General features: G+C 39.7%; 2 protein-coding genes and 1 pseudogene across 2 annotated transcripts; 2 read left to right on the top strand and 1 right to left on the bottom strand.

Annotated features, from left to right (window-relative positions):
• Positions 1-5,459: 5,459 nt before the first annotated feature.
• Positions 5,460-10,163, top strand: LOC140531197 (TRPM8 channel-associated factor 2-like). The gene is made up of 2 exons (XM_072650265.1): positions 5,460-6,087; positions 8,622-10,163. The coding sequence occupies exons 1-2, from the start codon at positions 5,465-5,467 to the stop codon at positions 9,412-9,414; spliced, it is 1,416 nt and encodes a 471-aa protein (XP_072506366.1). The 5' UTR covers positions 5,460-5,464; the 3' UTR covers positions 9,415-10,163.
• Positions 10,164-22,460: 12,297 nt separating this feature from the next.
• LOC140531196 (olfactory receptor-like protein OLF3) lies at positions 22,461-23,432 on the top strand (annotated as a pseudogene).
• A 19,920-nt stretch (positions 23,433-43,352) lies between these two features.
• LOC140533102 (TRPM8 channel-associated factor 2-like) lies at positions 43,353-66,768 on the bottom strand. Its single transcript, XM_072652450.1, has 8 exons — positions 66,700-66,768; positions 63,965-64,602; positions 52,214-53,202; positions 51,692-51,783; positions 49,997-50,210; positions 48,520-48,759; positions 46,824-47,161; positions 43,353-45,795 (listed from the first exon to the last, which is right to left on the bottom strand). Exons 2-8 carry the CDS (start codon positions 64,585-64,587, stop codon positions 45,541-45,543), a joined length of 2,751 nt encoding a protein of 916 aa, XP_072508551.1. The 5' UTR covers positions 64,588-64,602; positions 66,700-66,768; the 3' UTR covers positions 43,353-45,540.
• Positions 66,769-72,089: the final 5,321 nt, after the last annotated feature.

Below are 72,089 nucleotides of genomic sequence, written 5' to 3'. Positions count from 1 at the left end.
TTTCACTTTTTCCTGTTGCAGGGACAACTCTCATTGACAGAACCATAGGGACTCAGGGGCAGACAATCCTGTTCCTTCTGATCTTGGCATGTTCTCTGGTCTTTGGATCTCTATCTGAAGAGAGATCAAGAGGACTTATAATAGTCAGATATTGGCTGTGCTCCTCTACGATCTCTTTCTTGGCTTATGGGCCACACAGTCTCCTTTCCTCATGGCAAGATAAATCTTAATCTCCTCTGTTTTTAGTACTGGATTGCCAAAAAGAAAATAACAACAATGCAACAAAATTCAACAGCAACAATGCAACAAAAATTTATTAAGCAAATAATTAGAATTGATACCGGGATTAGAAGAGGAAAAAAGAGAACAAGCTCCTGCCCTCTGGGTGTTTATAGTTTGGAGGGCAGCAGATGATATCTATTAATAAATATGATACAAGATAGAGTATCATAAGGATACAGTATAAAGGCAGATAAAGTGTTCCCTTTTTCTAAAAAATAAAGTGAGAATACTTATGGTTGGGATATCTGGGAAAGGACTTTGGAAAGAGGTAGGTAGCTCTGATGTTGAGCTTTGAAATAAAAGAAAGATTTCAACAGGGAGGGATGAAGAGGAAGGTCATTGGCGCCCCTCATGTATTTGAGGTGACTTCCCTTATTGCTGTGGAATAGAGCCACTTTTGAATAATATGGAGCATGGGGTGAGATAGAGCATAGGAAGCAAGTCCTGCCTCCCTGAGGGAGGCATAGGGGCCCTGCTTCCCACAGAAGGCAAAGGCCAGGTTAAAAGTCTGGTTTAAATACAATTTTATGATTGGAGGTGCCTTTGTCATACAACTAAGCAAGGAGAAAAGGAAAGGGAATAGGAAAGGAGGAGAAGGAGAATTGTTTTGGAATATCAGGAAAATGAGTGCTTTGTGAAAGCACACAGGTAAGTCCATGCTGGAGGGTTTCAATGTCTTCTTTGAGCACTTTTCTGTCCAGTCACATACTGTATCTTATCTCATATCTCACATCCTGCAGCCTGCTTGCTTTATCTGCCTTGAGCACTCCTGTCTGCCTCGTCTCATCATTTGCTTAGTGCCTTAGTCATAATGAGAACCAGACAAATATTTGTTCATTTTGTTGAATAGTGTATATAAAACCTTTTTTCAAAGTTCTAAATTATACTACATTATACACATCTAAGCCTTGATTTCTGCAGGTGAGTCGAGAAAAACTGAAGCTCAGATAGATTAAGGACTTTGCTCCACATTTCTAATAGTAAATATCAGATCTGAGCATCTAATCCAAATTTTTTTTCTTCCAAATCCATGGTTTTTTACAATATGTCAGTTACCTCTCTTTAGAGGTAGCTGTTTAGAAGATTGTGCTCAATCGCAATCACGTAGGCTGAGAAATAAGGAACTCAAAGTAAAGACCCCCAGGAAGCTTAGCTCATAGTTCCAGTTACTGATATCAAGACAAGCCCCACCCAAATCCACTCACCCTGAGTTAAGCCCCAAAACAAGAAAGGAGGAGGATGTTCTTGACCACACCCCCCCATTTCAGTTTTATAAACCTTCAGACTTGATGCTTGTCCAGCCTGTGGTTGCCTTTCCTCAGCCAGCTTGTTCTTGGATCCCTAGACTGAATTTAGAGGACAGAACTGTAAGTTATCTTTTCCAATTTTTTTTTCATTGGATGGGAAGATTTCTATCCTCCCAGCCTCACTAAAGAGATGATTCTAGATTGTGTGTATATGAAACAAGGTGTATATGAATGTTGGGGGTGAAATATTTTCCCAAGCATTACGGTCTCTGCCCTCAAAGAGCTTAAATTCAAATTGAGGCTACAAATAGGTAAGTGATACATAGAAGATTTATATAGAGTAGATAAAATGTATCCTTAGAAGGGAAGGTGCTAGAAGCAAGGGGAATGGGAAAAGTCTCTTGCAGAAAGAGGAATTTTAGCTGAAAAGGAAACCAGTGGAATGAGAGGTAGAGATGAGGAGAAAGTACATTCCAGATATAGTGGAGAAACAATGTGGAGGCAAAGATGTGAAAGATGGGCATGTAAGATACAAGGGACAGATAACTAGATTGTAGTGTCCTTGGAGGAAAGCAAAATGTAAGAAGACTGAAAAGGTAGGAAAGGGCCAGGTAAGGAAGAGCTTTACATACCAGGTATAGTTCACATTTTCTCTTGGATGTAGTACGGAGGTTCTAGAGTTTATTGAACAGGGGGTGACTGTGATTTAGGAAAATCACTTTGGCATTGGATTGAAACTGGAAAGACTTGAAGCAGGGAGACCAATTAGAAAAATAATGCAATAGTTCAGGTAAGAGGTCATGAAAGATTGAAGTAGGATGATTACTGAGTGGAGAAATGGAGACAGATATAAATAATGTTGCGAAGGTAAAAATGATAAGACTTAGCAAAATATGAGATCTGTAGGATGAGAGTGAGGAGTCAAAGATGACATAATGGAATATGAGTTGCATGTATGTATATACATATATATGAATTTTGGGGTATTCAAAAGGAATAAAGGAATTCAAGAGAAGGATTTTGGACTCTCTCTCTCTCTCTCTCTGTTTCCCTCTCTCTCTTTCTTTCTGAATCAGTGAAAAGTCTTCCTCAGTCTGTCAACCACCAAATTTCCTCTACTCATCTCACACTGCCCCCAATATTTTTCTTTTTTTTTGAGTTGTTCAGTCATTTTTCAGTTGGGTTGGTAATCTATCTATTCTGCTGCCTACCTGCCCTACTCTTTTTCTGGAGCATTCTCCAAATCACAGACTTTATGCTGAGCATAAGGTTATCCAACTAGTCATTGGTAAACTTATAAAGAAAATCTATATCTACTTGATTGAATCCTGATAAAGCTGCCCCAGCCCCAATATTCTAACTCCCTTATAGGCCCCACTGAACAGCAGGCTCACTGTCCCTACCTAGTCACTCACTGCCTCCCCCCTACTTAATATCCTAACTACTTCATATGCCTCACTGCTCATTAGAAAAACAGGTGAGTCTATGAACTCCTATTTCTCATAGAACAGCAAGTATGGCCATGTGATGGAATCCCAGCCACTACCTCTAGCTAGTCACTGACTGCAGACCCATTCCTCATATTTCCTGCTGAAACAGCGGCTATGTCCATGCACTCAACCACAACCACACTTGTCTAATCTCAAAAAGGACCACAATAGACACAGTCAATCAGAAAGGAGCACCACCAAGATGCCCAAGTAGGATATGGGCCCCAAAACAATAGAAGGGACTTTCGCTAAGGCATGTGCACAGTAATAGGAAAGAACTGTAAGACAAAGAGAGGCTTATTATAATATCATTATCATATATATGTACCCCCCCCCCCCAATGGATTTTTCTGTATGCATTGTGGGCAATTGCATAGGCAGTTCTACTGTGACGGGGACCTCTCCCTTATTACCTAATCTTTTAATAAACCCCTCATGCCTTTTTAATATTCATATTCTGTTGTATAATTGCAGTTTTACCCTATAAAAATCCATCTCGCTTTCTCTGAAGTTGCTGGTTCATCTTGGAATTTAGCCTGCTTTGTGAGAAGTATCAATCTCAATAAAGGTGTATACTTGGATTAGAGGTGGTCTGACTGAATTCTGTGAGACTATTCCACCACAACATATCAAGAAACTAACACAGTTTTTGACATCCCAGGGTGGGCAGAGTCTAAACTGCAACACACTGACTACTAGGGTGTTCTTTTCACTAGACCACACTCATCTGCAGCATGATTTAGAGGAATGAGTATTTGATCAGGAAGGAAAGGACTCAATTTCAAATTCCCGCTCAGTTGTTTGCCTGTGTGACAATAGGAAAGTTATTTGACCTCTTTTTTGTAAAAATGAGAGGCTTTGATTAAATGACCTCCAACTATAAATCAAAGCTGCTTCTGGAAAGGTAGTAGGATATAAGAGAAAAAGAACTGAGGGAAAACTTTAAAGATGTGGGTTCTATTCTGCACAACCTTTCTTTTTTTTTAATTTTTTATTTTTTTAATGTTTAACAATCACTGCCATACAATTGCGATTTTATCCTTCCCCACCCACCCCCCACTACCTCCCTCCCTCCCCACGACTGCATACAATTCTGTATAGATTCTACATATACTTTCCTATTGAGTATATTTTCACTATAGTCATGCTATGTAGTCAGACTAAGATAAATGAAAGAATCCGTATAACAAATCAGAACATGATACACAAACAGATACACATACACAAACATGATCTGCTACATTATGTGAGTGACTTCCATATTTCTCTCTCTGAGTGTGGAAGGCATTTTGCCTTGAGGTCCACCATTGGGATTTTTTTTTTTTTCAGAAGTTCTTGTGTTATTACATCTGCACAACCTTTCTGAGGGACTTGGAAAATTAAACTCTCTGATCCTCAGTTTCACCTCTTGTAAAATGGGCAAGTGGTTAGAATAAATGACTCTAAGTCTCTTACAACTGCAAGAATCAATGAGTCTAAAAAAAGTTTATAAAGCAGGAGAGCCAAGAGGTAATATCAGAAGGGTCAGCTAAGTGATGAAGTAGATAGTGTGCCAGGCCTGTAGTCATGAAGACTCATCTTCTTGAGTTCAAATTCAGCCTCAGAAACTTCCTGACTGTGAGATCCTGGGCAAGTCACTTAACCCTGTTTGCCTCAGTTTCCTCATCTATAAAATGAGCTGTAAAAGGACATGGCAAACCACTCTAGTATCTTTGCCAAGACAACCCCAAATGTGGTTACAAAGGGTCTAATACAACCGACAAGACTGAACGAAAACAATGTCAGTGGGGAAAGGAAGGAAAAATTTACAAGAATAAGTGATCAAAAGTTTAGATGTTACAGAAGTCAAAGGAAATAAAACCCTAGAAAAGGATGAGAAATTTGATGTTTAGAAAGTCAGTGATATCCTTGGAGAGCCTGGTTTCTGTAGAGCAGAAGAAGGGTTGGAAACCAGATTACAAAGAACTAAGGAGAGAATAGGTAGGTAGGAAGTAAAGTCAAGGCATCAGAACACCTGCAATGCATCCCTAACTCCTATGCATACAGGCTTTTATGAGCATTATATATCTTTCTCTGCCTCTACTCCTCTTCTCTGTCCTGTGCTAGCAAAGGATAAGAGAAGGAACTGTTCTTGAGTAGCTGAGTGTGGTTATGTGTTCAAATGATCTGCCACAAAAGCTGGGTATTCTAGACTGCAGTCACTGACTTCTCTCATGGCCATGATTGAACTTCTTCTTTGCTTCAACATTCCCATCTGTACCAGAGAGGGATGAACTTCAATCTTTCAATGAGTTTGAAACATAAGGACTGTACTATTTACTGGTTTAATCCTGAATTTAACGTTATATATCCAACAGATTATTATGATGATACTATTCTCCTAAGGGATTCCTTACATCATCAAATTGAGTATTTGCTTCTCTCTCTACAACAGGTGAAGAAGCCATGACGATGACACCCTCAGATGCCTTTAAAAAGCTAATGAATGGGGTAGATTCCTGGCACCTTTCCACCAGTGAAGTTCCTTGTGAACTACTTCTCATTGGTGAAGCTGCCTTCCCAGTGCTGGTAAATGGGAAAGGTCAAGTTCTCATTGCTGCCTCCCAGTATGGCAAGGGCCCCATGGTTGTCCTGGCCCATGAGGGCTACCTGCATTATACAAGTATGACCCAATTTTTCCACAATGCTGTGAGCTGGCTCAATTCTTGCCCAGATTCTGCCATTGGGGTACATTCATCTGTAGAAGCTTTGGTCTCTATCCTCTGTTCCCCTTGTCTGAAAGTGCAGATTACAGATTGCATAAATGATTCCCTAGGGGTATACTGCATGAATGCTTATGATGCCACCATGGCCAAAAAGCTGATTCAGTTTGTAAAGAATGGTGGAGGCTTGCTCATTGGAGGTCAAGCTTGGCATTGGGCAAGTCAACAATGCCAGAAGAAGGTTCTATCTGACTTCCCTGGTAACCATATTACCAGTGTGGCTGGTGTGTACTTCACCGACACCTATGGAGATATCAGTGACCTAAAAGTCTCTAATGAAGTACCTACAATTCCACTTACAGTAAGGTGAGTAGTGTTCCTGTGTGCAAAGATCTCTATGCCAGATGTCAAAGAGTTGAGCAAAAATGATCACATTCAAGGCATCCATTATGAAGGACATTCTCGTGTAAAAGAAGTTCTCTGCCCAAGTCTTGTTACTTGGTTAATTCCTTGATCTCATTTTTATTTTAAATTTTAACCAATACCAAATATTTTTGATGATTACTATTTTATAATACAATATGATAGCTGGAAGTATTTTTCTTTCATTCTTCCTACTTTTTCCATTATTTCTTTTGAGACACCAGATTTTTTATTCTTTCAAATACACTTTATTATTTTTTAGCTCTACAAAGTAACCCCCTGGTAGTTTAATCCCATGGTAGTTTTATTTTTGCAATATTAAATGTACAAATTATTTTACATGTTGTTATCATATGTAGTATATTGATGTGGCTTAACTATAATAATAATAACTGACATTTATATAGTGCTAAGCAATAAAAATTTATCAAATAATTACTAGAAGATATCATAATTTTAGGGCAGTTAGGAGGTTCAGTGGATAGAGTGCTGAGCCTGGAGTCAGAAATACCTGAGTTCAAATCTGGCTACAGACACTAGCTGTGTGACCTTGGGCAAGTCATTTAACCCTGTTTGTCTTGGTTTCCTCAACTGAAAAATGAACTGGAGAAGGAAATGGCAAACCACTCTAGTATCTTTACCAAAAAAAAAACCCCAAATGGGATCATGAAAAATCAGACATGACTGAAATGTGTGAACAATAATAAAATTATAATTTTACTTCGAAATAAAATTCTCATCCTATTACAGCTAGTATTTGCAAATGCACTGAATCAACTGATGAAGCTTGGTGCTTTAAGTTATTCTTAAATTTCTGTCTTATTTATACTCCCTTTGACCACTCTTATCCCTTTAGCTGAATGTTACATCATAAAAAATACCAATTCTGTTGGCTCATTTGTGTGTAGTATTGAGGATTATTAAGAATAGCTTTGCAGGTAATCAAAGTTATGTATAAAAGAAAGTTAAGCAGGATAGTCTGGGTCATATCAGGACTTATTTAACTGATCTCTAACTAACGTTGCCCAAGCTTAGTTAATCTCACTATTCCTTTGGTTTGGAGTACTTCTGACTTACCTACCAAAAATGGTATCTTTCAAATCAGAACACATTGGCCCATTTAGGATTTTTTTTTACCAGGTTTCATTGCAGATTCTCATACTAAGGTAATGCATTTTACAAGCCCCGGCTTATACTATATGAATTAGGAAGGTAATTCATGATGGCTAATATGGTTTTAATGTTCCATTCACATCCCTACTTAGGATCATAAGGTACATAGAATGAGGTCTAGAAGGGATCTTAGATCTTCGGCCTGATCATTTTACAGATTAGCAACTGAGCGTTCCAAAGATTATGTAGCCTGGTCATAATTATATAGGAAATAGCAAAGTTGAGATTTGAACCAAGACTGTTGTTCAGTTTTTTTCTGTCCTGTTCAATGCTTTGGGACCCTATTTGGGTCCCATTTCTTGGCAGAGATACTGTGTGGTTTGCCATTTCTTTCTCCAGCTCATTGTACAGATGAGGAAACTAAGGGACACAGGATTAAGTGACTTGATTAGGATCACATGGCTAGTAAGTGTCTAAGGTTGAATCTCAGATCTTCCTTACTCTGGGCATGGCATTCTATTCAATGTACCACCTACTTGCCCCTGAAGGAAAATTATCTGACTCCAAAGCCAGGGCTCTTAAAAATATGTAAGGTGATAAAGGCAAAAAGAACTCAGAATAGAATCACATTTTCACCCATTCACAAAGGGGAAAAATGCCAGATAATATTCAGGATAATGACTCGTAATATGAGTACGGGTATAATTCATATTACTTCCCTTATTTAATTTGATATTTACAATAACCTCAAAAACTGTATAATTCAGTGATACTATCTCCATTTTACATGTAGACTAGCTTATGTCCAGAGGAAGGTGACCAGGATGGGAAGGGGAACTCAAAATTATGACATATAATTAGAAATCATAGATATTTGGCCATGGGGGAGTCAAATGATAGTTGTATTTAAGTATCTGAAGGACTGTCATATGAATCAGGAAGTAGTTCTGTCTTTTGGATCCAAAGGGCAAAAACAAGAATCAATGGGTAGAAGTTACAGGAAGCAAGATTTTAATTCATGGTAAGTAAACAAGCCTTAGTAATGAGAGATGTCAAGTAAAGGCACGGGCAATTCTCAGATCTAGAATTTCTTGCCACTAGAAAGTGTTATGCAAAGATTGGAGAGTTACTTCTCAGGAATATTGGAAATGAGATTTGTGCTTTAGCTGGGGATAAGATTCGTTGAGCTGTATGGTCCCTTCCAATTCAAAGGTGTTCTACCTCAGGATGTAGGTCTCTGTTTACAAAAGACCCAGTTAATGTTTGTTGATTAATTGATCACTCATATACTAAAGAATATTCCTAATTCTTTGACCCACATTAGTCTACTAAATGCTAACTGTAAATAAATGAATCCTTTACAGGTTTGGGGAAGACCTTTCCCAGGATCAGAAGCAACTCTTAGATGGAATCTCAGAACTGAGCTTCAGTTTGACAGGAGTCCCCTCTCAACTACTGGTGCATGGAGCCTTGGCCTTCCCTCTAGGGCTAGATTATTCTCTAGGCTGCTTCCTGGCAGCTGCCCGATATGGCCGGGGTCGGGTGGTACTTGCTGCCCATGAAGATATACTCTGCGAACCTAAGCTGACCCATTTTCTCTGTAATGCTGTTCATTGGTTGGCAGGGAACCAGAAGGGTAAGATTGGGATTAACCCTGAAGTGAAAGATCTCCGACCCTTGCTGAATATTAGTTGCCTGGAAAGTTGCATAGTACCCTGTGTCTCTACTGACCTGAGTGTATACTGCTGCCAGACATACAAGGACCATGAGGCAAAGCAATTGCATGAGTTTGTGGCAGAGGGTGGTGGATTACTGATTGGAGGTCAATCTTGGTGGTGGGCCTCCCAGAATCCATGTAAAATTGCTATGAATGATTATCCTGGGAACCACATCCTTAACCCCTTTGGTCTTGGTATACTAGAACAGACCCTGGAAAAAAGTTGCTTTCCTGTGCTTTGTCCTGGGGACAGTCAATACCACTTACGCCCGGCACTGTCCCAGATTCTGAATGAGCCAGCTTGTCAGGGAGAAAGCTTGCCAAAGGCCTGGCTGGAAAAGCTGAAGAAGGATAGTAAGGCCTTCCTGATGATGTCTGCAAAGGGGATCCCTGCATATGTCTCCTTGCAATACTTCTTCAGAAAGTTTGAAACCAAATGAACCTCTAGGAAAAACAATAAATCAACGCTTCTTTAGCCTCACATTGGATAATTAGCAGGGCTCCTAAAGCCTCATATTATGTGTGAATGTAACTGCAAGGCATATGCCCCCACATGCTTAGCAAAATAATTCCTTTTCGAAATTTAAAAAGAAATACATAAGTTAGTATAATCATAGTTACCTCCACTGGCTACATGATCTAAGACATAAGGTTGTACAGATGAACTTGATTGGATCCCAAGGTCTCAGTTAAACCCATACTGTAATAGGCATAAGTACTAGATAGATAAATTTAGGTGTCCCTAAGGTACCACCTGAGCTTGCCCTGTGTGTGTATCCCAGATAAAACTCCCTCCCCTCCCCTCCCCTTCTAGACATTGCATAAAAATCCCCTGGTTTTGTTGACCTATTGACCAGCCTAGGCTATAGCAGACCAACCAGCTTGGTGACTGAGGCTGACTCTCTAGCAGGGCAGGCAGGCACTCCAGACTCTGTACGAGGGACCATGATCCAGCCTTGCTGGTAGTGAGAGTGCCTGCACCCTTGATGTCTCTCCTCAAGAGTTTATAGGGGAAAAAGGTGACCTGGCTTTGCCAGCAGCCTTAGGGGACCTTCCTGTATCCCTGTAAGTATAGACAGCTCTGGGTGCAGCTTCAGGTATTAATACTTGCCTTGCATGGTCTTGCCTTAACCTGGCCTTAGATAGATAACACCTGCTGTTATAATAAAAGCTGTATGTGGAGCATTAATTCTGATTGGACCTGAGTCACTTGCGGCACCAGTTTTCATAGATGATTTCTGTTGTAGTCCCTGGCATAGGAGGCTAGAGTAAGGTCCCCAGCAATAGCATTACCCATGGTCTTCCTGCTACTCAACACAGGAGGAAAGTTGCAGTAATTTATGGTAAGAGAGTGGGAAGGGAGAGGTAGAGACAGGCCTGACACAGAGGTGTGCAGTCAGAACTCACCATTAGCAGTTCAGCTGTGCTCAAGCCCAGAACAATGTTCAGTCCCAGGTTTGGGCATTAGATCTCAGGCCCGCAGTATAAGGGTAGTGGTAGGCCCTGACAGGGAAGTGGGCAAAAGTATGAGCCTTGTGGGTTTTAGACGAGACTTAGGGCATAAGGTCTCCAGTTTAGAGTAATAAACAGAGAAATAGGCTCCAGGAGCAGCTGACATCATTGGGCAGATAGTGTCTCTGTTTCAGCAGTCTGCTAATCAGCTCCTAGCAACAGGAGCAGCCCAGTGGCTGAAGAGTGGGCTGGGCACTGGCTTGTTTTTTAATGAGGGCAGACCTTTTCCATGTTTGTCTAAGATCATTGAGCTCACCGTTTTCCTGTATTTGTTAAACACTTCCATGTGAAGTACTATGTTAGGTGCTAGACACACAAAGACAAAAACAAATTAAAATACTAGTATAAAAACAATCCTGAAGAAGAAAGGCTGGGAATACATGTCATTAATATTATGTCCTATTCCTCTAGAGAAACCACACTTTTCAAGAAGATGGGATGATTCTGGAAAATATTAGGACAGAGGTGGAGAGTCATTATATTTAGTGATACTTAAGCCAGAATTCTATAAATCCATGGGCTTCACTGGGTTAGTGCTAAAATCTGATGAAATGTCTATATTAGACACACGTACAAAAATGCTATCCATAAATCAGATGCCTATTCCATACAAAGGATATTTTGACCACCTGATGAAGATACCAAATCTCAAAAAAGCTTTGATAACCATAGAAAGACCATAAATTCATAATTCTTGACTTCAGATTAAATATACCCTTGAATCTTTCCTTCAGATATAAGCAAATACTGCCCCTGAATGGGCTTGGATCCTTTGTAGTTGTGATGGGGTGCTTAGGTGCATGTTCTTGCACCCCAGTTCTAAAACCACACTTCTCTCTAAAAATCACAATTCTCCCTAGCCTCAAAACACTATCCCAGGCAGTTTCTCCCCAGCCCAAGGACACAGCCTGCCCTAGTAACAAACCATTATCTCCCTTCCTGCTATAGCCAGCTGCGTCTATAGAATTTATTAGTTTGAACTAGCTATGAACTGGCTGAACTGGCTGTGTACTGGATCATAACAATATTGACTACTCACCGACCAATCGTGTGTATCCTAGACTTAGACATATATATTCTCCCTTACGTTTATCTTGTCTAACTAGACATTGATGAGAGCAGCCTAGTATTCCTTAGTCTGTCCTGACCATTGGTTGACTTAGAGACCTTTCAGACCTAAAATCACACCTTCATGTAACCCCACCTTGGGCTATTTCCCGATGAACTCTAGGTAAAATATCTGCACAGTAGATACTAAAAGAGTATATTTCTTTAAGAGCTAATCACTCCTTAACTACTCCCTAATCCAACTCTGAATCATCTAGTCATCACACTTAGCACATGTTTTACTATAGAGTATCCTATATAAGCTATAATTGCACTCCTCTAAGGTTGTAGGTTCCCTAAGAACTCTTGCCTGCTGAAAAACATAATAAATCTTTACCACCTTGACCTCAACAATGCTTGAGTCTGCGAAATTCTTTTCCAGATGGCCTACACAGGGAACTCCAGTCTTGGGGTTCCTCTATCATTCCCCTATCTTTCCTGAGTCCTCATCAGCTGCTTCTGGGGAAATTTAGACCTGAGAAATTTAACAAGGCCTTAAATGCCATCCGTAATTCTGATCTGACTATAACAGGTTTTAAGCAGTCGTTGGAATTTTCTGAGATTAAATATTCTGGTCACAGAGTGAAGGGAGGAAGAATAAGAAAAAGGGAGAAATTAGGAGAGCTTCAGGATGAACCACCTAGAACATAGCAGAAGGTGAAATCCTTCTTGGAGCCTCTGTTGATTCTAATGGCAAATGTGTGCATTATCTTGAGACTTTTGCTACATCCTTGGAACTGATTAAAGTAAAATAAATCCCAGACCAGATTTCTAAATGTCAAGCTAAAAGTCATGCCATCCATCGAAAAGTTTCCAGTGGACTTCCAAGGGTTTTTTGTTTGTTTGTTTGTATGTTTTTGCTTGGGTTTGATAGTTTACCTTGGAATCCTAAGATAACAAAGGATCCTGGTGGCTAATAGTATGCTTAAGCCACAAACTCATAAACATATGATATGGTATCCTTGTATGCTATATCTTGAAAGCCCTTATTAAACATAGTGAAAGGTGAAAAGACCATGGGCAGAATGCTACAGACATTGCCTCTTTCCCAATCCTACCCCCAACATACCTTTTGGACTTTCCTTACTTCTTTGGCAGGACATACTATTTCATGAGATTATCTTGTTACTCAGGCACAGAGATCAGGGCAGTAGCAACCTCTTTCTGGACAGGCCAGCCTCTGGCCTTGAAGAAAGGAGACAGATTTCTCTGTACTTGCTGGGAGAACTTCTTCAACCACAAGCTTATCTTGCTAGTGTTACCCTGGGGCACCCCAGACAGGCTCCCAGCCAAAGTCCTCTTGTAGTTGAGAGAGCAGAAAGAGATAAAGAACAAGGTGAGGGTTTTATTTCTTAGAGGCAATCTAATATGCAAATCAATGAGTATCAAATAGAAATTTGCCAACTTTCAAATATCAGCTACCTCCCCCTAATTTGATCATAACTTTCCTCTGGAGTAAAAAGAAGAGTTTGTTACTAGAAAGGTGCTAGGAATATAGAGAGAAAATAATAGTCCCAGCCCCAGCAACAGCAACAGAAACATTAAATAGCTAGCATTTGTGTAGCACTTTAAGTTTTATAGAGTGATTTCCAAATACTATTTCACAACAACCCTGGGAGGTAGGTATTATTATTTTCCTCACTTAATAGATAAGGAAACTGAGTCAGACAGAGGATAAATGACTTGCTCAGTATCACAAAAGTAGGAAGTATCTCAGATTGAATTCAAACTCATGACTCTAAGCCCAATACTCTATCCACAGCGACACTTTTCTAAAAGAGCTGTATCTAAATTTCTTGTTTTAAATTAAGGACATGCCATAGACTCTTACTTTTATGAAAAAGAAGCAGCCCCTCAGTTAAGGAATGCAGATGAAGAAAGAAATTTGAAGCTGAAACAGTCTCTGTAACCTAATCCTAAGAGGAACTGTGGTTGGCAATGATGAGGAGTAATTACAGGACAAAATAATGTCATCAGGAAGTTGCAAGAGGGCTTTTAGTGTTCAACTCAAAATTCCTACTGAATTACTTGGTAAAAAAGTTACTTTCCCCTCTAACCCTAAAGGAGCAAGAGAAAGGGAGAACCTTATGTATAATACCATTTTACCAACACAGTATGCAGGAAAGGAATAATTTAAGAGTCAACTAGTTCACAAAATTCACAAAAGATATAGCTTTCTTTTTTAACATATTTAGAAAATGAGGAAAACAAGTCAAGTTGTAGCAGTGTCTATCTACAGGATTCATTGAGGATAAAGCTAAAAAGGTAGTACAGTGGATAGAGAGCTTGGTCTGTAGTTAGGAGGGCCTGAATTCAAATGCAGTCCCAGGCATTTCCTAGGTGTGTGACTCTGAGCATCTTCAAGTTCATTTGCTTCAGCCTCTTCATCTGTAAAATGGGGGCAATAATAATAAAAATAAAATGAAAATAATAAAATAATAATAAAAATACCTTGCAAGGTTATAATGAGGATGAAATGAGGCAATACTTGTAAAGTCCTCAGCACTGTATGGGTACATTGTAGGTCTTGTATAAATGCTTCTTTCCTTTCCCCCAGTCTTGAGGACCTTGAATGCCATTCTTTCAAACTTTGTCTTGGTAACAATACTAAACTAGTGAATGTTTTATCGTGGCACTTCAACTAGTAGGTTTCTTTACTGAGAGGCCACAACAGAGAGGTTCCCCTTTCTTTAACAACTTGGTTGTTGATTGTCCTTCTTTCTTGAAGAGGACCATGACATCAAGGAAGTGATACCAATATCTGTAATATTCTCCTGATTAATTTATTAAGTTTATGAAAAATGAAAAGAATATTAACGAGACACAAGCTCTTCTTGATGAAGCTGTGCTGGTTTTTTGTAATCACACTTTGTTTTCCAAAAGCTTTCTTTTCTTAAAATTCATTGACCATCCTTTAAATGATGTCTTGTAGAAGTTTCCTAATAATCAAAGTCAAGTCTATTGGCCTGGAATTTGTCCCCCTCCATTCTCTTTATTTTTTTAATCTCTATAATTTCTACCTTTCTTCAGTCCTGATGGACTTTCCTCATTCACATAATGCACCGATCCTGTGAACAACAGGCTATCAACATAATAATGCTATCAACCTATTGACCTTAAAAGGAATTAGTGATGAGATATATAGTTGCTAAAGAAGAATCAATAAGATATAAAGAGAAAAAACTACTTTAAATAAAAACCTTGTGAAAGACTGTTAGAAAACTGAAATATGTAATATGCCCATTCATCTTCCCATTTCCAGGCCAGACTACAAATGAATCACAACTAGTACAAGAAATCTTACAACCTCATGTTTCAAGGTCTACTTATGGTATCACCTGCCTGATTTTTCCATTGATCCATGCTACTGACTTAGACTGAACCTCTGCACTATCACCCCTTCCCCTCCACTTACATTTATCCTGAGTAGAAAAGACAATACTCATTCTGCCAGGTATCATGGTAAGGTCAAAGGTCAGTCTGGGACTCCTGACGTCTGGTTGCTGATGACCTCTACCATACTTTACAGCTTCCTTCATAAACTGATGTTTCTAGGAGTGATATGCCAATGAAGAAGCCCCCACCAAATAAAAACAATGTAGAAGAGGGGAGATCTACAAATGCATTGACATAAACATAGGATAGAGGTAGGAACAGAAGTTCCAAGCTATCCTAAGGAGCAGAAAGAGATTTTTTAAAAAAGGAATACATGAGGCAATGCTCCATAAATGAAAGAACAGCATTCATAATGGACTAAACAGGATAAGAATAAGGGGATAGATGAAGTAAAGTAGCATTTCTTAGAAAAAAAGCAACATAAAAAGATGCTCTGAAAGAGGTTCAACAGTGGAAGATGTTTGCATCATATATTTATTGAGCATAGGTCAAGGTGGAGGAGGGGAAGAAAAGGAAGGAAGGAAGGAAAGAAGAAAGGAAAGAAAGGAAGGAAGGAAGAAACATGGACTGTGATTTGTCTAAATTTTTTATTTTTGCTGGTACATAGGCTAATGCTCTGTATGCATTAGGTAATTAATAAATATGTACTCGGATTGACTTGTGTGTTTACTTGCCTTTGTAGAATATGTGAAAATATTTATTGAAGCTTCAAGGGAATCCCTTTGAGGAACTGACATGGAGACTCGCATAAAGTATTCCTGAGATGGGAAAAGCCAGTCCCAATTTCAGAAAGTTGAAATGAAAATGAAGTCTTTGGGTAAGAATAAGTGACCGTATAGTCAGGAAGGAAAAAAAAATAACAGAAACTTAATGAGCAAAAAATAATTGATCACTTGAGATTTTATCCCTGAGGTCAAAGAAAGTTGCTTATTCTAATTTCAAACTCTGCCCTTTCTTCCAGAGCAAAGGATTGCCTCTTGCCCTAGAGGTAAGTTAATTGTTTCATAGACTTATTGGGTGGTTGTAGTCCTCAGTGCTTACTACTGCTTATTGAGAAACCAGGTTTTCTGAATGCCTTCACTCCTCTTGGGTTCTTAAACCTCTGGCAAAAATGATTTTTGAGTTTGGTAACTGGAGAGGTAAGTGGCACATTATGGTGACCAAATCTAAGAGAATGGAGGTTTTATAGCATTTCCTAAAGTCTACTTTGGCTAAGTAGAAGAGAAAACTATGGAGAAGTACCCAGGATGGGTTCTGTCCTCAGAGGATTCTCAGCTGGAGTCATAGCTCAATGTCTGAACCCACTCATTCCTGTAATTTAAACCTGGGACAGAGAGTGTGATTGTGATCCCTGTCTTCTTCCTAAAACTGGGGCTTCCATGGGTATTCCCAGAAAGGGACTTCCTTGCCTTGCTTTCTGGTCCTGACAAATCTCTGCCATTCTTTACATCAAGGGAACAAAGAGAACCCCAATGCCTTCAGTGCTCATTACAATAATGATCCTACCTTGGTGACTTTGAGCAAGTCTCATCACTTATGAGTCATAGGATCATAGACAGAAACATGGAAGCTACCTTGGAAGCCATCTAAAGGGGGTTGGAATAGATGACCTTTAAACTGGCTTCCAATTTTAAATTTATGAGCCCTGTTACCACTGTGATTTATAATCCCTTCTTGAGAAAGCAATAGATTTCTTTCCTTTTTTTAATAAAGGGGAGAAACATTGGCAAGTAGCTCTCTTTGCCTTGGGAAGCACATTCATATTCTCTGAAAAACAAAAGCTCTTAATGCTCATTTTGGTTTCAGTATGAGAATTGGAAGGGACCCTGAAGACCACCTAATCCATTCCACTCTCACCCCAACCCCCAGGTTATTTTTTTATTATTTTTTTCAATTAGCAAGCACTTATTTCTCTCCCTTCTCCTAAAAGAAAAAAAAGACTTCCAAAAAATAAACATAATCAATCAAAGCAAATTTTCTTATGGGCCAAGTCCAAACTGTAGGATTCATTCTTGGTCTCAAGGCTACCATCTTTCTGTCAGGGAGTGAGTTTTATTCTTTACATCTCTGGGTTGATCATTACGTGAAAATTTTCAGAAGTCTTCCTAAATTATTTATTTTTACAATGTTGTACTTATAGTTTTCCTGTTTCTACTAAACAGTTGATTTTTCTAATCACTATTAAGTAAGAATCCTCTCTATAACATAATCATAGGAGCACAACCAGCCTTTGCTTTGAAGCCTTCAGCAGAAAGTATATCCCTCCTGTGGCAGTCCATTCTGCTTTATGATAGGTCACATTGTGAGTAGTTACTCCCTTCTACTGCTGACCAAGTTCGAATTTGGCTCCTTACAATGTTCTTTATCCTAGGAAAGTATAGAAAGAGGTACAAATAAAGTTATGTCTAGTCCATAAGGGACTAGGCGAGGCAAAAGATCAGTGTGCACTGGTAGCTCCCAAATTTCCACCTAGTTAGGGGAATTAATGAAAAGTAATGCTCCCCTACCCATCTACTCCAAACTCCTTTACTCTCTATGCTGGGTGTACACTTCAGAGCTAATTAGTGCCACTGGGATCATTTGTGGGAAATGTAGCCCTAAAAGTAAAGATAATGGCACAAACAGTAGAGATGGCAGTACTGTTTCAATGAGTAAATGCAGCCATGCCAACCTCAAACAAACTAGGTTCAGATTTGGGTTCTGCTATTTATAAGCTGGGCTGCTATGTGACACAGTAGATAGAGTACTGGGCCTGGAGTCAGTTCAAATCTGGTGTCAGACACTTATTAACTGTTTGACTCTGGGCAAGTCACTTAATCCTGTTTGCCTCAGTTTACTCATCTGTAAAATGATCTGGAGAAGAGAATGGCAAACCACTCCAGTATCTTTGCTAAGAAAACTCTAAAATAGGTCATGGAGAATTGATTAGACATGACTGAAAAATGACTAGACAGCTATGGAAAACTTACAGCCTGTGTGGACTTGGGCTCTCACTTAAGGTCTCTGGATTTTAGCTTCCTCATATGAAAGATGAGGAGGTTGGACTAGATGGTTTCCAATGTCAATTCACCTTCCAATCTATGATCTCTCCTCTCTAAGCCTGTCAGTATAAGATTCCTGTATCTCTGTCTTTAAAAGAAATTGGCTGGTTTAATTATACAGGAGTGATGTGTGTTTGTTCTTACCTATAACAGCTACAGAGAAAGAGCAATAAGACACTGTTAGCAGGAGGAATGATGAATCATAGAGTTTGTGGAGGAGAGTAAAGAGTGAAAAGACTGGAAAGCTGGGAAGGAGCAAGGCTGGGAAGAGTTTTAAAAGCCAAACAAAGGATCTGATAGTTGATCCTGGAGGTGACAGGGAGCCAATGGAGTTTACTGCAAGAGTGGCGTGATCAGACCTACACTTTGGGAAGGTCACTTTATAGCTAAATGGAAGCTAGACTGGGGTGGGGAGAGACTTGAGGCAGGGACACCAAGCAGAAAGCTATCATGATAGTACAGTTATGATATGATGCCCACCCCAAGGTGGTGGCAGTGTCAGAGAAGACAGAAGAGACTGAATCTGAGAGATATCATGGAGGTACAAGTAATAGAAATTGGATATGTGGCATGGGTGAGTCTGGATGACTGGGAAGATGGTGGTTCCTTTGGGAGTGAGTTAGGAAGAAAAGAGAGAAGTTAATTAGTTCTTTTTCAGCCATGTCTCCTTTATTTTTCATACTTGGAAGTGTACATACTTGTATGCCTACTGGGTGCCAAGGAGTCTTATGACATTTGTTCTGTGAGTAACAAGAAAAAAAGGAGGGAAGAGAAATCAGGGCTGAATTCACCCTCAAAGAGCCTACTTTCCTCTCCCTACTTCCCTTGCCCCCCTTTCTTTACTTTCTTAACTCCTCTTCACAGTCTTCCATCTTATCCATGGTATTTATTTGTTACCAAGCTCAGTTAAAGGCCTTTGGCCAACCTCTTTCAGAGCACTTGGGACAAGAAGGCAAAACTTTATGGGTAGGTACCTCAGAGCTAACTGGTGGTGCTGGGATCATTTGTGGGAAACACAGCCCTAAATGTAAAAACTATGCAACAAAAAGTAGAGATAACACAAAACTGTTCTAATGAATAAATGTAGCCCTGCCAACCTCAAACAAACTAGGTTCAAATTTGAATATTACTAACTTAGAAGTTGGACAGCTAGGTGGCACAGTAGATAGAGTACTGGATCTGGAGTCAAGTTATAGGAAACAGCTCCCCTTTCCGTAAAGGTAATAAACTACTGGGAAGAGACCTTGTGATATAGGCAATAGCAGCACAGATATAGGCAGAATATAAATATGAAATATTCACATCCCTTTGAAGAGTCAATCTGAAAGACTGTATTTGAATTTCTTTTTTTAGCATGGGGTAAAGGTTTGGTCTCCCAATATATAGAAATATTTGTATATATGCCTGTATATGTGTATACATATATATATGTATATATATGTATGCACACACACACATTCACATGCACAAATATATATGTATGCACACACACACATACATACACATACTTATTTTATACTACACATTACCATTGGGTCTATCCTGAAGAATGAAGCTATTGAGAGTTCTCAGTTTTTTATCCGGGTTCTAGGTGAGACATGAAAAGCAAAGTTCCTGGCATTTTAAAGGAATTGACATTCTATACATCTGATGATGAAGTATAATAGAAATATTCTCTCTGTATCATTTTCCAACCCATACATTTATTCAGGCCATCTTTACACAAATAAACATGCATGTGTTTATATATATATGCACACATATACACACACATATAAATATGTATATATATATGCCTTTCAACCTGCATATACACGTTATCTGTGTGTGGGAAAGAGAGAGTGCATTTTGGGGTTCATATAATGATATCTGCCAATGGATCTGTATGGCACTTGTGTGAGCATATATATGAGAAAATATCAAAGATATATTTGTGGTGCAGTAGATAGAGCACCAGTGCAGGAGTCAAGAGGATCTGAGTTCAAATCTCACCTCAGACATTTGACACTTACTAGCTGGGTGACTTTGGGCAAGTCACTTAATCCCAATTGCCTCATCCTGGGTCATCTCCAGTCATCCTGATGAATATCTGGTCACTGGATTCAGGTGGTTCTGGAGGAGAAGTGACGCTGGTAACCTGCACAGCCCTCCCTCACTCAAAACAAAGTCAAGTGCAAGTCATGTCATCATTTCCTCTGATGGCATGGTCTTCAGCATGAAATTGACATAAAATGTTGATGAACTTCTCCAGGCAACCAAATTTTGACATAATTTTCCATAAGCCCTCACTACTAACAGTGTCAAGGGCCTTAGTCAGATCTACAAACATTGTGTATAGACCTCTGTTCTGCTCCTGGCATTTCTCCTGGAGTTGTTGGGTAGCAACCATCATATCAACAAGATGGCTGGTGATGGCTCAGGATGTAGTGGACGACCTTGGTGACATGTCTAACCAAGCTCTAAGTGCTTCACATCTCTTGCTTCATTTGCCTTCATGGCTGTTGGAACAAATTGTTCTCATCCACTCATTTCACCAGAGGAAGCCTTCACATGCTTGGGGTAGGTACCTCCCTAACTCACCAATGGGTTTGAGACCCTTTGGTTACCCTCAATCTGCTTTGGCCCGTCTGCTAAAATGATTTACCAGGGTGTGGCTGCAGCTCATGCTGCAGCTTTTTGGAGCCACAGGTGAGAGTTGGGTGAAACAGGTGGACACCAAAGGTGGAAAGAGCCCCCAAAAGGCCTTGACAGCCAACACACCCTACACCCAGTTATAAGCTGCTTAGAGAAAGGAACTACTTTGCTTTTCATATGTATATATGAAACACATATATTCATCGAGCACAGTACTAACATATGGAGGGTATTTAATAAACTTTTTGAATTGAGTTAACAGGTGTTTAGCTTTCCTATTTAGTCAGAAAAGAGTTTGGGTTTAACCATGCAGCAATACAAGTCTTCCTTTTCTACCGTGGCTTCAGCACAATACTGTAATTACTGCCTCCATACTCATTGCCCTCATCTCCAAGAATATGGTTCTTTCTTCTTTGCTTTATATCTAATCAGTTATCAGATAGGTGTATTCCATCTCTCTCCTATTCTCTGTTCCCATGTCACAAGCCCTGATTATCACCCATTTGGACTAAGGCAGGACTTAATGTAGAAAACTAACTACCTTATAGTCATCCCAATGTTGATTCTCCTTCCCTGCTGTGCTTCATATTGTGCTAGAATTATCTTTTTATAGAATGTGAAAAGATCTAGTTATATCTGTTAAAAATATCTTTGGTAACTCCCTACTTCCTCCTGAGTTAGGTAGAATCCTTCTGCTTGACATTCTTAGCTTTGCACAAGCTAGCACCATCTTGCTCCTATCCCACCACTCTCTGCTTCTATTCATCTGTTATCAGTGAAGGTTGAAGAGGAAAGTGAGTACAACACTTCTTCAGGGACACTAACAGTATCTTTCTTCTGTTAATTATTTCCTATTTAACTTGAATATGGATTATTTATCTTCCCCAATAGATTATACACTCTTAGAGAGCAGAAGTTGTCTTTTGCCTCTTTTTGTATCCCCAGCCACTTAGCACAGTGCCTGGTACATAACAGGTACTTAAAAATGTTGATTAAATGATTGGTTGATTCTTAACATTTTTCAATGTATTTGCAACCTGCAGCTCTGAAGGAAGGAGGTGGAAGGAGAAGAGAAAGTTTTTGGTTTTCTATCCTTAGCCTCAGTTCGGTGGTTAGAAAAGCCTTTGAAGCAAGTTTTACAAACTGATTTTTTTGCCCTTTCCATCTTAATTTCCATTCCCAGCAAGTAACTTGATCACCTTTCTTCACCCACTCCCAAACCTAAAAAAACAAAATTATTCCATAATTTACAATTTTTTATTTTTTCCTAATATTAATTTGAAGCTTTAGTGACTTCAGGGGAGCAAGACTAGGGAGGTAGACGAATTTTTGGGGAAAGAGGGAAGGAAGTAGAAAAATGTGACATGTACAAGGTTAGAAGGTTTCACGCCATTGAAAATGTTGAGATATTGAGGGAAGTGTTGGGCAGGGAGGAACTGGGATCTCAGTAAAAGAAGATTATGTAAATGGTATATTGTGGCAAATCTTTGTAAGATTTCAGAAATTAACATTCTTAGAGCACTAGTGTGGAGAAAATCTATTTTCCCAATTTATTAAAAGAATGTTAGTTAATGCTATAAATCTGAGCAATTCACTTAGCCTCTATAAAATGGGAGTACATTATCAGTCTCATAAGGTTAGAGTTGTAGAGTTTGTTAATCAGTTCAATACTACTAGGATTTTTTTTTAAGGCAAAACATTTAAATATTTTCCTTCTATTTCTAAAGGGAAGTAATTGAATAGAAATGTTACTTACAAGGAAATTATCTTTTCTTCTAGACCATGAGTCTTTCCACTTAATCTCCTCCTTCCATCCCTATACAATAACATCGTATGGCCAAATACAACCAGACATGGGTGAGTGAGTTCATTCTCTTAGGACTGTCTAATGACCAAAAGTTTCAGATCTATCTCTTTGCCCTTTTCTTGGCTATGTACTTAGTGACTATGCTGGGAAACTTCCTTATCATCTACCTGATCAGGCTGGACACCAGACTCCATACCCCCATGTACTTCTTCCTTTCCATCCTCTCCATTGTGGATATCTGCTACGTGAATAGCACTGTCCCACAAATGCTCATCCACTTCCTCTCCTCAAGGAAGTCCATTCCATTCTGTAGTTGTGTATTTCAGCTGTATATCTCTTTGGGATTGTCTGGGACTGAGTTCTTCCTGCTGGGAGCAATGGCATATGACCGCTATGTGGCAGTGTGCTTTCCGCTACACTACACAGTCATCATGCATGGAGGTCTGTGCATGGCTTTGGTTGCTGTCTGTTGGGCTGCTGGTTTCCTGAACTCACTCATGGAGACAATTATTACCTTTCGACTTCCTCTGTGTAAAGATGTTATCAATCATTTTGTTTGTGAGACACTAGCAGTGCTACGTTTGGCCTGTGTGGACATTTCCTTCAACAAGATCATGGTGACCTTCTCAGGTTTTGTGGTCATCATGTTACCATGCTCCTTGGTCCTGTTCTCTTATTCCCAGATTGTTAAAGCCATTCTGTATATCAGCTCTACTCAGGGACGTCGCAAAGCCTTTGGGACCTGTGCCTCCCATCTCACTGTGGTGTCCTTTTGTTTTGGGGCCACCATCTTCACCTACATGTGGCCCCCGCCACTTCCACAGTTGAACTTGAGAAGATGATAGCTTTATTTTATACTGTAGTGGCCCCTATGCTGAACCCTGTGATCTACAGCCTGAGGAACAAGGAGGTGATGAGCGCCTTGAGGAAAGCACTGGGGAGAATCTCTGAAGAAAAATGAAGGCCCCAATGTTCACTTTACTCCCATTAACTTCCCAATGATCACAAGAAAGGGAAACTAAGTGAAGCAGTAGCAATCATTTCCTTTCTCTTCAGACACCTGAAGAGATAGGCAATGGTGGTAAGTTCTTGTAGTTTGTTCTTCAACTCAACATTTGTGGGTGCCTCCAATGTGCAGAGCTCTAGGTAAGGATCTAAGGAAGATATAAAAAAATGAATCCAACATAGTCCCTGTTTTCAGGGATCTTACTATTAGGGGAGATACGACATTTTCAAGTAGTAGGCACACCAATTTGCATATGGCTTAAAGTGTCTAGGGTGCATTTTCCTAGTGGCCCCCCTTTATGGGGAGGCTGAGCAAAGCACCAATACTTGTGATACAGCATACATTTTCAACTCCAATTGGAGGGCAGACTTGAGAGAGATCAGTCCCATAGCTTGCTGGGTAGTTTTAGCAGCACTTTGGAGAACAGAGAAGCAGGAAGTAAAACATAAAGATTGTTTCTGATTGGGAGGCATAATGTCCAGAAAGAGGAAGGTGATGGTCCCTGGTCAGATTGTACCTGAAATAGTGGGTTTTTACAAAAGACATTGATAAGGGCAGGAATGTACTATAGCCTAAAGGAAAAAAAAAGCAATGAATTCAGACTCAGAGAACTTGGGTTCAAATACTGGTTCTGTTATAACTACCTGTATGACTTTGAGCAAATATATTAGCCTCTCTGGGCCTTAGATTCTTTATCTGTAAAAATGAAGAGTTAGAATTTTATAATCTCTAATATTCTCTCAGAGGCAGCTAGGTGGTCCAGTGAATAAGTGCATCTTCCTCACTTCAAATCCAGACTCAGACATTTATGTCTGTGTGACCTTGGACAAGTCACTTAACCCCATTTGCCTCATCCTCCTGAGGTTCAAATCCAGCCTTGGACATTTACTAGCTATGTGACCCTGAGCAAGTCAATTAACTCTGTTTGCCTTAGTTTCCTCATCTGTAAAATGAATAGGAACCAGTCCAGTATCTTTGCCAAGAAAACCCTAAATGAGGTCATGAAGAGTCAGACACAACTGAAACAACTGAACAAATAATCATATTTCCCTCAAATCTAAGTCTACATAGAGGCTTCATGAAATAGTAGATAAGAGAGCTGGTCTTAGAGTCAGGAAGACCTGGGTTCCAGACCTGCATCTGATAAATACTGACTATGATACTGGACAAGTAGTCACTTAACCTCTAAATTCCCCTATGCAACTCTATAAGATGTCATCCTTCACTGGTAAAAGTGTTTTCTCCCATTTTCCCTCTTTTTTCTTTTTATCAAGAAACCACACAACACATTGGATGATTGAAAAACAGCCCCATTTTTCCTCATCTAACCTTTCTTATAGCAATTAGGTTTTCTATTTTTAAGCTTAAATATTTTAATTAGCAAGTATTTATTTTCTCTCTTTATCTCCCTCTCTTAAGGAAAGAAAAGAGAGGACAGGAAGAGAAAAGAGAAGAGAGGAGAGGAAGAAAGAGAAAAGCCCTTGTAAAAATACAAATAATCAAGCAAATCCAAATTCCCTCACTTGCACTGTTCAAAAATACATGTCTCCTGCATTTTTAGTTCATCACACCTTGTCTAGAAGTAGATAGCATATTTAATTGATGTTCCTCTGGAATTATGGTTTATCATGGCATTGATCAGAGTTCTAAAGTCTTTCAAAGTTATTTTTCTGTATAATGTTAGTTTTCATTGTATAAATTATTTTCTCACTCCATTCTGCATCAGTTTATAAAGTCTTTCCAAGTTTTCTATGAAATTGCCTATTTTGTATTTTCTCATAGCACAACAGTATTCTATATATTTATATACCATAATTCATTTAACCATTCACCAAATGTGGGCATTCTCTTAAATTTCACTGGGTTTTTTCTACTATAAAAAGAGCTGCTATAAATATTTTTGTATATATAACTCCTTTTACTTTTTCTTTAATCTCTTTGGGGGTATTGATCTAGTATTGATAGAACTGAGTCAGAGGTTGTGCACATTTTAGTTACTTTTTGGGCATAGTTTCAAAGTGCTTTTCAGAATGGCTGGATGAATAGACAGTTCTATCGATAATGCATTAGTGTCCTTTTTCTCATGTGGACCTTGCAACATTTGTCATTTTCTTTTTTTTTTTTTTTTTTGAATCTTTGCTAATTTGATGGGTACATTCTGGAATCTCAGAGATGCATTAATTTCTGTTTAATTATTAGTGATTTGGAACATTTTTCATATGATTGTTGGTATCTTAGATTTCTCAGTTTGAAAACTGTCTATTTGATCATATATCTATTAAGTAATGGCTAGTAGAGGGACTTCTGTGACCAAAGGTTCCCCTATGAAAATGAAATAGAAGGTTCAGTAATTCTCCCTATACTTTTGAAGTATACACTTTAGACCACTCATAGACCAATAACCAGAAGCCTGAAGGTTGAGTTGCTGTTAAAGGTTAATAGGAAAGGGAAAATGAAGAGGATGATGGCCATGCAGAATGGATGGCCGTACTTCTCCATCCTCAACTTGCATATTGTCTTCTTCAAACTATCCATGAGTCTTCGTACTATCATATTCTAACACTGGCAGGATCATGAGAAAAAAGGAGTGGAGACATTATCAGATGTCTCCACTCACCACTATGTTAAAGATAACTAAGCCATGGCAAAGAGGGAACATATCCTCCACATCAAGCCCATCACGCCCCAAACAGTGATCATTAGTACTTTCTGTGAAAGTGCACATAGTGGTAGGGCCAAAATAGTGGATTGGGGCAGTCACCCAGCTAAACTCTTCCAAAATTCCCTCCAAACAATTTTAAAATAATGCCTCAAGTAAAATTTTGGAGCAGCAGAACAAACAAAAGGTCAGGGTGAGACATTTTTCTAGCCTAAGAAAACTTGAGAGGTAAGGAGGAGAAGCCTGTGGTAGAACCCACACACACAGCAGTGACAATAGTAGCCACAGCAGCAGCAGCAGCAACTTCAGGAATTCTTAGCCCAGAGATGGCAAGTGTGTTGGACAAGAAGAGATTACAGATGACCCTTTGGTGGCAGTAGGTATAACTGGTGCTGATTAATAACTGTATTGATCAAATTCAATTCTAGGTTGTAGTTCTAAGGCAGAGAAGAGCACTAATGGTTAGTCACAAGGGAGCAGGGACCCTCTTTACAGTACCAAGACAAAGAGGAATGCCAGTATGTGCAGCTTCAGAGGACCAGGGGTCCTTCCTAGGTAAAGACCAAGGTTCTAGGGGACCAGTTCACAAGGAGAGCAGTGACCATACCTCGATTAGGATAATACTACCTGGGCTACACCAAAAACTAGCACCAAAAGTGGCATCAGAGAAAAGTGCTTTTTGGGCCCAAACTCAACAAGAATTATGGAAAAAAAACTAAAGAAAGAGATGAATGGCAAAGGAAAATTTGGGGAAAGAAATAAGGGTTATGCAAGAAAAAGAGAATTAACAGCTTGGTAAAAGAAGCACAATAAAAGATTCTGAAGAAATACCTTTAAAAAATTGGCCTAATAATTAACAGGCATAAAAATACACTGAAGAGAAGAACTTTTTAAAAAAGCAAAATTGTTTTGGGAAAAAGTCAAATGGGAAAAGACATAAAAAAATCTCACTGAAGGATAATTCTTTAAAACTTAGAATTGGGCAAGTGGAAGCTAATGATTCCATGAGACATCAAGAAACAATAAAACAAAGTCAAAAGAATGGAAAAAAATAGAGACTTCTGGGAGCAAAAATGGTGGAGTAAGTAGTAAATCACTGTAGATCTCTCATATTCACCTCCAAACAACCATGAAATAGTGCCCCAGAACAAAGCCTAGAACAGTGGAGCCAGTGGAAAGACAGGGTAGAGGTGTCTTTTAGCCTAGAAGACTTGGGGGATCAGCAATAAAGATACATCTCACTTGGGTAAAATGAGAACCCATTCCGGGACAAGAGGTATCCCAGAAAGCCAGGAGTAAGTCCCACATCAGCAAAGCAGTGGGAGATCCTGAGCCCCAGTTTGGTGGAGCAGGCAAATGCCAACACCAGGACTGCCCCCCACCTCCAAGTGCCTTAGCATAGCAAGAAGAACCAGAAGACTCCAGCACCATGAACCAACATATGTAACCCCAGGCAAACAGGCATCCTTCAGCAGCCAGACCTCCACATGCCTCAGAACAGCCTAAGGCAAACAGGAATCCTCCAGCAGCCAGATCTCCATGTGCTTCAGCACAGCCCAGGGCAAACAGATATCCTCTAGTGGCCAGACCTCCAGGTGCTTCAGTGTAGCCCTGGAGAAATGCAGAAAAACCCACTGGGCCTCAGCACATACAAAGTACCAGCAGTAGCACTCCAACTCAGACAGGTAAGCTGCCAGGCCTTTATGACCTCCAGTAATGCCAGCCAACCTCCTATCCCTCAGTGCAGTACTAGACACAAGAGTCTCCTATGGGCTTCAGGGCAACATCAGCAGAGGTAAACAGTCAGGGCATGCAGCCACTGGCACAAGAAGCCTGAGCCAGAGCCCCTTCCACCCTAGGAGCAGAGGTCATATTTAAAAGAAAGGGGAAAAAAGGTTCCCAGAAAAGATGAGCAAAAAAACAACAAAAGAATCTGACCATGGAAAGTTATTTTGGAGAGGGGTAAGACCAAGACACAAACTCAGAAGAGGACAACAATGTCAAAACACCCATAGGCAAAACCCCAAAGAAAAATAGGAAATGTTCTGAAGTCCAGAAGGAACTCATGGAAGAGCTCAAAAAGGAGTTTAAAAGTCATAAGAGAGGCAAAAGAAAAATTGGGAAGAGAAATGAGAGTGATGCAAGAGAATTATGAAAAAGAATCAGTAGCTTGGAAAACTGCTTCAAAAGTAGAACTGGCCAAATGAAAAGGAGATACAAAAATTCACTGAAGAAAACAGCTCTTTAAAGAGTACAACCAGCCAAATGGAAAAGAAAGTACAAAAGTTAATTGAGGAAAATAACACTTTAAAAAGTAGATTTAGGCAAGTGGAAACTAATGACTCTATGAGACAAAAAGAAAGAATAAAACAAATTCAAAAAATGACATAAAACACCTCAGGGGAAAAACACCTGACTCAGAAAATAGATCCAGAAGAGACAATATCAAAATCGCAGGACTGTGTGAAAGCTATAATCAAAACGACCTGAACAACACCTTTTAAAAAATTATCAAGGAAACTGCCCTGATGTCCTATAACCATAGGCAACATAGACATTGAAAGAAGCCACCAATCACCTCTGGAAAGAGATCTGGAAATAAAAGCTCCAAGGAACATTATAGCCAAATTTCAGAACTATTGGGTCAAGGAACAAATACTATGAGAGACCAGAAAAAAAGCCAACAGAAATATCGGGGAGTCATAATGAGGATTATACAGGACTTGACAGCTAAAACATTTAAATGACTGGTGGTCATGAAACATGGTATTCCAGAAGGTAAAGGAGCTAGGACTACAACCAAGAATCACTTAGCAAATTAAGCATAATACATTGAGGGGAAAAATGGTTATTCAATGAAGTAGAAGGATTTCAAATTTTCATAAGGATAAGACCAGAACTAAGCCAAAAATATGACCTCCAATATCAAGACTCAAGAGAAGCATAAACAGGTAAAAAGGGAAAAGAGAATATAAGGGATTCAACAGAGCTAAACTATTTACATCCCTATATGGGAAGATGATATTTGTAATTTTTAAAAACTGTATCACTAATAGTACAGCTATAAGGAATATAAATAGATAGAACATACATAGATAGAATATACATAGATCTTATGGGCATAAGGTAAATTTGAGGGAACGACATAACAAAATGAGAGATGAGAAAGAAGAGCACAATAGGTGCAGAAGGAAGGGAGAGGTAGAATGGGGCAAATTATTTCACATGTAGAGGCAAGAAAGACCTCTTACAGCAGAAGGGAAGATTGGAGAGTGGGCAATAAGCATCATTTGAACTTTACCCTTATCAGTATTGGTTCAAAGAGGGAATAACGTACACAATCAGTTGAATGTAGAAATCGACCTTACCCAACAGGGAAGTAGGAGGGGAGAAGATCAGGAAGGGAAGGTAGATTAGGGGAGGTGGTAGACAGAAGCAAAATACTGATGAGGAGGGAAGGGGTGAAACAAGAGATAGAACAAAGAGGTGGAAGAATAAGATGGAAGGAAACACACAATTAGTAATCATAACTGTAAATGTGAATGGAATGAATTCTCCCATAAAACAGAAACAGAGAGTCAAACTACAGGGATTGTATATTCCTTTCCAACCTTGAAATTTTATGATTCTGTGACTATCAATGGTGAGTCTCCTTATTTGCTAGAGATTCTATTATATATGGGACCTTTCTGTCTTTAACTATTTTGGTTATACATCAGGATATCTGGGTCAAAGAATCTGAGGAATTTAGTGACTTTTCTGCCATGATTCTATTTTGTTTTCTAGAATGGTTGGATAAATTTATAGCCCTACCAATTTTAATATTAGGTAGACCATCTTCTCACAATCCCTCTAACACTAAGACTATGAGATTGAAAAGGGGCAAGAATCAGTGTCAATTAAGAAGTATGTAAAAGTATAAAGCAGGGTCAAGGAAGTTTAGGGAACAGAACCTGAAGAAGTCGTCTCAAGTAGGATACAAAGTTCATTCCTAAGACCAAATCAAGCAGGTAAGACAAGAGACATGGGATAATTTGAGGGTAAAGCAAAGAAATAGAGAGCATGGGAAGATAAATTGGTGAAAGCTAGAAATTTGGTACAAGACTGAAGGAAAGATAGATGTGTCTGTGGAATTGTTAATAATAATAGCAAATATTTATATGGCACTTATAATAATATATAATACATAAGATTTACAAATACACTTTCATCTGATTTGAGATTTGGCAGCCTGGTAGTTGATTCAGTAGATATAGTGTTAGACTTGGAATCAGGAAGACTGGGGTAAATCCTGCCTCAGGATACACTTATTAGGTGTATGACCCTAGGGAAGTCAATCAGCCTCTGTCTGACTCAGTTCCCTAATCTGTAAAATGGGGATAATATTAACACTTAGCTCTTAGATTGTTGTGAGTTAACATTTATAATGGGTTTTGCAAATCTTAAAGCATATAAATGGTAACTATTTGATCCTCACACCAACCTGTGTGGTGGAGATGGTTATTATTCCTGTTTTGTAGATGATTGAAATCATGATAGAGTGAGGTTAAGTAGCTTGCTCAGGGTCACATGCCAAGTAAATATCTGAGGCAGGATTCATGCAAGTCATCTTAGCTTGAGGGGCAGTGCCTCATCTAGCTGGTTCGCTAAGAAGTAGGTTAGTGTGGTTGTCAAGTTATTGCTGTTGTTAGTCGTTTCAGTTGTGTCCAACTCTTTGTGACCCCATTTGGAGTTTCTTTGGCAAAGATAATGGAGAATTTTGCCATTTCCCCACTACAGCTCATTTTACAGATGATACTGAAGCAAACAAGGTTAAGTTACTTGCCCAGGGTTAAACAACTACTAAGTGTCTGAGGCTGGATTTGAACTCAGATCTTCCTGACATCAGGCCTGGTACTCTATGCACTGCATCACCTCATTGGATGGAAAAGTTTTAACCAACTGTTTAGAGTACTCAGATTTTAAAATAAAGACAATCTCAACTATTATGAAGAGTAGGAGAAAATGAGATGATTTGCCTCATCCTTAGTTTTAAATTTTAGGACTTCTGATCACTCTTGTCTTTTTCTATAAGTTCACATCAGCTCTGCTTGCCCATGATAGGGGATGTGGGCTTTAAAGCTATGCCAGAAACATCTGCCAATGGTAGCTTCTGGAAAAGAGACATGTATCTATTCAGACATCCCTTTTCTATCTGTCATAATACCCCATGTGCTGCAACTTTAGGATTTTGTCTCTAATGACTTGTAAAGAGAGTTCAACTTTCTGTTTTCTCAACTAGCAGCACACACAAAAAAGAAGTTAATTGAAGATTGGAAAGCCCATTGTTATTTTCATGTCATGGGATCAAAATCTCACAAGAAAAACACACCTTCAATGCAATAAATGTGTATTTGCTTCAAAGAGGACTCTACTTAATCAAAGCTATGCAATCAACTGAGAGACCTATTAAAATAGGATTTACCATTAGAGGGCAATAGTGACTTACATTTATGGTGAACTATGAGTCTAAAGAAGACAGGGTTTCTTTGTATGCCAGTGTGGTGATATTTGACATAGTGATGTCATTCGTCCTCTTTGGAAAAGGACAAACAACAGCCCCTAGCATAGTACCTGGTGCTTAATAAATGATGGATGCTTGATGAATTGATGGGTTGCTCCTGAGTTTGAAGACAGTCTTCTAACCACGATACCATGCTGCCCCTCAAAAAAAAAATCTGTGTGTGTGTGTGTGTGTGTGTGTGTGTGTGTGTGTGTGTGTCTAATATGGGGGAGAGGAGTGAGGAGAAAAAACATTACCAACTGGGTCAATCGGGAAAGGTTTCATGGGGGAGGTGGCATCTGAACTAAGACTTAGAATATTTTTTTCTTGAGAACTTTTCTAATTTATGAGTAAGAAGTGATGATCACAGGAACTTATGATTCAGACCTTGCAATCTGAATTTTCTGCAAATTTAGTGGTTTCCCTCAGACTCCACAATACTGTTTTACTTGAACATTGTGTCAAATAGTGGTAGTATGATAATACACCATCCTGGTCCTGGGAAAATAGCACAATGTCCCAGTAATGACCAAATTATTTATTTTACAACAGGCATATCACAGTACAATTACAGTTAACAGATTTCTCACTAAGTATGGTGAAGCACTGATTCCTGATTCTAAATCTATAGCTTATTCTGGTTTATGACAACACCATGCACTTGGATTCCTGTATGTTTATATATTAATATTTTGTGCCTATACACTAAGCCTATACTTTCTTCTTTTCACTCTGTCCTTGTCTGTCTCTTTCTGTTGCATCTTTTTGCCTCTCTTTCTGTCTATTTCATCTCTCTGTGTCTGTCTGTCTCTGTCTCTGTCTGTCTCTGTCACACACACACATACACACACACACACACACACACACATACATGCACACACTCCTTTAATCACCCCTTCCAAGCTTTAATTTCTTCTCATGTTTAGTCTCTTCTTTAGAAACTTACTCTCCTCCATCTAAAAAAAACCCTAGGCCTCCCAACCCTAAAATATTTACAGATTTAGAATTGAAGAAACCTGTGAGGTTCTTTCATTTTACACACAAGGAAACTAAGCCTCAGGGAAGTTATTTGACTTGGCTAAGATCAGACAGGTAGAAAAGCATCAGACTTGGGATTTGAACCCAGGTTCCCAAAATCTGGAATCAGTGCCTCTCCCATTCCCCTTCTGAGCTTCTCTTGTCCTTAAACTATTGTCCAGTTTCTCTCCCCTTTCACTGCTAAATATCAAGAATGAGTAATCAACCCTTGATGTCTCCTTTTCCAGGCTACCCCCTTCTCATCCACTGCAATTTGACTTCTCAACCTGTTTACTGAGAATTATTTTTTCCCCCCAAATTACCAACCACCCCCAACTCACAATTTCCTAGACCTCTTCTTGGTCCTTATTGTCCTTGACCCTTCTGTAGAATATGACCCCAGTGACCACCCATCTTTGATACCCTCTCCTTCCATGGCTCCCATGATACTGCTTCATTCTTACTCTACTTCCCTCCTTCCTACCTCTTCTTAGCCTCTTTCATGGGGCTTCTTCCTCTAGGTGCTTCCTAAGGTAGACACATCCTAGCTCTCAACTCTTTGTTCTGCTTTGATGATTCCATCTCCTTCTACATCTTCTTGGGTGCTTTCATGGTTTCCTCTTCTTATTCCTGCCCTCCATATTTTCCATTACTGCTTGCTGACTGACTTACAGACATGACTTCCAAATCTACACATCCAGTTTCAATAAATTCTAGTCTCTCAATTTCAGCTGCCTTGTTGACTGTCGCCATTTAAATGTTCTGCCAAAATTCCAAAGTCAACAAATTCGAAATGGCATTTATTATATTCCTCACAAAATCTTTATATCCTTATTTTTGATGAAGGTATCACCATCCTCCCAGGCATTAAGATGAAAACCTGCATCATTGTTTTCCAATTCTTTTGGTTTGCTGCTTTCTTCAACTTCTATCCCTTAGGACATGCCCAGTTGGCATTCCAGTCAAAAGCATGCTTCTGACCATTTATAATGTTGAGACTTTTACCTACCCTCCCCTTGAAAGCATATCTAAATGTCCTCTGATTACTTTCTGTCAGCCACAATGCCTCAAGAGGTTGCATTGTGTGCTGATAAAAAATCTTTTAATTGGGTTGTGATTCAATACACCATAGATAGACTAAAGGGTTATCCCTATCTCCTAGGTTTTCTTTTCTTGCTGGCTCTGAAGAACAAGGATGACTTTCTAAGATGTCCAAAGGATCAGGTGGGCACATCCAATTAGTTGCCAAGTTTTACTTTGACCTCTATAGTGTCTTCCTTGTCTGTTCCCTCTCTTCCATTCCCACCTCTACCAATCTAGTTTAAGCCTTCATTACTCCTCAGCTGTACTATGTTAATAATTTGTTTACTAATCTACCCCCCCATTATTTTTCAATCTATCCTTCACAGAACTGCTAAAATAATTTTCCTGATAAACAGACCTAATTATTTATTTGAGCTAGTGTCCTTTTATACACACTACCTGCCTGCCCACCTTAACTACACATTATTCTTAAGTCTCCAGTCTATCTTCCCTCACCTCTAGGCATTTGCACAGAGAGAAATGATGACATGGCAGATAGAGAGCCAACCTTGAACCTAGAAAGTCTGGAGTTCAAATGTCACTTCTTGCAAAGTGACCCTTGATAAGTTACTCAATTTGTTTGAGCACCTCTCTAGTCTACAAGTTGTGGTGATTGTGCTGACCTGAATCAATAGAGAGGATTCCCTAACCTGGGAATTTCCTACTTAGGAAATCATGTCTATTCCCTAACTCTCACTTGTGGTTCCAAGCATGTGAAGACTTCTCCTGCCTAACTGGGCAGATGAGAACACCTTGTTACAGTGACAATGGAGGCAGCAGAAGCAAGTGTCATGGATCACTTAGAGCTCGGTCAGACCTCAGATAAGCCAGGCTCATCCACTGCATCCTGGGCCATTGCCAGTTATCCTGACTTTTGTCTTTCCACTAGGTTTTGATGACCCTAGAAGAGAGAGTGAGGCTGATGATTTTCACAGCTCCACTCACTTAACTGTCATTAACACACAAATCAAGACATTGCTCATTTGTTACATCTTTCATCTTGTTTGGAAATGAAGGACTAAGAACAACAATAGTGACAGTATGTATTTCTCTGATGTGTACTACTGCTATATGTTCATGCGAGATGTTGTTAGAGGTGGCCTACACATTTGTTATTGTGTGCAACTCTACTATGTGTTATCTGTCATGTATATAAGGCATATTGTACTTTGTACTGAATTGGTGTTGACTGCATTAGCAATGTAAAATGCTGAAATATATTTACTATTTATCATAGCCATTGACATCCTAGCTTCTCCCAAATGGTTTTCAATGACTAAATCTTTTTCACTAAGGGGAGGACATAAATGCTAAAGTTGAAAGTTATAGTAGCAAGACTCAAGGCCCTGAGATGTAAGGGTAGGGATCTTTCAGTTATACTAAATCATTCTCTACCTCTTAAAGGATTTGAGGCTTTTAATAGCTCTCTCTTCTTCCTCTCTCTTTGCTCTCTCTCTCCATTCTCTCTTTCCTGCCTTTATATATACATAGGAGACAAGAAGGTAGGCTGGCGTCCAGTAGAGATAGTGACTGTGACCATAGACCAGACACAGCTTCGGTACCTTTTCTTTAGCTATTTATTTGCTAAGCAAACAGGAAAAATTGGAACTATAAAAACTAGGGAACCCTGAATTTTGAAGCTATTTGGTGATTATTTAGCATATGGTCGTTGCCTAATTATAGTTTATCTTGAAGAGATGAAGATTTCAGACATATACTGGATATTCACCATAATTTAGGGTGAAGTTGATATCCTGGATTCAGGAAGAGTTGCTAAAAGGAGAGGATATATGTCTACTATTTCCTTGCCTGGTGACAAATCTCAAAGCAGAAAAGTTGAATGAATAGAAATAGATAAGCTTCTGATAATTCTAAACCAAGGATCTCTGCCGTTTCAGTAACTCCTCTGCTAAAAGAACACAGAAGCTTCCTAGAAGAGCCTGAGATGGGGCTGGTGGAGACCATTAATGGGCAAGACCAGGTTAATCAAGTGAATTGACCCATTTAACAAAGATTCTGGGGTCTGTAAGAAGCAAGCCCAGCTGAACCCCACCAATCCAGCAGAGATCCTATACCCCACTGGGAGCTAGCCTTGACTAATAGCAGAGGGTCATCAATGCTCAATCACCATACCCTGCAGCAAATTTCATCAGGAATCTAGAAAGAAAGGATCTCAAGGTTCTGAAGTTCCAGGGCTGTGAGAGGTTTCGGGCACATGCAAACCTTCCACATATACTTTACTACCATTATACTTTCAATTGGTGGCCATTTTCCCCACTGGACTCTGTGTTTGGGGAAGAGTACACGGCAGGTTGTTTATTTGTGGGCGGGAGTGGCAGGAATTATAACTACTATTTTTCCAGTGCCATTTGAGTGATGCCTCTGCTTGAAGCTAATTTAGTCGACTAGCTAATTACTAAATGGGAAGGACCCTTACTGGGGCTTATATGCCCCCCTATATGCTACCCATAGGGGTAACCCTTGAACCAGAGGTAGCTGTTGCCATCTTTGAAATCCAAATTATGAGTGCAAGTGCAAGCTTGGGAAATGGCTCCAGAGCAGATGCCAAATGTAATTGTTACTCTCTCTTCTATAGTTGGGTGTTTTATGACTTATTTTACCGATTAATTATTTAGGATTTTACTTCAAAGCCCCCATTTAAATATGTCTTTTGCAGCAGATAAAAAGGGTGAGGGTCAGAGGAGAGAGAGAAAAAGAACCACAAATCCTAGGTGGAGCCAATGTGTCCATCTCAATATTTTGTTGTAGACCTCTGCCTTTATTTTGCTTGCTTTACCAACAGTAAATCCTATGTACTTTGAGTCATGTAGGTCTAAAGTATGATACCCAGAATTGAATACAGTATTCCTCACATGGCCCACCTAGGGCACAGTACAGCAAAACCATCACCTCCTGAAATTTGGACAATTTTGGATGCTAGTTCTCCTTCCCAGATTTTCATCAACAACAGATTTGATAAACATACTCTCATGCATAAAATGGTAAATAGAAAAAGACTGGGGGTACTTCTTGGGTCATTTCAATAGAGTCTTTCTTTAAAATTGTCATAGAATTACCTGTTTAATCCAAAGGTTAGCAAATTATGGTCCTTGAACCAAATCATCTGTTTTTGTATAGCTCACCAGCTAAATATGGTTTTTACATTTCAAAATAAAATTTTATCATATTTAAAAATGTAAAACCTCTTGAGATCATAGGCTATACAAAAGTTACAGCTTGTTGACATAGTCTAATTTTTGAGTCTGACCTTTCAAGCAATTCTAAATCCAGACTAAGTTAAATCCAACCAAATTTAAATCTTATACTCTTCCTCCTGAGTTCAAATCTGGCCTCAGATACTGATTAGCAATGTGACTTGGACAAGTCACTTAACCCTATTTGCCTCAACTTCCTTATCTTTAAAATGAGCTAGAGAAATGGCAAACCACTCCAGTTTCTTTTTCAAGAAAACCCCAAATGGAGTCATTAGAAGTATCAGACAACTGAACAACAACAATAAAAATACCTATCCTTGATTTCATAAGAATGGTACTTTAGTCAAATCAGTGGTTCCACCCCCAAGAAAACAAAGAGCCTTCCCCAGGGGCACAGTTCTAAGTGTCTGAGGCCATATTTGAACTCAAATTCTCCTGACTCCAGGGCTGGTGCTCTGATCACTGCACCACCTAGCTGACCCCCATACCCCAAAATAGTATTTTCTGACTGAGCTACTAACCTTGTACTACAAATCCATTTATTGGCTCTTGTGACAAGTTATAGGACACAATAAAACCCATGTTGAAAGTACAACTCAGTATCTTCCATCCAGACTTGAGTTACTTAACTTATAACTAGTTTGTATTTACATGAAACTCACTATTTATAGTAAAAGAGCTCCAAAGGAGTAGACAGAGAGCTGATGGTGAGCCAGATGACCTACAAGGGGAGCTACATGCTTCTGAGACCAGGGAAGTCTTTGAGGAAGGTCACCAAAGTCAGGGATACAACATGAGTCTGGTAAAACACAGAACTCTGTCTGGATGAGAGATAAGGAAGACAAACTTCAGAAAACACACTCCTCTTGGTAGAAAAAAATGGAAATCCCAGCTCAAAGTAGGCTGGACTCAAGGCCCCCAAATCCAGAAAAATCATTAAGATCAGTCATCCTTAGTGAGAAACACCATTTTATCATATTTATCTTCCCTGCAAGCTGGGATATGAACCAGGACTAGAAGTCTAATCAAGAAGTCTCATCTGCTCTGATTCCAAATCTAGCATCCCTTCTATTGTAGCACACGGCCCTCCACCATGCCCACCTTACTACTTGGAGGCTGGCCTCCTTTACTTGTACTATTAGTCTGAGCTGAATCATAGCCTTGTATTTATTGTTTTTCAGCAGAGCAGGAAAAGGCCTTAGACAACATGATTTCCCTTAGTATTTGTAGTGAAATAGTTTCTGTTTCACTCATGAATTGACTCCATGCATATAACAATTTATTATAAGTAGAGAAAACAGGACTGGGAAGAGAGACATTTTTCTTCTGAGACCAAGGCCAGAAGAGGGAGTCCTAAGACCAAAGGAAATACTCTCCCTAATAAAGAGGTTAAAAAAATTTTTTGCTACTATGATGATAAAATGCCACCATTAATTAATAAGCTAAAATCTTTTCATGAAATAGTGGAAACTGTTTTAGAGGTAAGAGTTACTGGAATATATGATAAGAGAGTCAGGAGAACTGGGTTCTCATCTTGACTCTGTCATTATCTAGCAGGATGATTTGGAACAGGTCAGTAACTTTTCGGGGTAACAATTTTCTCAACTATAATAGAAGGAGGATTGGGCTAGATTTTCTTGAAGGTCCCTTTCAGGTCTCATATACTCTTAGAACATAAGACTTGGAACTGTACCAACAACTCAAGCCCTAATAAGTAACAGTGGTTGGTTGGTTGTTGTCCTTTGTTCTCGAAAAGGACCAAAATGACATCACCATGATGAAGCCAAGTTTCAGTGTGTCTGACTCTGGCTGATCAGAGCAATACAAACTCAGAATGCTCTACCACAGATTGGGCACAGATAGTCTGTGTGAGCATTTGAGGTGGATACTCTAAATTTGTGCATCCTACGTTTCCTTTGTGCTGTTTCATTTCTGCTTTGCTCATAGAGCACAGTACCTTTTCTGATATGGGCACACCATGCTGAGCAGGCCTGTGCCAGTGTCTCTCATGTCCCACAATCAAGTTCAAAGTTCTTGAGAGAGATTTTGAGTGTCCTTGAATTGCTTCTTCTGTCCACCATGTGATTGCCTGCCCCGTGTAAGTCCTCCACAAAATAGTCTTTTTGGCAAGCATACATTTTGCATTGGAACAAAGTGGCCAACCCACCAATGTTGCACTCTCTGAAACATAGTTTAAATGCTTGGCAGTTTAGTTGGAGTAAGGACCTCAGTGTCTGGTACCTTATCCTGAGAAGGGATCTTTAGAATCTTCCTAAGGCAGTTCAAATGGAAGTGATTCAGTTTCCTGGCATGGCACTAGTAGACTCTCCATGTTTTGCTGGCATACAACAATGAGGTCAGCACAATGGTTCCATAGACCTTCAGTTTGGTAGTCAGTCTAATAGCTCTCCTCTTCCAAATTTTTCTTTGCAGCCTCCCAAATATTGAGCTAGCTCTGGCAATGCATATGTCAACCTCATTGTCAATGTGTACACTACCAAGGCAAGTAAACTTATCCACAGCACTCAGAACTTCTCCATTAGTTGTAACTGATGGTTCCATGTATGGATGGTGTGATGGTGGCTGATGGAGCACCTGCGTTTTCTTGGTCTTGATTTTTAGGCCAGAATTAGCATATGCAGCAGAGAATTGATTCATAATTTGTTGTATTTCAGCTTCAGAGTCTGCATTGAGTGCACAATGATCTACAAACAAAATCATGCACCAACATTCCCTCCACTTTGGTCTTGGCTTGTAGGCTTTTCAAATTGAAGAACTTGCCACCAATACAGTAGTTGACCTTGATGTCATGTTCATCCTCATTGAAAGCATTTGACAACATGGCTGAAAACATAATGATAAAAAGCATGGGACCAAGCACACAGCCCTTTTTCACTCTACTGGTGACTAGGAAGGCACAAGAGCATTGTCCACTATCCAGAACCCAGGCAAACATGCCATCATGAAATTGACATACTATGCTGATTAACTTCTCTGGGCAACCAAATTTTGACATAATTTTCCATAAGCCCTCACAACTAATAGTGTCAAAGGCCTTGGTCAGATCTACAAACATTGTATACAGACCTCTGCTCTGCTCCTGGCATTCCTCCTGGAGTTGTTGGACACCAAACACCATATCGACTGTTCCTTGACCCTTAATGAAGCCGCACTGCCTCTCATGTATGGATATATGCCCATCTTCCAGGTGAAGGATCAGCCTATTAAGGAGGAATCTAGCAAGAATCTTACCAGCAATGACTAAGAGAAAGATCCACTGTGACTGTCACAGGACAATCTATTCTCTTTACCTTTATAGAGATGGGCAATGGAGGCATCCTTGAACTCCTGAGGGATAACCTCCTTCTGCCATATAACCTGGAATATTCAAGTCAGCTTTTGTATGAGCAATGGTCCCCCTACCTTGTAAATCTCAGCTGGAATAGACTCATCATCAGGTCCTTTGCCACATGAAAGGAGCCTAATGGTCCTCAAAACCTGTTCTTTGGTTGGAAGTTTATTTAAGGAGGGATTGACTTCAATCTGAGGTAAACGGTCAATGACCTCAGCATTAACTGATGATGGTCTGTTGAGAACACTGTGGAAGTGTTCAACCAATCTCTCTAGGATCATGTCTTTATCATTAATCAATGTGGCTCCATCAGCACTGAGCAGTTGTGATACACCACAGGTTTTTGGTCCATAAATAGCTTTCAGGGAATCATAAAATCTCTTTGGATGGTTACTATTGGCATAAAATTGAATTTCATCTGCCTTCTTACTCAGCCAGGAATCTTGCATCTCTCTAAGCTTTGCTTGTACTTTACTTTTGATGCAATTAAATACTGCCTTCTTAGAGATGGATGAACTATCCTGCTGGTAAATCCTGTGGAGTTCACATTTTTAATTTAGCAGTTTCTGGATTTCCACATCATTTTCATCAAACCAGTCTTGGTGTTTGAGAGTGCTCTGACCCAGATGAGCAAATTGTATGCTTCGATCTGCATTCAGACTCCACATTTCTCTCTCTGGGTGTGGATAGCATTTTCTATCATGAGTCTTGAAATTTTCTTAGATCATTGCATCTCTGAGAATACCTAAACTATCAAAGTTGGTCATCACACAGTGTTGCTGTTACTGTGTACAATGCTCTCCAATTTCTGCTTACTTCACTAAGCATCAGTTCCACATAAGTCTTTCTGAAATCATCATTTCCTATGGAATAATAGCATTATTAATATAACACTGTTATATGAATTATAATAATGGTATTATTCATATATGAAACCTATTCAGTCATTCCCCAATTGATAAGTGTCCCTTCAATTTCTAATTCTTTGCCTGGTTTCTTTTAAGTATCAAATAAAATCCAAATTTTTATAGGATGCCTTTCCCAACCCACCAATTGATTTCCTATCTATCCTCATGGGTGTGTGTGTGCACACACAGACACACATACAAACAAACATACATATTAGATTGTGAACTCTTTGAGAGCAGGCTCTTTTTAAAAAAATTTATTTAATTTAATTTTAAACATTCATTTCCACCAGACTTTGAATTCCAAATTTTCTCCCCATCTCTCTGCTCCCCCCATCCCAAGATACCATGCATTCTGATTAACCCTTCCCCCAATCTGCTCTCTTCTATCACACCCCTCCCTTTCCTTATCCCCATATCCTCTATTATCTTGTAGGGCAAGACAGATTGCCCTACACCTCATTATCTGTGTATCTTATTTCCCACTTGCCTTTTTGACATTCGTTTTTAAAACTTTGAGTTCCAGCTTCTCTCCCTTCCTCTCTCCCCACCCATACCCACTGAGAAGGCAAGCAATTCAATATAGGTGTTACATTTGTAGTTATTCAAAAGACTTCCATAAAAGTCATGTTGTGAAAGACTAGCTATATTTCTCTCCATCCTATCCTGCCCCGCATTTATTCTATTCTCTCTTTTGACCTTGACCCTCCCCAAAACTGTTTACTTCCAATTACCCCCTCCTGTCTTTTGCCCTCCCTTCTATCATTCCCCCTTATACCCCACTTATCCCCTTCTCCCTTACTGTCCTGGAGTGTAAAATAGATTTTCATACCAAATTGAGCATGCACGTTATTCCTTCCTTAAGCCAAATGTGATGAAAGTAAGCTTCACTTTTTTCCTCTTACCTACCCCTTCTCCCCTCCATTGAAAAAAGCTTTTTCTTGCCTCTTTTATGTGAGAGATAATTTGCCCCATTCCATTTTTCCTTTTCTCTTCCCAATATATTCCTCTCTCACCCCTTAATTTTATTTTTTTAGATATCATCTCTTCCTATTCAACCCACCCTGTGCCCTCTGTCTTTATGTAAATAATTCCTCCAACTACCCAAATACTGAGAAGTTACAAAGTTACAATACTATCAAGAGTTACAAATACTATCTTTCCAGTTCAACTTTAATACATCCTTTATGATTTCTCTTTCATGTTTACCTTATCATGCTTCTCTTGACTCTTGTGTTTGAAAGTCAAATTTTCTATTCAGCTCTGGTCTTTACATCAAGAATACTTGAAAGTCCTTTATTTCATTGAATGACCATTTTGTCCCCCTGAAGTATTATACTCAGTTTTACTGGGTAGGTGATTCTTGGTTTTAATTCCAGCTCCTTTGACTTCTGGAATATCATATTCCACGCCCTTCAATCCCTTAATTTAGAAGCTGCTAGCTCTTGTGTTATCCAGATTGTATTTCCACAATACTTGAATTGTTTCTTTCTGAATGCTTGCAATATTTTCTCCTTGACCTGGGAACTCTGGAATTTGGCTACAATATTCCTCAGAGTTTTTCTTTTTGGATCTCTTTCAGGAGATGATTGGTGGATTCTTTCAATATTTATTTTACCCTCTGGTTCCAGAATATCAGGGCAGTTTTCCTTGATAATTTCATGAAAGATGACGTCCAGGCTCTTTTTTTGATCATAACTTTCAGGTAGTCCCATAATTTTTAAATTGTCTCTCCTGGAACTATTTTCCAGTTCAGTTGTTTTGCCAATGAGGTATTTCACATTGTCTGCTACTTTTTCATTCCTTTGGTTTTGTTTTATAATTTCTTGATTTTTTTATAAAATCATTAGCTTCTATCTTCTCCATTCTAATCTTTAAGGAATAATTTTCTTCAGTAAGCTTTTGGATCTCCTTTTCCATTTTGCTAATTCTGCTTTTAGGGGCATTCTTCTCCTCATTGGCTTTTTGGACCTCTTTTGCCCTTTTAGTTAGTCTATTTTTTAAAGTGTCATTTTTTTCGACATTTTTGAGGTCTCCTTTAGCAAGCTGTTGACTCATTTTTCATGATTTTCCTGCATCACTCTCATTTCTCTTCTCAATTTTTGCTCTCCTCTTATTTGATTTTCAAAATCCTTTTTGAGCTCTTTCATGGACTGAGATAAATTCATATTTTTCTTGGAGGCTTTGGATGGAGGAGCTTTCACTTTGTTTTCTTTTGTTTGCATGCTTTGATCTTCCTTGTCACCAAAGTAAGATTCCATAGTCTGATTCTTTTTCAGGTTTTTGATCATTTCCTTAGCCATTTACTTTACTTTTGAGCTCTTTGTCAAGGTAGTTCTCTGCTTCCAGTGGGGGTATGGGGTGTACCATCAGCTGCTCAATTCCTCTACAATCTGTGGGCCTAGAGCTCCAGAAACAGTGGCTGCAGCTGCCTGAGCTACTGCTGTGGCTGCTGTGGATTCCTCCATGTCCTATTCCCCTCAGCTACCCTGGTGCTGGGGCCAGACCACTCCACTCTCCTACACTGTTCCCACAGGCTTTTTCCACTGACCTTCCAATTTATCCTCAGTGTTTTGGGTTTGTAAAGTCTGGAAACTATCACAGGTGTGAGAGATTCAGTCCCCTCCAAGGTTTTCTCAAGTCCCGCCTGTGCATTCGTAGCCCAAGCTGGACTGCATCCTGCCCCCTGCAGGGCACAACAGACACTTTCCAGTGACTTTTCAGGCTGTCTTGGGCAGGACATTGCTTCACTCTGTTATTCTGTGGGTTCTGCAGCTCCAGAATTTGTTTAGAGCCATTTTTTACAGGTATTTGGCTAGGCTTGGCAGGAGCGCTCTAGAAAGTCTGTGCTGTTACTCTGCCATTTTGGCTCTGCCCCCCAAGGTCTGTCTTTTACCTCTTTTCTTTATCCTCAGTGCTTATCACAGTGTTTGACACATAGTAAACATGCAATAAATGTTTATTGAGGTGATCAAGCCACAGACAGAGAATCTTTTAGTTTAGTTTTCTTAGGTTCTATCTGAGAAATGCAATCTCTCCCATGACTTTCTTCATTCAAAGGATATTGGCAAATGGAATGAATTGATGGTAGCAACCCATAATATATTTGATCATAACTTGTGATTTTACCATCCTTTTCTTGTAGCTTAAGGAATATTCCAGAATCCTTCCTTTAAACTTTAGTTGAATATCCTATTGAATGTACTGGATCTTTCTGAAACTACACCTCAAAAATTTAGAGAAGGTCCTGAGTATCACCTAAAAAGCAGGTTTAATCATAAGAGGCATAGCATGTCACCCTGGCTCCCCAAGATTATACAGGGTATTCCAAAAGTTTTAAGGAAGCTTAAGATTTTAAAAGTTTGAAACTTCACTAAGACTTTTGGGACACTGTATATTTGTATCCACGTATGTTTGTATGTTTATGTATGTATATATGTATAGATAGATACACATATATACACACATATATGCAGGGAATTCATGCATATATGTGTGTATGTATGTATATGTATATATGTATGCATGTATGTATAGGCACTATCAGAGCTTGGGGATGAACTAGCTATGACAATCAGTTAAGGGCCTGCTTATTTTTATGATAAATCTATATCTCAGTTTGGGACCATATCCAGATATTTAGAAAAATGGATCAAAAATAAAAGCTCAGATGAAATATTTTTGCATTCCTAAAAAGCTGAGTGGAACTTCTCTCAGGGTTTTGCTGTTTTAGCATCAGGAATTTTATATGATCCTAGGTTCAGAGAAAAAGGGACCTTAGAGGTCATCATATCTAATTCTCTCATTTGAAAATAGGGAAATCAAGGCCTAAAGAAATTAAACAACTTATCCAAGGTTACACAAGTTACATGGGGAAGAGAGGATTCAAACCAAAGTCCCATCACTAAATCCAGTGCTATCACTATTATACCATATTGATGAATGATAGCTCATTTAAATCAAAAACAGATCCCCAGAAAAGGAACACTTGGTGCCAATTTGTGATAGGTTCTGAGGCCCCTTTTGGAGGCAGAAGGGGAAGAAATATCTTCATTGTTATTTGCCTTGTGTTGCTGTACAACTTTCTATGTAGTTTTTCTTCTTTTCTGTTCAGATGGGGATACACTCCTGATGACTTTACTCTCTCACACCCCCTATAGAATCTTGAACATGAATGAATGGGGCTGACTCACTGCACCCAGAGTATTTCCCACCCAATCCATAGACTGAGTTTTGGAGATGGAGATATATCCTGCCTACAGACACACTAGGCCTACTGGGCATCTCTTAATTCTTCTTGAGAAGGTAGACATTCATGGGGTTCTCCTGCCATTCAGGCAGGCAGGCCAAGGAAACAGCCACCTCATCCTTGATAGGCCAGCCCCAGGTCTGGAAGAATGGAGCCAGATTCCTCTGCACTTGGTGAGAGAACTGTTTCACCCACAGGTTCATCTTGCCAACATTGTCTTTGGGCACCCCAGCTAAGGTCTGGTACTGAGCGAAGAGCTGGATGAAAGGTTCCCAGCCAAAGGCCTCCTGTAGCTGAGAGAGGAGAAAGAGAAAAGGGGGCAGAGTGACGGGTCTGAGTTTCCACAGACAACCCAGCAAGTGAGCATCAATGACTCCATCTTACTGTGGTAAGAGGTTCCCTCTTGAATATTAGCCATATTCGTACCATTTGAATAGGATTCCTTCCTTTCTGTACCAAACATCCATTTAGACATGATCAATCAGTCTTATTCTCTACTATCCACCTTGAGTAAATGCTTACTTTCAAGAATGATTAATCACTCTAGTTGAAATTAGGCCTTAGTCAAATTATGACACATGGGTACCATATGAAATAACACTATAGTATACCAATAATAGTGCCATAAAAATGGTACAAGAGGGGTCACCCTTGTGACTAGACCTATGGAGAATGATTCATGGTAAGGTTCAATAGTATCTTTGTAATTATAATTAGTCAAGAGAACATTTGTCTGGGCTATATAAACAGAATGTTTTCTTTTGTGGAGACCCTTAATAGAAACTTTGCAGAATGCTTTTCTTCTACCCTTTCATTTATATTCACCTTCTCATTAGGAGATAGTTAAGGATGGGGCTATCACTCCCATTTTACTTCTATACAAGTAAGGCACAGAGAAGCAGCCATAGGATATCCAGCATCATGAAGATCCAGCCAGGATTCCATGACCCAATATGGATGGGTACCTGAGCAAGTCTCTTAAACTTTCCCAGACTCAATTTCCTCATCTGTAAAATGTGGATAATAATAGCACTTATCTTACAGGGTCATTGTGAGGACAAAATGAGAAAACCTATAAAAAGTACTTTGCAAACCTTGAGGCACTACATAAATCCTATAGTAGTAGTAGTAGTAGTAGTAGGAGGAGGAGGAGGAGGAGGAGGAGGAGGAGGAGGAGGAGGAGGAGGAGGAGGAGCAGCAGCAGCAGCAGAAAGTAGTGGTAGTAGTAGTAGTGGTAGTAGAAGTAGTAGTAGTAGTAGAGTTAGTAGCAGCAGCAGCAGTAGTAGTTGTCTTTCCTTCTACCCCAATTAATTTCTAATACCTGCAGATAAGTCTCCAGTGCTGTCCAAACTTCCCATTCTTCTAGGGTAGCCCCATTTCTCAGGTATTCTTGTACCCTAGTCTCCCTATTTGAGGGAGTCAGTTCAGAGTGGGCCCGACTCCGGGGGATGCCTAGCACCATCTCATGTACATAGACAGACCACAAATTGCAGGTAGCCTCAGTTGTATGTGGGGGAAACTCCCAGACCTGTCGTTGCTGGTTGTGGCCTAGCTCATGGATCTGGCCCCAGAGGCCATTAGATCTTATTTTCTTCACAGTGACCATTTCCTCTGCTGACTCCTTGTGGCACATGATGGGGTATCCTGAATGCATCCAGCCTGGGGAGTAGAGGAAAGAAGAGAAGGCAGAAATTTCTGTATGAGAGAGCCCAATCTGTCTTCCCTAGGTTATTCTCATAATGAATCTCTCCCCTATGTTGTCTCATCCCCAACATTTTCACACTTATATAAAAACAGATGGCTTCTCCTTTCTTAGTCAAAATAGGGAAGAAATTTCTCCATTTTACTGTCTTCCCCGTCCAGCACCAATTTTTTATCTCTAGCATTAAGTGTTATAATGTTTCTATGTACCTCTAACATTCTGTCCATTTTGGAATTGTACACGTGCACCATCCTGATCCTTGTACTCGGATATTTTTTTTCCCTTGTAGAAGCAAGGCTGTATGGTGAATAGAGTGCTGGGGAAGGAGTCGGGAAAACCAGTATTCAAATCCACTCCCAGATACCTACTAGCTATGTGACCTTGGGCAAGTCACTTATTCTCTGCCTCAGTTTCCTTCAACTATAACATGAGGATAAATAAAGGAGTTGTGAGGATAAAAAGGAAATATTTTTAAAGCATTTAGCACAGTGTTTGGAACATAGCAGACACTATATAAATGCTAGCTATTATTTTATACATTTTACACGTTAGAATATCCCATCTATAGCTTGGGAAGATAGGAACAGTGTGGATAATTTCCCCTTCCTTATGGCCAACTTCAGTTATGTTGTGAATTTTCCTAAAGTGAGGAAAGATGATTTTTCTTTCCTGTTTATACAGCCTTTGTGCTGGTCTAGGCCTCTGTAATGAGTGGTTAATCCCTTAATCTAGTGCTTCCCTCTGAAATTATCTCCAATTTATTGTGCATAGATCGTTTTTATATATTTGGTTGTTTACAAGCTGTTTTCCTTTATTAGAATGTATAGTCCTTGAGAGGAAAGAGTCTTTTGCTTTTCTTTTTATGTTAGAACAGTGCCAGGCACTCAGCAGGTGCCTAAATGCTTACTGACTTGTTGACCTGGCTCATTTCCTCCATATTTCACTGAAGGTTCCTTAATCCCTCCACTACGTACTGAAGTCCCTCCTTTAAAATCACAGCATTTTCCCCAGCAGTACTCTGTGAAAGCTCTTGTGTTTCACACAGAGACACACAATAAAGACTTACTGAACGAGTAAAGGAAAGATGAACAAGTGAATGAATGAATGCTATTAGTTAATTTCTGTGTTCCTTTTGACACTTCAGTGTAGTTTTTCTCATTTTTCCCAAATCATTTATAAGCTCCTGCTCAATTGTACTATCAGCCATCATATACAACGCATAATGCAGAAAGAAGATGAATAAATAATATTTGTGAACTGTGTCCTAATGTCACATGCACAAAGGATCTCCCTTCCACACCTCCAGAACACCCACCAGCTGAGATCTGTACATCAGCCACGATCCTCTCAGGCTGAGGGAAAGGGAAGCTTATGGATGCAAGTCTGGCCACGGCTCCCATCATCTCATCCCAGAGTTGAAGCAGTGGCTCTGGGTCTTCCAGGTCTTGAAGTTGTTCAGATGGCACTGTGAGGATGATATTGTCTGTCGCCAGCTCCCCCCAGGGCACTGGGTAGTGGCGGATGGAGCTCCTCCACTCCTCCAGAGATGTCTCCCCTTTAGACAGAGATAGTGGGGTTAATGGGACTGTCACGGAGTCTCAGAGATCATCTAATCCAGCCTATACCTGAACAAGAGCAGGAATTCTCTCTGTTCTTGATAAGTGGTCTTGCAGCCTCTATTTGAAGATCTCCCCCTTTGGGTAATTTGGAATCTTCCAGGACAGTCCATTTCACTTTGGGGCAGATCTATCTAATTGTTAAGACTTTTTTTCCTTACATTGAGATAAAATTGGTCTCCATAAATTATGCTGCCTATTCATAATTTTGTCCCTTGAGCCCCAAAAGACCACAAATCATCCTAATTCTACCTAATATCCTTTCAAATATTGGAAAACTACCATATCCCTTCAAGTCTTCTTTTTTCCAGGCTGTATACTTGCAGTTCCTTCAATTAACCTTCACATAACATACCCTCTAGTCATCTCACTATCCCAGATCACTTTGGTACAACTATGGAACTACTTATTAATGAATATCCTAAAATGTATCTATGATCACAGTTTTGGAAAGACCCAGTATAGGAGATGAGGTACAGTATGTCCATCACTTTCTGGACACTATGCCATTTCAAGTATGCCTTCATTTTTCTACTTCCTAAGGCTGAAAAGTTGGAATTTTGATTTCAATGGGAGAGTAACACTAAGGGATCAGAGAGGGCTGGAAAGGACTTTAAAGTGACATGGACCCCTTTGGGAGCCTGGTAAAGGCTATGGACTCCTCAATTTTTAAATATATAAAATAAAATACATAGAATTACAAAGGAAACCAATTGTGCAGAAACACAGTTATCAAAATATTCTTTAAAATATGTTTGTGGATCTAGGATAATTCTCTCATTTTACTGATGCTAAAGTAATGTTCAATATCACACACACAGCTAGTAAGTAGCTGAGTCAGGTTTTGAATTCAAGTCCTTTGAATCTAAATTCAGTGTCTTTTTCTTCTGCTCTCCCCTTTGGTATGCAACCTATCCCCATTTCTGCAAACAAAAGGCCAATCCCTGATCACCTTTCCTCATGCTCCCCTGAATTCTCTAGGGACATCAGAAGTTACCTGATGCCCCACCCTCAACTTTAAAATAGGTCATATCTTCCTTATCCCATCAAATACTTTTTCTTTTTCTTTGCCAGTCCAAGCTACACATTACTTCCCTCCTTTGTATCATAATTTATACTTCCTTGGCCCTTTCTCCAGCTATCCTTGGGTTTAGTCTTCATGAAGCTGTTACTCACCTAGCTTGAAGTAAGGAGCAGGCACAGCTCCAGTGATCGTGATTGATACAGGACCCAGGTTACTGCCCTGAGGCACAAGTACATAGATCAGACCCCCCCAGAAGGAGGAGACTGACAGCTCTGGTCTGTCCAGGTAGAATCGGTGAATCACCACAGGTGCTCGGCACAGCTTTTTGGCCTCATTGAGATCATCAGAGTGGCATCCAATTTGTACCTGGGAAAAGGGAGTCATGAGCACAGCTAGTAACCACTGGAAAGTGTGTGCTAGATGATTTATCAATGTCTTTCATGCAAATATAAATTATGGACATTTGGTAGGTAGTGACTCAAGACTCCCAAAGGCTCATACATGCTGAACAATTACATAGGCTCAAAAGGGTTAACAAAATCATAGGTTTCAGATCCATAATGAGCTGTTAAGGAAAAATAGGATGCCTTGATTATAACTTCAATCTTCAACAATGACATTAGGAGATGAAACATATCACATATTGTCACTTGCTATCTGTTTTAGAGAACATATCCTGCAGAGAATAGGAATCCAGTGTGATAAAACTTGGTAGCTATTTGTCATAAAGAAATTTTATGTTAAAGAGGGAGACATTCATCCCAGAAAGAGGCTGGGGAAAAATAAAATAAAGTATGTACCTTTCTGAACATCTGTTGCTACTGGATAAAACACACCAGACCCCAAGATGTCTGGATTCCATGTTGCTTAAGATACACTATCTCCTAGGACAGAACCTGGTCAGAGACTAGGTCATTTTGTTTGGAAGTGCCCCTATGAGGGAAATACAGACAAGAAGAGGAAGGTGGAGGTTTAATCATAGGTATAGGTGCTGCGGGCTGTGTGTGTGAGATAATAGACTCACTAAGGAACTGTCATGTGAAGCTGAGAACTGGCATAGCCATTCTGAGATTTAGAACAACGCTTAAAAAGTAATTAAACTGTGCAGGCCCTTTGATCTGCTTATACTGATACAAAGCCTGTACCCCAGAGAAATCGAAGAAAGAAGAAAAGAACTTATATGTAATATTTATAGCATCTCTTTTTACAATAAGAAAAGACTAGAAATCAATGAGGAGTGCCCATCTACTGTGGAACAGCTAAACGAATTATGGTTTATGAATTTAATGAAATATTATTTTGCTCTAAGAGATTAACATGTAGTAGTGTGCCTAGCACATAGTAGGCACTTAATAAATGTGTATTGACTGAAAAAATGGATGGTTTCATAAAAACCCAGCTACACTTGTAGAAACTGATGGGATGAAGTTAGCAGAATAGAATGACTTAGACAAAAACAACATTACGAAGAAAAACAATTTTGCAAGACCTGAGAATTCTGACCAACGTTACAGATTCAAAAGGACCAAAGATGAAATGCACTGCCCTCTCTGGACAGATGAGCTCACAAGGGAGAATTCAGTATCCATTTGTGGACATGGCCAATGTGGCAATTTGCCTTGCTTGACTATGAGTATTCATTACCATGGTTTCTTTTCCTTCCTTCTTTCTTTTTTTCAATTAGGGAACGAAACTTGAGAAAAAGAAAACAAATGCTTGTCAATAAAAAAAAGTAATTTTTAAAACAACAGCACAACAGAAAAAAGGAACTGGAAAAATATGGTGGTTGCAGCCATATGAGGATTTACAAACATAGGCAAGGCAATGGGCAGGCACAGGGGAATTACCTGTAGACCAGTAGAGGCAGCACATGGCATCCTGATGTTTGCAGTAAAGCCTTCAGGGAGGTAGAGTCCAGTGCTTACCCATACAGTAGCAGCTAAAGAAAGATATAATAATGGATGGAATTCTCCTACCCTGACCCCCTCATTCTCCTTACCTCACCCAGATCTCCTACATCACCTTTCAGGGCTCTACCCTCTCTCTGCCCCAATACCCTCCTACTGTCCTCATATCCATTTCTAGAGCCCTGATATCATCCCTAAAAGTTCTTATATTCCCTTTCCAGGGCCCCATATTTCCTTCTGGAGCCTTCACACCTCCTCCCAGAGACTTGCTATCCTCTCTTTAAACCTCAGATTGCCCAGTCCTTTCCCTACTTGCTTACTCTCTAACTTCTCCCAGTAACTCAAGCACTATCACCTTAAAGGGACAGGGTCTTATGAAAATTTCAGTCCTGTGACGTCCTCCTCGATTCATCCAGCCCATTCTTTCCCAACTATTCATTAGTTCTCATCCTCCATCTTTACCTGGACTGGTACCATTGATCTCCATGGTGACAGGGGGTCCTGGGGAGTAGAGTTGGGAAGGGCATGTCCCATTACTACCTCTGTGGACCAGTGAAAAGCAATCAGTCCCACTTTGAGCAAGCTCAGTGGCCATACAGAGCAGGGTGGCCTCACAGGAATTGCTGTTCACAGGATGATGCTCACTGACACTAGGAAGACCAGTTTGTTTGAGCACCTTCCTCAAGAATCTATGTACGGAGGCATAGGCAGGGATTCCCTCTGCAGGAATCTTCAGGAAGGCCCCACAGTCCTTCCTTAGCTTTGACTGCCAGTCTTCTGTCAAGACCTTACTTCCTTTTACTTCATCCTGGAACTGAGACAATGCTGAACGGAAGTGATAGTTCGCTTTACCAGGAACAAGGACAGGAAACTGGCCACTTTCTAGATAACCATCTAGGATGCTAAGGCCAAAGGGGTTGAGGATGTGGTTTCCAGGATAATCAGCCACAGCAGTCTTGCCAGGATTCTGAGAGGCCCACCACCAGGCTTGGCCCCCAATCAGTAACCCTCCACCCTCTGCCACAAACTCATGCAGCTTCCTCGCCTCTTTGTCTTCATAGGCTGAACAGCAGTAGACACTTAAACCAGTGGTCAGATGGGATTTTAGGCTGCATTTCAGACCTCTTTCAGACAGGAGGGAACACAGTTCTTTAAGATTAGGATTAATCCCAATTGTACCTGTTCGTGCCCCTGCCAGCCAGATAATAGCATTGCACAGAAAAGGGCCCAGCTTGGGGGCACAGAGCATGGCCTCATGAGCAGCAAGCACCACTCGACCCCGTCCATAGCGAGCAGCTGCCAAGAAGCAACCAAGGGAAGAATCTAGCCCAAGAGGGAAGGCCAAGGCCCCGTGAAGCAGAAGCTGAGAAGGCAGTCCACCAGTATTGATATCCAGTTCTGTGATTCCACCCAGGAGTTGCTGTTGGTCCTGGGAGAGGTCTTCCCCAAACCTGAAAATGAGGCATTTGTTCCTATTAGTGGTCAAAGGAGTGATGTAGAACAGGGAAGACGGGCATATTCCTGAAGAAACACTGCATCTGTTATTCTACTGGAGCCGTATTTCCTGGGGCATACTCTATGTAATCACAGAACCTGAGAGCTGCAAATGATCTCGAAACTCTTCTAGTACCAGCCCCTCTGTGATACAAAGAGGTCATCCAGCCTCTGCTTGAGCCCCCTTTGTTCTGAAACAGACTGTTGGATTTCTGAGCAGTGTCAGTTATGATAGGTTTCCTTTGCTGACCCACCCCCAATGGTTTCAGTGGTTGGGCGTGCAACAGTGGCAGAGGGCTACCACTAGTGACTCTTACATACAGAATTGCACACTGAAGAGGCTAGATGATCAGGCTAGCAGTGGACACTTTCAGGCATGACAAGGGTTCAGCCAGACATTATGATATGCTTTGTATGACATACAAGGAAATGCAATGCATTATGTGCCCACCTAAAATAATAATTATTATTATAGCATTTATATAGATATAACGTGTTTTTCTCTACAATGAACTGAAATCTTATTTCATATAATTTCCACAGTTTCTCCTAATATTGTCCTTTCAGACTAAGAGAACAAATGGATTCCCTCCTCCATATGACAATTCTTCAGTTGCCTGAAGACAACTATCAAGCTATCAAGCTGCCCCTACTGGTTCTCTACTCTACATATTCTAAGCTCCTTTAACTTATAAGCATGTGGCATGCTTTCCTGTGTCGTCTTCTTTCTGGTCACCCTCCTTGGACTTTACACCATCTGTCCCTTTCTTTCTGTATCAGTAAGGACATTCAAGTCTTCCCAGACTACTTAAAACCATCCTTTTTATCATGTCTAATAGGTAATAATATTGAAGCATAGATATTATTTTCAGCCTTTTTTTTCTTTTAGAGAAATCGGCAAAGCAAGAATTAATATTTTTTAGAATGTGTTTCATTTAATCCTTCTGCAGAAGTTCATTATATCATGGAGATGACTGAGTTCTTGTAGGCTATGTCAGTGTAGAAGAGGTTCTAGAAGGGTCTGTTAAGCCTGAAAGGAAGGCTTTTTCATTGATCCAAAGATTAGTCCACTAAGCAAGGAGCAGCTCAGTTGGCCACAAAGTGGTGATTTCTCTTTTGTCATGAAACAGATCAAAATACAAAGCAGTTCTCAAGGCTTTGTGATCCATGTCTTCTTCTGTACTAGTGGAAGAACTGGGTTAAAAGGGGCAGGTGAGACTGATAATCACAATGTCCTTAGGCTATCTTAATGAATACTTATTCATTTAAATATTGGTTCTCCTAATCGATGATAATTCTTAATAACAAAGTCAATACTTACTAAAAGAAATGAAACATATCAATATTAAAATTTTTACTATTAATAAAAGCAAAAAAAACACTTAAAAATTTAACATAAATGGGGGGGGGGGCAAGTCTCAGTTTCTTCTTGGAGAAGGCAATTAGAAAAGATTGGTTTGTGTCCGAAGTCAACAAGAAAAATTTTTTCATAGGACATTTTGTCATCTTACCTTGCTCAGTCCATGATCACTCTTAAGATAGTTCATAGCATGATACATTTAGAATTAGAAAGAACCTTAGAGATTTTGTAGATAAATAAACCATGGGCCCAGATTAGTTGAGATTTACCCAAAATGACAAAGCTAGTAAGTATCTAAGGTAGAATCCTTACCTACATTTTCTCACACCAAGTCCATACACTAATCTGCCTCTTACATTATACCCATGTAAGTGATAGCTTGTATGTCAACAGAAAATTTAAAAAGCAGAAAAATTCCATGAGGAGTTTGATAAAATCCACCAAAGTGAGTCAATATGAATATTTGAAATCACAGAATTTTGCCAGTTGGAATTTATCTCATTGGTCATGTAGTGTAGCTCATGCACAAAAGGAAGCATAACATACTCAACGTATGGTCATCCTGATTCTGAGTACTTCTACAAGGGGAAACTCCCACATTTCAAGGCAATAGGTTGTATTTTTCAAATGCGCTATGTGTTTCCTGAAATAAAACTTACGTTTTCTTCTTTATAATTTCCACTTTATAATTTCCATTGCTCCTGGTTCTGCTCTCTGGGACCAAACAGAAACAGTCTAGTCTCCCTTCTATGTAAGAACCCTTCAAATACTGGAACACAACTATTATGTCTGCCCACATCTTGTCTCCTGTAGGATAAACATATCTGGTCGTTTTAGTCTATCTTCATATGACATGCATTCAAGCTCATAAGTTATCCTGGTTTCTCTCCACTGAGCACTCATCAATTTATCAACGTTCTTAAATTGTGGTGACTGGTACTGAACATCATATTTCAAATAGTGCCTGGTGAAGCAAAGTACAGTGGAACTATTGTCTCTCTATTTATGGAAGAGATGTACCTCTTAACATGGACCAAAATGACATTGGCTTTTGTGGCTATCACATCACATTGTTGACTAAAACTTGAATTTGTAATATCCTATCAATTCCATACATTTTTTTGAACTGTTGTCCAGTCAAGTCTCCTGTCTCTTAAACTTGTGAAGTTAATCCTTGTTATCCAGGTGTATGTCTTTATATTCATTCCTATTGAATTTCATTTTATTGTACTCGGTCTACTGAGACTTTTTTAGATCCAAACTCTACTGTCCAATATGTTAGTGTAAGGGTATCTTTAGTTCTATTAGCATAGCATCTAGTCTTTATAGAAGTAATGGTTAGAAATAGTTATTGAAGTACAGGCCCTAGAAGTACTCTATTTGGATACTTCCTCACTGATGTTGAGCCATTACCAACTATTCTTGGAATTCAGATGTTCTAACTAGTTTTGAATTCATGTTATTTTATTATCATCTTGTCCATATCTCATCTTTCCCACAAGAAAAGTATGAAACACTTTGTAAAAGACTTTGTTAAAATCAAGGTAAACTCTACCAGTGCATTCTACATATCTACTAATATAGTAATTCTGGCAAAAAATGAAGATATTTTCATTATCTGGAATGGAATATTTTAATGAAACCACTCTGGCTCCTTATCATCAACTCTTCACTAGGAAGACACTTCTCTTTCCTTTTTTTTAAATCAGCATATATAATTTGTCCTTCTATAATCTCATGGTACTGCTCCTGTTTTATAAAATCTTTCAAATATTACTAAGAATAAATTATTAATCACCTCTGCCAGTTCATTCAGTATCCAAGGATAGAATTCATCTGGATCAGGTGACTTGGATTCAGCAAAGACAACTAAGTATTCATGATTCTCTTACTTTTATCAGGTACTGTTTCCCTGTTAATTATTTCTGTTCTGGCTTTTCTAGTGCAAAGGCAGATAAAACAGAAGCAAACCAAGGGTAGAGCAGCTTTGGCTTTTTTTTAACATTTTCCATCATTGTCCTATCCACAACAAGCAAAGATCTTAACCCTTCTCCTATTCTGCTTTGTTCTCTTAACATAGCTAAAAACATAGATGTTTATTGTTCTAAGTTTTGCTTGCTGGCCTCAGTTCACTGGGGCTTTAGCATTCCGGATATTATTTCTAAGCGCTATCCAGTGAATTTAATGTAAATGGGGACACAGGAAAAGATGGGAGGAACTATTTTGCAAAACGTGACTTGAAACTAAAAAGCAAAAGAGGCCAAAGAAGTGTAGATCATTTAGAAGTCTCACAATAATACGTGATATTTGTACATAATTTTACACATATTTCTTCATTTGATCACACAACAACTCTATGAGATAGGTCCTATTTTTATGCCTGTTTTATAAAAAACTAGGACTCAAAGAGCTGCAAGGCCACTGTAATGGTAATTTAAAAGGGAAGATCTTTCCCATTCATTAACAGACCCATGTGACCTGTTTAAGTCACAAGAAAGCCTAAATCACATGAGTTTGAGTCACATGAAGCCTGTGGTAGGAGGAGTTTGCTGAAGGGGTGCAGCAGAAAGGGGGGAACTAGAACAGAGCTGAGAGGAAGTGAGTCAGAGAGCAGTCAGAGCTGGGAAGGATGCAGGCAAGCAGACAGTTGGCTAGTGTGAGCTAAAGAGCTTGTTTGTGATTTTGTTAAATGGAACTGGTTTGTGGGAAGCCTAGCAGGGGGAAAGCTGGGGGGATGGTGTTGTCCTCTGCATTATTATTGTGTATAGATTTTTGTGACTATAATGGATTTGGCTTTCTGGTGTCTGAAGAAATGTTTTGGTTCTGTCTTTCATATGGAGAGTCTGTGGTATTTTGCAATTCTGAATTGTGTCTAAATATTCATGGCTGCCGTAAGTGCTGTGAATATTGCACTGGTACTATAGCCACATAGCTTGCAGGTGTGAGCAGGATTTGAATCTAGGGCTTCCTGATTCAATGTCCAGAGCTCTGTCTACCAGACTATGATGCTTCTTCTTCAGAGGAAGAATACTTTAGATAAAGTGAGCAATACATAATATTTTTTAATGGAATTCTACATATAAATTTTGTTGTTCAGTTGTTTCTGTCATGTCCAACTCTTTGTGACCCTATTTGGGTTTCTTTGGCAAAGATATAAGAGCAGTTTGCCACTTCCCTCTCTGGATCAATTTACAGAGGAAAAGACTCAGGCTAACAGGTTAGAGTGACTTGCCCAGGGTCACATAGCTAGTGAAAGTATGAGACCAAATGATTGGTGCTCCACCCATTGCACCATCTACCTGTTATTATAATAGCAATCTACCCTCACTGGGAAACAAAGTTATGGAGAATACATGTTACCTGTATTATGATTTGCAGCTTTATATATAGTCCATTACATTAGTCGGAAAGATTGGCCAAAAAGTCTGAATGTTTTGGCATTTGTAACACACAAGAAAAATTTATCAACCAGCCTTCAGTTCTTCATGGTCAGGGCCAAACTGTTTTTGTAGCACACAGGTGCTCAACATGGAAAATGAGCTCAACCCAAAACTGAATAAGAGATCAAGCCTGGGCTAAATTGGTCAGGAAATTGGAGTTCTAGACCCTTCATAGCACGATTTGGAGAAAAGAACACAGAGAACTTGGGTTTGACCCACAACTCTGCTGTTTAAAAGTTGTGTGGTGTTGATCAAGTAACTTGACCTTGGAAGAAGAGCTTAGGTTAGATGCTATTTAACTTTTAGTTCTAAATTTATGATTCTATCATCTCAAAATATCATGTCAGTGGCAAAAGAATGAGAAAATATAATTAGGGATTATGTTATAGACTTCTGAATTCAGGGGGCAAAGTAGACTTAGGGAGTAAGAAGGTAGGCAGACTTCTTTATGATTCAAATTGGAATTCAGAGATCATCAAAGATAAAAAAAAGGAAGAAATCCCTTACACTACTGCTAGAATTTCCCTAGATCATTTTCTGTTATGTTGTTGCTGAGATTTTTTGAGATGGGACATCTCTATTTTGTCTTGACTGGAAGTGTGATAACCACTTACAGGTCCAATCTCAATGTTAATTGGCATGGAAAGTTGTAAACTGCTCTGTTTCTTCAAGTTGGGTTGATTTGTCTTTTCTTAATCAGTTTAGGGGTGCTCTGTTCCTGAGATCTTACCATACTGATATGTGCTAGTGTGAATACAAGATTGGCTTTATCCTTATTGAAGGTCAGAGCTCCAGAGCTCAAGGGATCCTCTAGCCTCAGACTCTACAAAGGCAGGGAGTATACGCACGGAATAAGAATAAGAGATTGGCCTGGGTCCTGGATCAGTTCTGAGGATTCCTGGAAAACTGAGAGTATCAGGGAAGTCCACGGTATAATATAAGATGTTTTCTCTTACATTTAGATTGGATAAATGGATACAACACTGGGTTTAGAGTCAGAAAGATGTGAGTTCAAATCTAGCCTCACCTACTTCCTAGCAGAGTGACTCTGGGCAAGTCATTTAACCTCTGTCTGCTTTGGTGCTCTCATTGGTAAGATGGGCATAAAAACAGTGTTTATTTCCTAGGGTTGTTGTAAGGACGATATGACATAATATTTGTAGAGTACTTTGTATAGTTTTTGGCATATAGTAGGCACTTAATAAATGTTTAATTCCTTCCTATTTCTCTTGGATTAGAAAATATCAGAGAGTCACTAAACTCTTCATATAGAGAGTTCAGTTAGGAGAGCTTTGCCTTACTCAGTAGCAGCTCCAATCACAAATAAAGAAGCAGAGAGTTAATCACTACAAGCAGCTGCATTTTGGATCCAAGAAAAAAGAACAAGAAGAAAAAAAATCTTGAAATTGTTAAACGATTAATGATCAACTTCTACTATTCCCATTTCAGTGTCTAACCGATTGTCTTGTTCCCTTAGTCTGTAGAAAAAAGGGCTAAGGATACTTTGGTTCCAGAACCCTCAGGTTTTAACTCTAAAAACCCATCCTCCCCTTTCTACATGTTGCACCAGAGCTAAGCATGTTTCCAAGCTTCTGTTCTGAAGAAATGCATTGTAAATTCTAGAATGACAGACAATAGAGGTTATTGTTTGTTAGAAAGTTCTACTTTGTATGTAAGTTGCTAGATCTTATACTAAAGATCAGAGGCTTTCTGGGAGGAAAAGAATTAATCTCCTTTTATCTCTTTTATGAATTTTTTTCTCATTCTTTGGCCAGCCAATACCACCCCTAAACACTGTTCTTTTCTCTACCCACTTTGCTAGCTGCCACCCACAAAAATGAGCAGAAGTCTGTCTTAAGGCTTGAAGGATCATGTCTCTACACCTTAGGTCAACCTAGCCAGCACTACCCAGCCCAGCCTAAACTTTTATCTCACATTCCTAAAATGACACATTTCAAACTTTTAAAGACCATTTTTGAACTACCCACCCAACCTGCTTTCATTTGTAACATTGCTATAGAAATGGATGACCTCTACAATGTTGTTTCAAGTAAAAACATATTTTCCCAGAACTAATTCTTGATATTTGGTGTGTTCTGTCTATACAACACAAAATGATCGTGTAAGGGCAGAACATCCATAGTTAAGGAGTGATCAACAGCTGGTGGGTTAATCAGGGAAAATTCACATGAAGGAGATGCTTTCCTGGCAGTAAGAGGTTGGGAGGTAAAAGTCTGGAGTTAGGGGCATTGAAAAGCATTTTGGAACAGTGGAAAGGGCACTGGATTTGAAGTCAGGAGACACAGGTTTGGATTATGACTCTGCTACTTATTCTGCTCAAGGGTCTTTCTGCAAGTCACTTGACTATTTTGGGTCCCAGTTTCCTCATCTATAAAACGAAGGGATTGAATTAGATGACTTCTGAAGGTCTCTTCTAGCTCTAAATCTATAATCCTATGATTTTTCACTACCTGCTTAAGGAATGCAATAGGAGTTGGGCAGCAGTAAGGGCTCCGTGAGGGCTATTCCCTGACAAAGTGCTATCAGTTCAGTGCACTTAGTAGGTCTGACAGCATGTATTTATAGTAGACCCAATCACCATGATTCCAACTTGCAGCATTGCTCAACAATAGTGACAGTCAGTTAGGATGGTGAGATTTACTTAGGATTAGGGAGCTTGAGGGCAGAAAAACAGGTTAGGTTGGCAGGACATGACTCTTTTAGGAAAATAACAAGAAAATGGATTTGGACACAGGATCAAGAAAATATCACCCTCCTGCTACAGAATCAAAGAAAAATTTAAAAAATAAAATAAAACTTACTTGATGTAGTGATGAAACTAGACTGTTATAGAAAACTGCCTAGAGACACAAAGCTCAAGTGTAATTAAGGCAAAGTCAGTAGTGATCATCTCCATTTAGAATTCTAAAGATATTAGGGTGTGTCCCAGGATTGCCTTAGGGGGAAAAATGACTAATTGTAAATAAAGTACCAGCCAATCTCGTTTCTGACAGTCTTTTAGCTACAAAAAAATTAAACAGCAATACAGGTATAACCCATCCTTCTAGAATTAAAAATCCACAGACAAAAATGAAGGTTAGTTTCATCTAATCCATTCTTCTGCTTCTGAGTAACACTGTTCCTTCCTCTCAGTACTAAAACATATTTTAGGAGGTGGCCTATTCTGACATCAGATTCCCACACCTCATTTTACAGATGAGGAAACTGAGGCAGACAGAGGATAAATGACTTGCCAGAAATGAAATATCCAAAAATGTCTGAGGTTTTGAATCTAGGTGTCTTCTTTCTGACAGCATGTCACTGGGATCTCCCCTGAACCTGACTGGTGGTAGGTTGGTTTTCAGATGTGGCTGATCACGCTCCTCTCTGACCCTCAATGACCCAGGTATTCTATGAGAGATAGCAATTCTTGGCCAGAAAAATATATGCCATCTCTGTCAGGTCTTCACTGGCTTGGTCTCCTCTTTAGCAGACTAGGTCACCCCCAATTCTGATGAGAGGACAAACAAGAACAGAAGACCATGTTTCTGGGAGAAAACCTAGCTCAGAATGGCTTCTGTTTATAGGGTAAAAAAAAAACAAAACAAAACCCAGGGTCCCTGCCCAGATAGCTGCCATAGGGGCTGGGGATAATTGACATTCCTCAGCCAGTTTGGGAGAGGTCTCTTGACCTAGGCCAACAGTGGGGAATCCATGGCCTACAGTGACCTTCTACATCCTTGGGTATGGCCTTCTGGCCCTGTCCAAGATTTACAGAACAAATCCTTTTACTAAGGGAATTTGTTCTGTGAAGTTTGGATCCAGTCAAAGGGACACACTTGTGGCCCTAGAGACCCACATATGAGCTCCAGACTGAAGGTTCTTCACCCTTGATGTAGGCTAAAAGATGGAGCTTTTGCCAGAAAAGTGTATGATATAGACAAATATTAATAACCAAATGATACATCATTAATTTTCCTCAATTTGAACTTGGGTCTTCCTGACTCTAAGTTGCAGCCTTCTCTCAACTGTACCACTTAACTGCTTGATAAACAAATCTTGCCTCCAAGACCTGGGAATAATAATTGTTTATGATAGCACTCTCACCCTTTTGGCCTCTTAATTTCCAGAATTTCAACTCCAACTGACTCTTTGTAGTAGTGAACATCATTTCCTATCTTCAAACCTTCAACTTGGGCACCTTTCCTATGGGTTCTTCCCAGTGACCTTGAAGAGGTCTGTAAGCCTGTTTGTAGTCATGAAGCAGATTTCAGCCATGTCTGTTGCCTTCTTCTCATGGGAGTTAGTACTTTGTCAGGGTCAGACTAACAGGCTAAATGTCAGCCTTGACCTCCACAGAACAATTTATAGAATCACATTAAATTCCTAACAAAGTCTGACCACATCAGAATAGAACAAGATCATTATACTATAACACTTAATGAAGTCCAAGACTGAATTAAGTTTCTTTTTTAGTTTCAGTAGCACTGTTGACTCATACTGAACTTGCACCCCACTAAAAACCCAACACCTTTTCCTGAAGAGCTATCTAGACAAACCTGTCTCATTCTATGTTTTTGAAGCTGATTTTTTTGATCCCAGGTAAAAGATTTAACATTCATCCAGAATAATTTTCATCTTCTTGGGTTCAGCCCAACATTCTAGGTGGCTGATATCTTTTTGGATCCTGATTTTGACATGCATGGCATCTTTGCTTTTATTCAAGCCCTTGACTAAATGTTGACTAGCACATGCTAGACACAGATCTATAGGACACAACAACCAGAAAACTCTTTCTAACAATAAGCCACCAATTACGACTCTTCGGCTCTGACGATTTGGACCACTTCTGAACCCACACCTTTCTCTCTTATCTACAACAGAGCAACAGAGCACCACGTTTGTGAAATGTTTTATTAATGACTACATCTCTTCTATCCCTAGATACAGCTAAGAGGTGCAGTGGATAGACTACTGTAGAGGGAAAAGGAAGTCCTGAATTCAAATCCAGCTTCTGATACTTGGTAGCTGTGTGACCTTGGACAAGTCACTAAACTTCTGTCTGTCTCAGTTTCATTACCTACAAAATGAGAGTAATAATAAAGCAGCTACCTCCCAGGCTGTTGTGAAGATTAAATGAGATGCTCTCTGTAAAGCACTTAACACAGTGCCTAGAACATAGTAGGTACTTCATAAATGCTTATTCTATCTGCTCCAAGAATACCTGGTTAATTTATCTGTCTATTAATCCTATCAAAAAAGGAAATATGGTTAATCTGGCATAGTATGTTTCTGATGAAGCCACGCTAGCTCTTTGAAGCCATCAGCACCATGTCTAGATATTCACTATTTAATTTTGTGGACATATACTAACCATCCTGTCAATAAAACAGTCCAGAATTGGGTTAGGAATCCAAATCAAGCTCACTGGCTTATGTAGTAGGTAAAGTCCACATTCTTCCCTCTTCTGAACATCAATATAGCATTTATCCTTCTCATGTCATACAGGGCTCCTTCCTGTCCTCCCCTTTATTTTATTCAAAGATCCTTTTTAATAGCTCAATAATCATATTTATTCACATTTTCAGTACCTAAATATAAAGCTCATCTGGGCCCGGTGACTTAAATTCACCTCGAACACAACTGCTGTGTCCTTATTTGTCTCTCTATTCAATCCTTCTCTGTTTCTTTTTCCAAAATGGACAGTGATATTCATATGGCAATGATCCCATGGCTCTCCATCTAATCAAACATAAACTATTGGTGATTGACTTCCAATAGTTCTGTCTGTCCACAGCATCCCTGTCACCTGAAAGTAGAAATGAGACTTCCTCTTCTCAAAATGTCTAGTTCTAGTTCTGTTTCATTATGGGAACTATGTCTACTTAATATAATCCTTACTATACCCCTGCTACTTACCTGACTGTAAGTGGAATTTTAGGTACTTTCTTAGAGACCTTGAGGGAATCTGTATCTCCATAGGTATCTGTGAAGTACACACCAGCTACACTGGTCACCTGGTTCCCAGGGAAGTTGGACAGAACCTTGTCATGTCCAGGTTCACTTGCCCAATGCCAGGCTTGGCCCCCAATGAGTAAACCTCCACCATTTTTCACAAATTGAATCATTTCTTTGGCCAAGGTGCTATCATAGGCATTGATGCAGTAAACTCCTAGGGAGTCCTCAAGGTCATCCATGGTCTGCACCTCCACCCCAGATTCACGAAGGATGCCAGTGAGAGGTTCCACAGATGTGTGTATTCCAACAGCAGTTCTTGGACTACAGTTGAGCCAGGCCACAGCATTGCAAAGAAACTGAGCCAACATACTATCTTGCAGGTATCCTTCATGGGACATGACTACCATTCGGCCTTGGCCATAATGAGAGGCAGCAATGAGGACCTGGCCATTCTTATTCACCAGTACTGGGAAGGCAGCTTCACCAACCAGCAGCAGCTCACAAGGGATAGGATCACTGGGGAGATTCCAGCTCTTCAGTCCTTTTACTAGGACCTCAAAATCATCTGATGGAGACATCGTCATGGCTTCTTTTGCTTGCTGTGGGGAGAGAAGCAAAGTTTCAGACTGGCGATATAACTCTAACCCTGCCCCTCAGTCCCTTGCCCCTCTCTCCCCTGCCCCTCTACAGAACCTGAAACAAAGTAAGTGCTTAATAAATGTTTATATCATTCTGCTCCTAGAATTCCTTACTGATGTGCCATTCTACTAACCCTATCAGTAAAGGAAAGGAGGCTAATCTGATATAATCTGTTCTTGATGAAGCCATGCTGGCTCATTTTGGTCATCACTTCCATTTCTACATGTCCACCATTTAACTTCCTGGACATTCCCTAATGATCCTTTTAATGATGCATTCTAGGTTTTGGCTAGGAATTAAAGAGAGCTCATTAGCCAATGTAGTATGCGAATTCCATTCGCTTCCCTTTTCTTTTTTGAAAATCAGGAAACATTATTCCTAATCCATTAGTCCTCTTCCTCCTAAAAGCACTGGCGAATAATGACACTCACAGCAGCAGCTTTTTGGTTTGCATAGGCTCATGTGTAGACTTCAAAGGGATTTAAAGAGTAATTCACGTCTCCTCTCACCAGGGAATCTCTCCCCACGTTACAAGTGAGAAAACTAAAGCAAGGGAACTCAGTCACTGTCACCAGGGAGGGCAGTAGGTGACAGCAAAGAGACTTCATCCACATTTGTATAAGCTTATAGTCACACTCAGCCTCTTCCATGAAGAAGGAGAGGGAAGGCAACACAGATTTATTAGGTGCCTATTAGGTACCAGGCACTGTGCTAAATGCTTTACAAATACTTAATCCCTACAAGAATCCTGGGAGGGAGATCGTATTATTCTCATTTTACAGTTGAGGAAACTGAGGCCAACAGAGGTTAAGTGACTAATACAGGAAAACATAGCTAGTAAGTGTTTGAGGCTGAATTTGAATTCAGATCTTCCAGACTCTTGACCAAAGCTCTATGCAGAGAAGCTTAGGGGATAGAGGAAAGGACAATCAGCTCAGAAAAGTGTCCCATAGCTATCACCTCAGGCAGAATAGAAACTGGACTGGAAACTCCCTAGTAGGATTCCAGGAGAAGTAAGAAGAGCAATGAGCAAGCTATGCCAGAGTCCCCATAGGCATTAGAGATGTGCACATCACACATTACCTTCCACTCCATACTTACTCTCTCCTTAACTCCCCGCAATCTGTCTTCTGTCCTACCTGTTCTCCTGAAACTGTTCTCTCAGGGCATCGCTGACCTCCTAATGTCTAAATCTCCTGGCCTTTTCTCAGTCATTCTCCTTGATCTCTTGGTAACATCTGCTAAGTTTCACCCTGGTCTCCTTCCTTTTTGCTTCGTTTGTCCAGGCATTACTCCCCCTGGTTCTCCTACCACAGAGATACTGCTGAGACCTATAGCCTGCTGGAAGAATCCTTAAGAGATTATTGAGTCCATCTCTACCCATTTCTCCTACACTTGGGTCCATTTTACAGATAATGAATGGAGGATGAGAGGATCTGACTTGCCCAGACCTCCCAGGAAGGTGTGGCTGACCACAGTAGCCTTGTTCTTCTGTGTCCTGGCCCAGTGTTCTTTCCACCACACTCTGGTTGTCCCTCCAGGATCAGAGATCCCGAGGACCAGAAGGAACTTTAGATGTCATTTAGCCTCACCCCCTCATTTTTATAGATAAGGAAGCAGCCACTAAGTTGAATTTCCCAGGGACATATGTCAGAGCAGAAGTTTGAATCCATTTGACCTTGAACTACCTGAGTGACATTGGGTACAGTACAAAACGATTCTGTGGTACTGCTGGGAAGGCTATGTCTTTTAGACTCTGAAAGGCGTACAATATATTTGGCAGAAATCATACAGAAACTCTTAGAACAGAGGGGCAAATATAAAGAGACAGAGACAAGGTCATTGAGCAGGTGGTGCAGAGATTATTCATTTACATACATACGCCATTCGCAAGCCCATTGATAACCAGACCCCTCCCCCCGAAACTGTTACCTGCTCACTTCCTGTCTCATGCACCCAGCCCAGAGAACCAGATTGTTCTCCTTTGGAGGGGCCGGGGGGGAGGGGGCAGGGGAGGGAGCCCTCTGTCTGAGACTCAGAGAAAGGAGAGAACTCACATTCTTGTCCCTCAGCTTCAGCTCCAGGATCACAAGGAGAAAGGAGAGGCCTCCTGAGAAGTGACAAGGAGAAAGGGAGGCCAGAGATTTATAGAGCAGGAGGGGGTGTGTCTGAGTGTCCTTTCACTTCACTTCCCGATTGACTTGGCTACAGGTCTGAGTGAGGTGGAGCTTTTAAGGAGACAGTTGCTCCCTATGCTGGCTTATTTCTAGGCCTCAGATGTCATTCAGGGACCATGGGCCCAAGTATGGCCCTATTTAAAAAGGAGAAGAAGGGTAGAGACTGAGGGGGTAATGAGGGGGCGGTTGGGGAGAAGAAGGGAGGGGAGAAAAAGAGGGGAAAAGGGTGGAGGGAGGGAAGGAGGGAAAGGGAGAAAGGTGGTAAGAGAAATGGAGAAGGGGAGCAAGGACAAGGAAAGAGTGGGGTAAAGGAGAGGGAGAAGAAGAAAGAGGGGAGACAGAGAGGGAGAGGAAGGAAAGGGGGAGAGGGAGATGAGAGAGGAGGGGAAGACGGAAAAGGAGAAGATGAGAAGAAAGAAAGGAAGAGTAGAGAGGAAGAAAGGGAGAGAGAGGGAATAGGAGGAAGAGGGGGAGAGAGGAGAAGGGGAGAGAAAAGGAAATGGAGAGATGTTAGAATTCCAAAAATCTTAATCTTTTTAGGAGCGATGGACCACTGATGTGCTGGAGCCACCTTGGCCTACTGTAAATTTTTCAGGGTGTTCACTTTGGAAATCACAAAGGCTGATGGGGCTTGATTTATTTTGTTGATGATCTAGACTTAACCAATAATGGAGAAAATATTAATCCAGATTACATTTAAAAGTACTTGTACAGTGTTTTACCCCTGACAACCAGTTGTTAAACATTTATCAGCACACCCCTGCCTTTTGGCATCCTGGTAGCTTAATAGACCCCTTCAGGGAATAATGTTATTAAAAGCATAAAATAAAATACATAACATCAAAAAGAAAACCAATTACATTGAAATAGTTTTAAATATTTAAAAAAGGGGAAAAAAAGTTCCATGGAAGCCAGGTTAAGAATTCCTGAATCAGATACTCAATTCTGCTGTTTACTACTTGTAAGTTAACATTTTTAAGCTTCATTAGTTTCTTCTTCTGTAAAATAATACTAATGGTTTACTATTACTAGCAGCAACATTTACTAGAAGGCAAAGTGAGTTACATATAGTAGCCAACAATTTAAAAACTATCCATAGTTTTTTATATATTTAAAAGGAAAAGCAAGTTGTATATAATACATTTGCAGTTTCATGTCCAATCATCTTTTTTTCTTATTCTACTATGTTATGGAAATGCTTGTTTTATTTCTTAAGTTCAGAATAAAATAAATGAAATTAAAAAAAAAATTCTTAAGTACCTATTGTATGTGAAACGCTGGAATACCAAGACAGAAATAGGGCCTGCCTTCAAAGAACTTGCATGGCAGAAAAGACAAAAGATAAAACAAAGATAAGATAAAATTTTATATCATTGGAGTTCCTGATGGAGGAGCCCTGCCACGTCCCCCATTTCAAGATAGGTGTAGATATAAATCTGCCTTTGGCAGATTTGTGGTATCAAACTGAAATAGAAATGGTTGCCTGTTTGCTGACATAGTGACTTAGAAAACCTCAAATAATCATCATCCACGTGGCATTTAATTTATTTGGGTAAATATTTTTCAGTTACAATTTAATCTGATTGGGGAGCATGTCTGAGTTTTGCAGAACTCAAATTTGAGACCTCTGATATGCCATGAAGACTCTTAATTTTCTGCTGGTAGTAAACTCCACCATTTTGCTAAAGATCCAGGACCATCAGGTCCCACCTTACTTTCGGCCTGGACATAAAAAGAAAAGTCTCTGGGCTCTATAAGATGAGTTAAGGCCAAGTTCTGGGTCAAGAGTCTTCTAGGCAGGCCAGGGTCTGGCCTGGGCCTGGGATGAACCTGTATCTCATATAGGCTTTGTAACATCTCAAAAGCGAGTTAAAATCATCCCCTTTTAGTATATCCAAGCAGTAAGCTAGCAGGTTCAGGGACAAGAGCAGCAAAATGTAATTTATGCAAATATCTCTGATTTCTCATTATATATGCTATTTTAGTGTGACAGAAACCCTAGATGTACACTTATTGATGGATGCAATCAAACTTTACCGATCGAAGTATTCATGCAATGCCCTCTAAAAACACATCACCATCACCATTCTGACATTTTAAAGGTTCCAAAAGGCTTCTTACCAGACTAGATGAACTTCCTTCCCTGCCCAGGTGAAAGCTGGAGAGAAGGAGAGAGAGGGAGAAAAAGAAAGAAAAAAGGAGAGAGAATGAGGGATGGATGGAGGGGGCAAGAGAGGCAGAGAGAATGGCAGAGGGAAAGGCAGAGGGAAAGAGGAAGAGAGGAGGAGGAAGAGGGGAAGAGGTGGAAAAAGGAGAATGAGTTCACTAGAAAGAAGGATCCTACTTGGCATTGATTGGGCTGTATTTAGTGGAAATTAAATGTAAAATATCTGAAAAACAATCCTCGCAGAGTAGCTATTTGCAAATATACGAAAAAGGACTCCCACCTTATGGTTATCCTTCCATAATTCATGGCTTAGCCTTCCTTTTTCTTTGTGGGTCTAAAGCTACCTGTTCCATAATGAATTCATGTTTGTACTCTGGTTACTTTCTTTTTAACTCACTTCCTCTAGAGCCAAAGATAAGACTGTTTGTTCCTCAGGAACCTGAGATAGCAATGGAATCAAAACTTAGGGAAGCCTCGTTGCATTGAGAAGAGTGCCAACCTCAGAATAATGAACCAAGAGCAAATCACCAGAACCAATAAAGGACTGGAATTGATAAAAGCAGCCAGCCTCCATTGTCCCAGCCTTGAAATGCTTAGCTACTTGCTATGCTAGATAAATATGTACAAAGAGATTTTCTTGAGGGAGAGAGAGTGACCAAGGAGGTGGGATAGGGAGGAATCAGAAAGGGTTTATTACTTGAAATGTGGGGCCTGAGTTGTGCTTCAACATAGAGAACAGTTTGATTGTGGTCAGCATCCTTATTGCATTGATGGTCCTTTATTCCCAGTAAGTGACAATATAGACTCATTCATGTAGGATTGCTTGAGTGAAGGTCAGAAAGTCAAGTTACATAAAATGGTCTTCCTATCAGATTATAACCTCCTCAGGGTCAGGAACTGATTTTTGCCTCTTTTTTGTATCCCCAGTGCTTAGCACAATGGCCAGCTCATAGGAGGCAGTTAATAAATGCTTATTGATTGATTACTTGCAACACAATAGAATAGGTCTTTGGTTGCCAGATGTCCTGCATATTTTATAGATGACTATTAAGTCATCATATCTAAAGGCCTATGAAAAGCTATGCATTTTAAAAAGATCTTTTTTCCCCATCTGGGGTAAAAGTGTTTGGTGGGTGGGGATGAGGGTGTGTGGACAGCTTTAGCTTGATTATAATAATCAAGGATATGGGGCATTCCTATAGGAGGCTGTGGAAGAAAATCAGACCTGGGAAAGGCTATGGTGAAAAGATCTTGGGTGGTGGCAGTGTAGACTTGGGGAAGACCACTAGATAAGAAGGAGAGATCAAGGGCACCAAGGGGAGGGAGCAGCACACTCCTGCCCCTTAGGGACATGCCTATTTGAACACTGACTCCTTATTTCTCCTGTGTTAGTTATAGATCTCATATGGTTGTGCCATAATAAGAGTCGAACGATTGGTGGAAACAAGAGTATCTGGTTAATGTTAAAATTAATGGAAATGCCTAACTCATATTTTCTGTCTTAGAAAGCTGAAATGGCACCATTAGGGATGGAAGACAAATCAAACCAGTCATACCTCTATACACTGTTCTTTTCCTCAAAATATCTCTGTATTTTGGCTAATCATCATTTCCTTCCCTCCTGTTTCTGAGAAAGGTGACTCCCTATATTTCTCATACTCATCCCTCCATCTGTACTCTTGGCCTCATCTTCTACTCAGTTATGTAGGACAATTAATTCTATGTTGATTAAATCTATCTGGTAAAATCAATAAGTATTCATTAAGCATCTACTAGGTACTATATTAAGTGCTGGGGATACAAAGAAGGGAAAAACAATTTCAGCCCTCAAGGAGACTGAAATCTAATGGGAGAAATAACATGTAAACAATGACATACAAATGGTATATATACAGAATAAATTGGAGACAAAATCTCAGGTCAAGGTATTAAGATTAAGGAGGACTGCTGAAACTTCTTGGAAGCTAGAGAAGCTAAAAGGTTGAAATGAGGAGGTAGAATGCTCCAGGCATGGAAAATATCCAGTGTAAATATGCCAACTTGGTAGAAGGATCTAGTTCCAGAAACAGTAAGAAGACCATTGTTCTTAGATTATAGAATATGGAAGGAAGAAATGGAGAGAAGTAACGTTTAAGAAGATTGGAATGATAGGTAGAAGGCAATTGATGAAAGGCATTTAAAGTCAAACAAAGCATTTTATATTTAATCCTGAAGGCAATAGGTAATCACTAGAGTTGATTGAATATGCAGGTAGCATGGTCAGATTCTAGTGAGGTAGTGGAACGTATGGGATACAAGGGGCTAACCTTAGTGTCAAGGAGATGTAGGTTCAAGGCCTGTCACATTCTAGCTATATGACCATGTTCAAGTAAGAACATTTCTTTTTTGTGGAGGTAAACCTTGACTTGTCCAGGGTCACACAACTAGTAATTGTCTGAGGCACAACTTGAAGTCAGGTCCTTCTGACTCCAGGGCTAATGCTCTATCCACTATGCCACATAGCTCCCCAAGTAATGACTTTTCAAGGAAATTCTCCAAGACTAAGCTGTAGACAAGCTTCTGACTTGCATTGTTAAAGGGCATTTCCATACCAAGAAGTCCCCATATTGATTAAAAACCACAGCTCTGGAGTAGATTTCTCAAGTCCAGAAAGGGAACATAAAGAACAGGGAATTTATAACCAAGAGGTGCATAAGGAGTGCTTATTGTCTAGACAATTATATTTATTTTTTAATTCTTCAGAGACAGATGTCTAAGTAGTCCTGCTAAGCAGATCCTGCTAAAAGTGATTCAACACCAGTACAATGTAGGGATCAATATGGAGCCTTTGCTTTCACGGGAATCTTGAATCCATTAAAAGAACTTAGTAATTTCTCAAAGATGCTTCAGGCCATTCTCTTCCTGTTTGACTCTAGGTTCAACTCTGATTCTGCGTAGGTAGTGAATGAAGGACATAATAGATGGTGGATATAGGTGCTAGACCTGGAGTCAGGAAGACCTGAGTTCAAACCTGGCCTCAGACACTTCCTAGCTATGTGACCCTTGGAAAGTCACTTAACTTCTGCCTATATTAGTCTTCTCAGTTGCAAAACAGAACTAATAA

This window comes from Notamacropus eugenii, chromosome 3, assembly GCF_028372415.1.
Source record: "Notamacropus eugenii isolate mMacEug1 chromosome 3, mMacEug1.pri_v2, whole genome shotgun sequence".
Classification (NCBI taxonomy): Eukaryota; Metazoa; Chordata; class Mammalia; order Diprotodontia; family Macropodidae; genus Notamacropus; species Notamacropus eugenii.
Note: the sequence above shows the minus strand (reverse complement) of the source record. Positions and strands in the feature narration are given on the sequence as shown.

Excerpts from the sequence above, each read along its gene's own strand:
- LOC140531197 (XM_072650265.1), top strand. The coding sequence starts at position 5,465 with ATGACGATGACACCCTCAGATGCCTTTAAAAAGCTAATGAATGGGGTA. Across the intron at positions 6,088-8,621 it reads ACAATTCCACTTACAGTAAG|GTTTGGGGAAGACCTTTCCC; the intron begins GTGAGTAGTGTT and ends AATCCTTTACAG.
- LOC140533102 (XM_072652450.1), bottom strand. The coding sequence starts at position 64,587 with ATGACGATGTCTCCATCAGATGATTTTGAGGTCCTAGTAAAAGGACTG. Across the intron at positions 51,784-52,213 it reads GATCAATGGTACCAGTCCAG|CTGCTACTGTATGGGTAAGC; the intron begins GTAAAGATGGAG and ends ATCTTTCTTTAG. Across the intron at positions 48,760-49,996 it reads TGCTCCTTACTTCAAGCTAG|GGGAGACATCTCTGGAGGAG; the intron begins GTGAGTAACAGC and ends CTCTGTCTAAAG.